Genomic DNA, 70,837 nt, shown 5'->3' on the forward strand with positions numbered 1-70,837 from the left:
TTTTTTTTTAATCACGATGCGGCTGCGGCGCGACCATTTGCACAGTTTTTTTCGTGCTCCGCTTCTCCTCACGTAGCAGGCAGGAGACTGGAGGACAAACTGTGTGATCATGGTGACTGACAGGTTAGAGGTGGAGAATGTACCTGGAGCTTCATGTTTGACGTTCTGTTTGAACCGAGTAGCTTAGCTACGAGCGCGCAGCGCGAGCGGCTGTCTGGTCATGTGACCAGATCATGTGACCAGGCGGCGTTTGATCAAACCAGTCGCCTTTCATTATAATAATAACTGCGCAAATCCTGGAGCTGATGCCGGCTGCGGCGCGACGATTTGCAAAGTTTTATAATTACAATGCAGGCGACTGGTTTGATCGCCTCGGTCGACTGCAGGGTCGAACGACCCTGGGGAGCAAGACACTATTCAGACATGTTTTCCAGACTACTTACATAAACTAGTAGTTAACGTACTCTATTATGAGTGAATTTTTTTATTCTTTAAATTCTTTCAGTTCCTCTTAATGTCTTACTCATTAGTGGTTCAGAGTTCCACTGAAAGCTGATCGTGACATTTGAAATAAGGTGTGGAGTCGTCGGTCAATCAATCATTAAGGGCTGGAAACTCCCATCAATAATCTATTCATAGCCTGGACATTACAGCTTATTGTGCTGCTCTCTGAATGATTACAGCAAATATTAAAAGTCCCCATCGTGGCTCAGCCTCGCTTCTCGTGTCCCCCCTCCGATCCAGACTCCTCCTCCTTCCATCGTCGCGCTCCTCGCTATAAATACCTCCATGTGTTCCCGTTCTGTCTCTCTCCGGCCTCATGCTAACACTGGCACCTTTGTAACATGGCCAACACGCCAGATGAGGCTAAAATGAAATGCACCTTAATTGCTGCGTGTGCCTTGAATAGTATATGTGTAAAGTATAAAGAGGATTTATGGCTGAAATAGGATTTTCAGGGAAATAATCAGGGAGACGACACAACATGTGAAATCTAGGAGGAGTCCAGTGTCAGTCTGAAATCACCTTTTTGAATTGTTGGAAGAGAAAACCCTCAGAAAACCCTAACCTGTCTTCATGTGAACACTGAACAAAGTGATCAGATGCAGGTTTATACACACCAACACTTTTATCTGATTCTGTCCGTAGTTGAGGCCCATGATACAAAGCGAAACCTTGCTTTGCTTTTTCTTGTAGTTTTTCTGCCAGTTCAACAATAAATTCATCTTTAAGGAAAGAGACGTTACCAGTGTCACTACTGTCAGGCCGGAAGAGTTTGGTTTGAGCAGCTCTGTAACTTTTGGATGCGTTAAAGTCTGCAATGTAAGTTTTCTAACTTTATTGGTAAAATAATAAAACTGTGAAAAACTGTGAATGGAACAAGTGTTCTGTGACTGTCCAAATTCTCTGATGTGTAAAAACAAAACGAAACTCATGAGGATCATTCAAAGGGTTTTATATATGTATGACTCCACATCCACATCTATTAACTTATTAAGAGCTGATTTCTTTAATCTTTAAAGAACCATTTTATAGGTTCTTGAAGTGGAAATGACCTCTGGCTCCTCCTAAGCCCCGCCCTGTTTAGCTTCTGCTGCTAACTGGGACCTGCCATTGCAGCTTCAATAGTCCACAAAACAACAGAAGTGTCTCCAGCTCTATCGGTTCTCTATGTTTTACTCTCAGAATGTCCGAGTCGGCTTTTCTGGGCAGGTAGTTGGCGAATGCTACTGGTTCGGTTGTGTTCGGGGGCGGGGCTTAGCCAAAGGTCAATTGTACTTTCAAGAGCGTACGACCCGTCGGGTGTACAGTTGCATTCGCCACAGGACGCAGAACTGTCTGAGGAGACGGGGCATTATGAAAATGAAGCTAATTTTCTTCAACTAAAGATTAAAGCAAAGCAATTCAAATAATTTTCATCAGTCCATCACTTTTAACATGTTTTAGATGTCCGTCCCCCCACCCCCCCCCAAGTTTCATCCAACCTGATCATATAGAAGTGTTTACATGTCATTCTGATCAGATTATTCTGGTTTATTGGACTCATTTAAAGGAGAACTAAGCAAGATTTGCTTTAGCGCTCCCCCTACTGGTCTCCTGTGAAAGCTCACTGTCGTAAAAAGTCTCCGCATCACCCCCCATCCCCCACCCCCGCCCCTCGTGCAGAGAGCGTCCCACTCCCGTTTCCTTTTTTTCCGCTCGTCAGACAAAGGTTTTTTTCTGTCTTTTTGGTTCTGCCATCCGTGAGCACCTAAGGGTGGCGTTGCTAACGCTAGCGAGGGTTTTACGTGCTTTTATCCTTGTCTTCCCGTCTGAGCGCCATAAAGCAGGTTTGTTCTCGCGAGATGTTGTCGGGTCCGCTCCTCTGAAAGTTGCAAGCGCTGTTTTCAGGACCCAGACCCCGGGGAGAGTGGAGGGACCGGCGAATCACCGTGACAAGTCTTTGTTTACCCCACAGGGATTCTGAAACACATTTAGGTACATTGAGGTAAAAAAGTTGCATAGTTCTGCTTTAACGGTAAGCAGAGTGGAAGTATTTATGTTGAAAAGGAAATTCCCTTCAAGAACCACTCCAGTGTCGAGAGGCAGAGGTCTAAAAATAACTTTAAGAAGCTCAGTTGCTTATTTATCCCGATATGTTTGGGGGGGGAGGGTTCTCCCCCCGTGGAGAAATCAGAGGACTCTTTGAGTCACGGTGGGTTTATGGAGAACCACCATGGTAACCGAAGCTGTTTAAAGAACCTTCCTCTCTCTGTGAGACGGGTGGGGCGACCGAGGAGGAGGCGGGGGGAGGGGGCGGGGGGAGCCCTTGGTAAATAAGATGTCTAATTCATGGAGCGGATGTTTTGAAGGAAACAGACTGAGGATGTAGCTGCTCTCGCTGCACCCGCCGGGTCCCTCTCTCTCTGGACCTGTTCTGTTTGCCCTTCACTGGACGCTCACCTGTACCTGCAGCGCCGGGACACTTTCCCCATTGATGCCGTCCATTTCCATCCGTCTCCGTACAAACCTCGCCGCAGCCAGCCCACTCTCAAAAGCGTCCCGTTCATTGCCGCCCCCAGACTGTGAGCGGCAGCCAACTCCCATCACGGTGAAACAGAAATATCATTAAGAGCGCGAGACGAGGAGCGGTTTTCAGTGTCAGTCGCCACCTCGGCTGTTTGCAGCTTGTTAAACTGTGACGGAGAACCAGGAATGAGCAGCGCGGAAAACACATCTGTGGATTTGTAAAGTCCGGTGAGGCTGTTTTCTTTCCATCCGTCCGTCGATCAGTCTTCCACGGCTTCATTCGACTTTGAATGGATACAGGTTACAGCCTGGACGAGGCAGCGGCCCGTCAAATGGAAGAGAGAGAGACACACACACACATTCACATTAACCCGGTAATTTAGAGTCAATAATCAGCCTCAAATGCATGTCTTTGGTCTGTGGCAGGAAACCAGATCACCTGGAGAAAAGCCACCCGCCCACACACAGGGAGAACATGTAGTAAGCCCAGATCATCCCCCTGTCAGGCCAGTGTGGCCCCCACTGCACCAGAGGTCCCACCCGCCGAGCCACCAGCCACAGCCACGGGAAACCTAAAAAACATGATTATGTAGCGCTGCAGCGAATGTATCCCTGAACATGACAGCCAGCAGTGAACAACCAACACTGAAGCAGAAAACCTTCATTTACACCTGGACTGTCGATCATACAGCCCTGGAGGATCCAGTTCAGCTGGCAGATCAGAGTTTGCAGTGAAAATGAAAACATGAACCCCATTAACCAACGTCTCATTGATTTTTGCTTCTGCGTTTGTATGTATTTCCAGTAAAAATAAATTTAAGTAGAAGAGGCGTGATCCAGGTTTGATTGACACGTTCAGGCTGCGTTTGAGCCGACTTGGCTGTTTGGTTTACAGTTAGCTGTTTGTTAGCCGTCCCGGTCACACACATTTTAGTATTTTGGCAATAAATGGTTTCCAAAATTAATAAATTCACATGAATCAGGCGCCACCGTTTTTGATGTATCCACCCCCCCAAAAAAATATATAAACCTTTGCAGACGATTTCTCGAAAAATTGCAAAGAAACAAGGCCATGCGTGTGTTTTCAGCAAACACACTGACTTCAGTAAATCAGCTGATTTTAATAATGCTGACAAAAATACAAGTAAAGCACCACGTGAAACGTTGTGGAAGAAAGAAGGCATGGCTCAGCGTTGGGTCTAGTTTGGCTCTGTGTTGGGTCTGGTTTGGGTTTCGTCTGGGTCTGGTTTGGGTTTGGTTTGGGTCTGGTCTGGGTCTGCGTTCGGTCTGGTATGTGTCTGGTCTGGCTCTGGTCTGGTCTGGCTCTGGTCTGGTCTGGTCTGGTTGGTCTGGGTCAGCCGAGGTGTGAGTGTCTTTCTCAGGCCGCTCTGACCTTTTCCACCTCAGTCACGTCCTTTCAGAATGGACTCTCCTGCCTTTCTATTTATCTTGCTATTTATGTCCAGACGTGGCGACGGGCGCATTTTCACTGTGTTTGTGTTCAGTGTGTGTGTGTGTGTGTGTGTGTGTGTGTGTGTGTGTTGAGCCCCTGTGCACGTGAGTCTACACATGTAAATGTGTTTTGTTTTGTTTTTTTTCTTCCTGTGTTCTCAGCGTGCTGTTAACGTTTTGAGTGTGTCTTCATCTTGACGTGTGTGTCGTTTATGACAAAATGAACGCTGGACTTATTTCTCTGGTTTGGTTATTGAATTTAGTCCCGTCCTTCCGGAAGGTGTGATTTTAACAGTATTTTAAAGTTTATTGGCCGTCACAGTGTGCCGTGTGGATTTACAGCACAGGGACACGGCGTTGAGCTCCAGCCCATGGCGTTGTAAATAAATAAGTGAAACAAACAGTAAATTCATCTGTTGTTGTTTCAGCATTTTACAGGGAAAAGACAATAACGACTTGGTTAAAAAAAATTGTATTTGCAAACTCCAGACAGGTAGAAAGGAAACCCCAGAAATAAACTGGTATGTTTCATGATGAACGTTTCGAACCGCTTCATCCCAAGACAAATGTTTGTTTTATTGATTTGCAGTGTCCATTTGCATGCATCAGTGATAATTCTAGAGACCGAAATCTGTTTGCACACCAAAAAAAAAAAAAAAAAAAAAAAAAAAAAGTTCCACATGGAGAAATTCTCAGTTTGTTGATTTTATGTATTTATTTTATAGTTAAACTGAGGTTAAACTGCTATTTTCTTTGAATGAGTCAATTTGTCACCTTGATTGAGTTTATTTAGGTTTGGAAGAAATGAAAACTACGGTCACTTCTGTGTGTGTGTGTGTGTGTGTGTGTGTGTGTGTGTGTGTGTGTGTGTGTGTGTGTGTGTGTGTGTGTGTGTGTGTGTGTGTGTGTGTGTGTGTGTGTGTGTGTGTGTGTGTGTGTGTGTGCGCCAGTCAATCAGAATTTCAGCATCCATGTGTAAACTCCGGTGTCAGACTCGAGCACCTGAACTGTAAAAAGTCAAACGTACATCTGACAGTTGCCAAATATTTCCATCTTTCACACGTCTGCAGCCTGTTTGTCTTTTCTCCTGAAGTCTGATCGATCGCAGCCGCCGTTCGGAGGAGAGATTTCAGTAGAACTTCATTCAAGGGGGCATCTGCACGAAATAAAATCCAAACTGCAGTCTCCTTTGCCCTCCTTGTCAAAGTGTACAGTTGCCTGTGAAGGCAGGTTGCAGCCTGTAGCTCGTCAGCTGATTCATCCTTTGGATTATGGACAAAAGTTTTGGACTGCCTCCAATTAATTCATTTAGTGTCTAATTCTGTCAGATCCTGAGTGAAATATTTCATTGTGAATTCATTTTAAGTCAGATACTCTATAAACATTTCCACCAAGTGACTCAATTCGCATATAAATAACTAAAACATTTAATGCTCAGATGTAGTTTTCCTGACTCATAAGATATGCATGATGATTGATTGGCCCTTCATTGGAATACTGCACCCTAGGTATGATAAAATATGTTGGAAAGCATTGCAGAGAACTAGGATCAGGCACATTTCACCTTTTCCAGCTTTAAAAGTCTCAACATTACAAAAATCTCTCCTTGGATTTCTGTAAATGGCTTCAGACCCAAAATATTCCTTACTGAAAGCTTTGGGAATGTGTTTGAATAATTTCACTTGTTTTATGGCTCCTATTTTCATGTGATTGTCATCACATCAGAAAATGCCTACATGTGTATTTTACCACTTCAGTAGTCTGAATGAACGCCGCTTCGTCAGTCAGGTCTTTGATCCTCATCTCACTCTGACTCAGAGTGAGATGAGGATCAAACCTTCCAAACTTCCAGAAACATCTGAGCACGGCCCTCCAACGGGACAAAATCACGAAAATAAAAACACTGCATACCGCTGGTGCTCTCCAGGAGAAAATATGTCGAGGAATATTCAGACGAATCGCAACAGAACAGCATGAAGTGTGAGTTGGATTTTCCTTTGAATGACTCTGCTGGTGTGTTTCGTCTGGTTTAGTCACTCCAGACCAGACATGTTCATCAGGTCAGTCCTTCCTACGCACACACACACACACACACACACACACACACACACACACACACACACACACACACACACACACACACACGCTTCTCTAATATCTAATTATAAGACAATTTTCAAAACAAACACTTGGGGCAGACTTCACCCAGTGAACAGGCGTTATAATGACTTTTTGGAAATTCTTAGTACATTTATTCAAACGTGAGTCCTTTAGAACAGCTGATCCCCCAGAGAGCCTCGCCTGGGTCATACCTGCAGGTTCCTGGAGGTTCCTGCTGTGTTTGTCACATTAAAGGATCCACAGACTGTAACGGTTCGTCCAGGTGAGCTTGTGTGGGTCCCATGATTGTATTGATGCTTTTTAAGAAGGATGACGATCACTGACCCTCATGGGCCGCAAATGCAAAGGCCACAATGTAACGCCGAGCGCCCACATACTGCGGAACGGCTGCGTGCGCTGCACCACGCAGGTCGCAGCACTCACGCAGCAATTACGCACCCACTGAAGTCAATGAAGTCGCAGGCAGAGCGCCCACTGCCTGCGCGAGTGCTGCATCGACCATACGCCTGTCGTCGTCCTGCGGAAAGCTCTCCACACTACTTCGGTCCAGGTCTATTTTTGCCGGAGGCGCAGCGGAGCCGGAATCAATTTCCCATAATGTCAAAGCAGCAACAGGAAACCAAAAGAGTGCAACATCCGTTTTATCAAAACAAATTACTACAAAAGTTGACTTTTCTCATTCCGAGGCATATTATTTATATGAATATCTGTATAGATTACTGTTGAAGCTGTCACACATGTTTTTACATGTAAATAAAAGTGTAAATAAAAATGTAAATATACGTTTTTTTAATTTCAAGGAGCTGTCCGGGGTTCACTGTTTCTCATAGCACATAAACATAAACTGACCAGCGCTTTGCACACAGTACTATGATACTTTGTTGAACGACGTTATTACCGAGAGGCGTCTTGTGAGCTGATCTGCGCCGCGCGCTCTCACACACACACACACACACACACTCACACACACACACACACACAGACGGAGCGGAGCAGACAGGGCTGTTCAGACAGCGGAGCACAGCATCTGATTGGTTCCTGAAGAGCGGTCCGCGCCTTACGATTGGTCGGAGTTTTTACTGTCCTGTGGCCACTACAGTTGTCAGATTTTTTCCGCACCTTTTTCCGTCCACATAATGTATTGACTTCTCCCAGGGGGCAAGGAGCATTTCACTCAGTATGACAGAAAGTGCTTTTGGACAACATCGTCTACCCCAGCTTCAAACTTAAGCCAGGTTTACACTTGAACGATTCTGTGGCACGCATTGGCACGAATCGAGCCGCAAACTACTCGTAAAGTGGCGTGAAGTGTGTGTGAAGTGTGCGTAAGTGTGTGTAAACCCGTCGTGACTGCGTGCCATGTCGGGACGAGAATTTTGAAATGTTCAAAATTTTGGTCACGACAAAATATCGCGAACGGGCCGTAAACTATGCGCCAATTGTCCGTGAACGCCTCGTGAACGTGTCGGGACAATGCGGGAGAATGCGTGCCAGTCATGGCCACTGGCGAGGACCCGGAAAAGGGCCCCATGCGGGGGACTTTCGACACACTGTCGTTACAGCATCAAATGTAGCACCTTTATTTTGTCATTGAAATGGACTGATGTCAGCCGTCCGTCGGGGCCCCCTTCAGCTCGGGGCCCTCGGCAGCGCCTTTTCTGCTGCTCTTCAACACAGAGCAGCTGCAGGTACAGGATCTTCTCTTCTCCGCAATGATGGAGTCTCTGGCATTCAGCATGTTGTCTGTTCCACAGCAAATCCAAAAATGACCGGGGGTTGGGGTTTTATATGATGTGCGTAATTGCGCGCGCAACCACGTCGTGCCAATGTGCCAAACTATGCGTGAATGTGTCGTGCCAGTTCGCGACAGACGGGCGCATTCGTGAACTATTCGTGAACTGTGCGTGAACTAGTTGTGAACAGTGTGGGAGCCTACCGGTTCGTGACTCCAGATTGGCACGCCTTTCCACGACAACATCGTGGCAAAAAGTCGTGCGAGTGTAAACTAGCTTAAATCAGAAGTGCTCAGCAGTGAGCAGTCCCATTCACATGCTTTGTTTCCAGGGGACGATACTTTTTGACGGACGACTGTGATTTCAATTTAATAAAATGTTAATGTGAGTTTAATGAAAGTAAAACGCTGCTGCTGAATGATTATGAATGATGTCGTGTTTTGTCACAAATTAAAATTGTAGGAAACTGTTTAAATTATCATATCGTCAAGTAGTCCGTCAGAGAATACTGTCCCCGGAAACAAAGCCTGTTCTTCCGACTGCTGCACGTTTCCATTGTCGATCAGCTTCCATTGTGGCCTTTACATTGCACTGTGGTTATTGCTGTTGTGGTGTGGTTGTTGCTGTTGTGGTGTGGTTTTTGCTGTTGTGTTGAGCCCTCTGGGCCACCGTAGTATCATATCATCAGGATACAACATAACAATACTGATTAAAAAAGTGAATGCGGTCTGAATATTTTCTGTTTGCTGGATCTGTCCAGGTTGTTCACATCAGTTCAAATTAGCTCCACAGTCGTTTCTATTTTTATTCCTTATCACACACGTCAGTCTTCTGCACCGTGCCTTTTTTTGTTAATATTTCACATGTACTGACCACGTCCGAATGTCGTGTAATGATTGAAAGTTTGATTTATCTGCTCGCTCCCCCTCTTCATAAGTCATATATTCCTTTTCTAAAAGACGACTGGCTTTAATTAACTGTCTGTGCAGGCAAACAAGCCACGAGGCGTTCTGTTTGACTTCTGTTTGCCTCATTCAACTTCAAACAAAACCCAGATGGAGGAAGATGAAGGCAGGTGCTCGTCAGGCGATAAATGCTTCATTTCAAAAGGCAATTCATCCTCTTCTGTACCTGGATGGGTTTTTAAAAGCACAGGTGCTTTTCAGCTTGATTTTGACTTGAAGTATTCATGAATTAAAATGGTTTGAAACGGTTTTTTTTAAACAGTATGAAAGCGTTCCATATTTGAATGACATAAAATGGCTTCAGAGAAAAAGATAACTTTATTCACTTATGTTCACATGTGCGTCATCAGAGCTGATATTTTCTTTTCCCATAAGTTTTGATTGGTCTGTCTGATCTGGGATGATATTTGTATTTTAGAGCTCCTTCAGCTTAATGAAGCCATCATTCCTGTCCAGGTGAAACCAGTCTGACGAGGGTTGTTTGCTCTGAAGCAGCGTCTCCTGCTCCGCAGACGATCACAGCTTTAAAACTTCACTCAGCCTGATGGCTCAAGCTTCAAGTCCACAGTTTTTTTTTTAATCCAAGTACAGTAGCATTAATATACAAAAGTTTAAATATAGTAAAATGGAGTTTGTCCAGCCATTTGAGATGAAAACTTTGTGTATATCATATTTATTTAATGAACAAGTTAGCCTTTTTATTGTTTCCATAAAAAAAAAAAAACTCCTCGAGAAGCTTCTATCAGCAACATCATGATATTCATTTAAAACAAAAACCAATTTTCAATATATAATCAAACTCACAGTCTAGTAGATGTTTTAGTTAAATTAATAAAAATGTAATATTCCTTCTACAGTGTTTATGTGCATTTTTTACATGAGGTAAATTTACACTGGGCTATTTTATACTTTCGTTGTTAAAAAATTAATCTTCTGCTAGTTGTCAAACAAAATATGTTAAAAGCAAGAGATAGCTATTCTGTAATTGCCCTACTTAAAGGAATACTCCACCCAAAAAACGATTTGGCCTCATTTTCTACTCACCCTCATGCTGAGAAACACTCTGGAGCACTTTTTTGACGTTTCAAATGCAGTTGGAGATGTTTGGGGATTTTCGTGGTCAACAAACAGGGACCGACAGAGCCCGACAGAAAAAATGGTCCATAAAATCCACAAAACATTCCCATTTTCCTTCATACTGCTCGTCCGCTGTAATCCAAGTGTCCTGAGCGCGTAACGTCCATAATTAATTCTTAACTAGGTCATTTAGTACATTTTAAGAGCCCAAACAGGGCGCTTTCATACAACTCCATTGCATGTCTGCGCGCGCACCCTGAACTACGGAAGCCGCGGCAGACCAAGCCAGACGCTTGCGCGCTTTCAGCGACTACTTTTCTAAATTGCAAGCGTAGAAGAAGAAGTTCCGCTGTTTATATTCTGCTGTGAGTGACCGAGCTGTGGACAATCACAAAAGTGATTGGCTACTGTTTTAAAGCTTTGAATTCGGTGTCCTGCTGAAAGGGCGCAAGCGTGTTGCTTGGTCTGCCGCGGCTTCCGTAGTTCAGGGTGCGCGCGCAGACATGCAATGGAGCTGTATGAGAGCGCCCTGGTTGGGGTCTTAAAATGTACTAAATGACCTCGTTAAGAATTAATTATGGACGTTACGCGCTCAGGACACTTGGATTACAGCGGACGAGCAGTATGAAGGAAAATGGGAACGTTTTGTGGATTTTATGGACCATTTTTTCTGTCGGGCTCTGTCGGTCCCTGTTTGTTGACCACGAAAATCCCCAAACATCTCCAACTGCATTTGAATCGTCAAAAAAGTGCTCCAGAGTGTTTCTCAGCATGAGGGTGAGTAGAAAATGAGGCCAAATCGTTTTTTGGGTGGAGTATTCCTTTAAGTGAAAGAACAGATAAGCGTGCAATGAAAAGTGTGGACTGTTCAAAAAACATCTGTTAAGGTAAAAGGTGCAACTGTGAAGAGGAATTCTTTGAGGTTTATTGCTACACAGTGATTTTTTTAATTTGATGGAGTCACTCAGTCAGATCTATATGTTCACATCTGCACATTTATACTGTTTTTATTGCATTATAGTGTTTGTCAGTGTGGATACAGACATTTAATGATAATGATCCAGACAAAGGAAATACTCAAGTATGGAATAGTTACCTGAAAAGTCAACTCAACTACTCCACTACAGGAGAATATAGATTACAGTAAAATGGACATATGACGGTTTATCATATTCACAGATTTTTTTTAAAGTATTTTATCCATGGGAAGTAGGAATCAGGGTATTTAAACAGAAGTTCAAACACCCTGTTTTTAATATTTACTGACTTTAAAAATCACCTAATTTGCACAGCAATATAGTCTTATATGATCTCATGATTTTGTCCAAAGTTGAGATTCATCAGTTTTTTTTATACATGTAGTTGGTTTAGGAGGAGGTTATGAGTGCACCAGCTGTACATCAGGTGTCATTTACACCTCAGGAGCAGCTAAAACTGGACGAGACACCACTTATTTTGAAATGTGGAGCGGAGCTCCCAGTTCTCATACATTGGAAGTGAGTCTTTGTTGGATTTTCAGCTTCTATGATCTACTGGAAAGCGTAACTGAGAGCATTGTCCTTTATTTATAAATTCCGCTCGGTTGTTGATGGATAACATATACTTTGCAAACTTTTCCCAGTTTTTCACAGCGGCTTTGTTTCCCTTTAGAAAACCGGTTGATGTCTTATAACCTTAAAAACTAAACTGTGCTCAGGATGTGTTGGGAACATTAGTTTGCACTGTGGAACATAATGTGTTTAAATATGCATTTCTGCTTAGAAACACGTGGTTTCCCCTTCATTCATAGAACCTGTGAGGATATATTAAGCTGAGCTTCCCTGCAGAAGCTGCTTTTAGAGTGTTTCACAGATACACCTAAGCTCCTGCCTGCCATGTCTGAATGAGCCTATAGATCCGGCGGCTTCTGGCCAAAAGCTGAGGTTAAGGTGAAATTATGATGAGGCGAAACGCAGCCTTCATGAAAGAAACATTGACTGCGCTTGATTGCCAGGGATGATGGAGTTTGGACAGGGAGCAGAGGTAGCTGCAGAGCCAGCTCAGTTCGGGAAACGCCGCGGCGAGTCCACTGCTCAGGAAACGGTAAAGCAGCAGCAGAGCGTGCTGAAGAGACGAGGCTCGCATCCGTGCACGGACACCTGCACGGCTACATAAACACTCTGCACGCTGGCTAATCCACACAAAAACAAGCTGGCAGCCATACAGCGCATGCACACACACTCTCACACACACACACACACACACACACTCACACACACACGGAGGAAGTCAAGAGGCAGAAAGAAAAAAATGGAGAGAGTGATGGAAATGGGGAGAGCATATGTGTGTGTGCGTGCGTGCGTGCATGTGTGTTTGACTCATGCATGGGTACACATTGTTAGTACGGTGAAAATCCTCACAGGTTCCTGGAAGAAATTAAGAAGGCTGACGTGACACCAGGATGCAAGACTTCTCTGCAGGGCTGGTCCCACCCCTAAGCTGATCCGTGTGTGTGTGTGTGTGTGTGTGTGTGTGTGTGTGTGTGTGTGTGTGTGTGTGTGTGTGTGTGTGTGTGTGTGTGTGTGTGTGTGTGTGTGTGTTCGTTCATCCCAGCGCTCTGTAACACTCCTTTGTGGCCGACTCTACCTTTGCACATTTCAACTGTGCTGAAGGAAGCCCTGCAGCCTTTTTGGTAGCAGTAACTTTATGCAAATATCCGTTTTTGCTTTACAGTTGGAAGCTGCACACATTTGGAAAAGAAAAAAAGAATTCAAGTATTGCTTCACTTGAGTGGCTCACATAGTCTTGCAAATTGAAATTTTATTCCCCGTGGTCACATTAAAACATGCATAAAAGTACAAAACCTGCAGAAAGTCTAAATATTGTGGAATACACTTGCATCATCAGCATAGAGGGGCAACAGACAGCATGAGGACTTTTAAAGTTTCTCTGACATTTCAGTCTTCTGCTTTGTTGTAATATAATGAAGTAAAACCATGGCACATCTGACAGAGCTGCTGGCAGGTCTGTAATATTAAGAATTTTTGCACGAGTTGCTAGCAAAGATTATGCTGGATTTTAGGACCGAGAATGTAAAGTTTGTTTTCTCAAATCAAGAAAGGATTTATTTAAATTTTATTGTTTTAAGAAATGGTTCTGAAATGGAAAATCAATGGTAATCTGATCTGATTACTGCTGTTTTTGTTGTGGTGGATGACAGATCGATTTTTAACAAGTTGCTCCGATGGCACATGGCGTTGCGAACAACCTCTCCGAATTGAGTTTTTTCATTGTGTTTTCGTCCCAGGTTGCCCCCACCACTGCTCTGGAGCCCGCGCCTCCCCGTGAGCTTCCTCCATGTTGATTTGATCTTTATTTGGCCTTTTTACCGCAGCTCTTTGAATAAAGTCACTCAGCGAGCTTACGGGAAGTGCACAGCACAACATCACAACCAGTCCCCTCATGCCTCCAAACCCTGCCTTTCCAAATCGGTCTTCACAAAACCTGCGAGAATTTACAGGAACGACTTTAGAGCAACTCTCTCTCACTCTGTATTTCTAAATTTAAACCTACAAAAAGGTAAAAGGTGTCTTTGTAAACGCAAAGGTGAAGAGAGAGAGAGTGAAATCTGGAGGGAGAAACCGGGGGAGGAAAGTTTCAGAGAGAGAGAGATCAAGGAGAAGAAAAACATGGCGGTGAAGGAGCGTGAGACTGGCGGGGACGTCAAGTCAAAGATTACTGGAAAAGCATTTTTAAATGTGCCCTCTGATGAATTTACATCAGCTACAAAAAGTAAAACAGCTAAAATTTGAAAAACAGAACAGAAACAACAGAAAAGTTAAAATTGCCTTGAATAATTAATCAAATTACAATTTAAACGGTTAAAGGGGAACGGTCGTTTTTACAATCTGGACCTTATTTCACATTCATAACAACAACATTTACTCACCCGTTTGACTTTCGTGTGATTTGCAGTTGGTTCGGAGATAATTAGATACTCACATATCCATACAACGGCAGCGGGCGGGACACCGAAATGCAGCCGTTACAGACGCTCTTTTCTCTTATGTTTGTTGTGGTGTGGTAGATACATGTGAATTTATTAAGTCGGCATCACTTAGCGCTATTGGGAAGTCTGTAAACCGTCTAGATTGAGCAAATCTCCGGGAGCTCTGAAGTGATGATGTCATCACACTGCGCCGTGGCGCACTGTGTTTGTTTACATGGGAGTAGCGTCTCTGCTCTGCAGTCAGACCACGGCATCTCGATCGGCTTTTTTAGGCAGTCAGAGTTTATTTTCAGCTGGTTGTAACTGTGGTACAATGGTTCCAGTGTGCATATATCCTGGTTGTGAAAGTAAAATGACAAGCTGGACGTCACTGAGCTCACAGGCTCCCACTTCGTGACCGGGATTTATTGAAGCTATGGCTAATAGCGCTCAACATGGACTCCAGCATCAAAGTTCAAACTTTTCGACGTTTGGATTATCGGGTGTGTAGTGCCCACTTCACATCTGTGGACTTCTTCCCAGTTCAGGAAAGAAATGAAGGCCAGAAGATCCAGAGAATGAACCTCAAAAACAATGCCATTCCAGCGGCTGCAGGAGGAGAACTGGTCGAGGTAACGTGATGCTAAGGCTATTCATTTTTTTCTTTACTAATGTCTGGAATTGGCTAGAGTGTTATAAACTTGTCCCTACTCCTTTTGAGCAACAGTGTACAGAATATTGTACTTTTTATGTACAACTCTTGTCATTGACAGATATACTTGTATCATCCTTTGTTGTTGCTCAAATGAACTAAACAGTAAACATCCTAGCCTCTGGACATTAGTAAAGAAAAAAATGAATAGCATGAGCATCACGTTACCTCGACCTGTTCTCCTCCTGCAGCCGCTGGAATGGCATTGTTTTTGAGTTTCATTCTCTGGATCTTCTGGCCTTCATTTCTTTCCTGAACTGGGAAGAAGTCCACAGATGTGAAGTGGGCACTACACACCCGATAATCCAAACGTCGAAAAGTTTGAACTTTGATGCTGGAGTCCATGTTGAGCGCTATTAGCCATAGCTTCAATAAATCCTGTCACGAAGTGGGAGCCTGTGAGCTCAATGACGTCCAGCTGGTCATTTTACTTTCACAACCAGGATATATGCACACTCGGACCATTGTACCACAGTTACAACCAGCTGAAAATAAACTCTGACTGCCTAAAAAAGCCGATCGAGATGCCGTGGTCTGATGCAGAGCAGAGACGCTACTCCCATGTAAACAAACAGAGTGAATGTGCGACACGGCGCAGTGTGATGACATCATCACTTCAGATTTCCCGGAGAGTTGCTCAATCTAGCCGGTTTACAGACTTCCCAATAGCGTTAAGTGATGCCGACTTATCAAATTTACATGTATCTACCACACCACAGCAAACATAAGAGAAAAGAGCGTCTGTAACGGCTGCATTTCGGTGCCCCGCCCGCTGCCGTTGTATGGATATGGGAGTATCTGATTATCTCCGAACCAACTGCAAATCACACGAAAGTCAAACGGGTGAGTAAATGTTGTTGTTATGAATGTGAAATAAGGTCCAGATTGTAAAAACGACCGTTCCCCTTTAAAACACCGAAACCACAAAAAAAAAAAATGAAACCAAATAAAAGGTAAAAAAGCTAAAAACGTATTAAAATGTTGTTATTAAACATCATAAATACAAACTAAGATAAAGTTTTGGAAAATTTTACTTGGGAAGTGAAGAACTACAGAACTTTCTTGAACTCTACAGGAATAAGGTTGTAACCATAGGTTTGTTGGTTTGAATCCCTGCTGACTGATGATCTCTATGACCCTTTGACCCCCAAACACATCAGGGTGCATCGGACAGGTCATCCAGTTTAAAACATGGCGTATGGACCTGCTGCTGCTGGAGATCTGTAGCTCGTAGACGCTGGACTCAGTTGCATAACGACACCTTTTAACTGTTCCTGCAAAATAAAAGTAGAACTGAGGCGAATATCCCGTAAACGGTCTTTAAAAACCATCAAGCTGAAGGCATGACAGGAGGTGGTGGAGATCAGCAAGGCGCCCAAAACACAGCTCAGAGACGGAGGGTTCAGGGGAGGGAGAGAAATTCCCTGGCCGTGGCCTGCGAGCCGCTGGACGGGCGGCGGCGGCGGCGGCGTTTTCTCCGGCCCATGAAAGGTGTGATTGTCCCACGGCTTCCCTGAGCCAGGAAAGTTCCCCCAGCGGCGGTCGACGGCCCCTCTATCTGCCAGGAACGCAGGGCCGGACAGAAAAACCCAGGGACGCTTATGTCAGATACCACGCCGGGGCAGAGAGGGAGCTGGGGGGGTGGGGACAGGGGGGGGGCATGGGGCGAAAAAAAGACTGCAATGTGTGTTATAAATACTTTAGAGAAACACACACACACTGGAGAGGACAGCGGGGCCCTAAATGAGGCCGTCCACTCCAAGCGTCTGAATGAAAAGAAGGGCAGCTCTCAATGTGTTTATTTTGACAGGGGGGAGCGATGGAGGCGTGGGGGAGGAGGGAGGAGGGGGGGGGGTACAGAGGGAGACAGAAATGGGAGAGATGAACAGGGGAAAAAGAGAAACGGAGAGAAGAGAAGGTATTTCAGGCTCGGACATTCCTGCAGTTCGGAAAACAAAGTTTCAGCGAAGGGAGGAGAGACGGTCAGAGAAGAAGGAGCAGCGTGTTTTTAAAGGGGAACCCAGCTGATCGCGGGTGGGGGGGTGGGGGGGAGAGATCCCAGCTGATCGCAGGGGGGCAGATCCCAGCTGACGAGTGAAGCTGGACAAACTGAGAGACGCAGGCGCCGATTCTCGATCTGATTGATCAGACCATCCCGTTCATAGACAGTCTAATCTTCTACAGACCAACCAGAACAGTTTGGACGTGGACTCTGTTTTTTTGGAGGATCCAACCAGATTTCTTTGATCCTCTGGCCGTCTGATCAGGCTTCATAGATTTTTAATGTTAGCATAACGAATCACTTGGGGCTAATTAGCCTCCAGTGCAGGAAATAGTACCAGGAGGAAACCAGCTCACAGAGAACATGCAAACTCCACGTAGAAAGGGCCAAACGCTGGTGGACACTCAACCTGGAGCTGAAGATGGGCAAAGGGTTCGGGTTCGACCTGTCCATCTTAGTAAAGACAGACAGACATTTAAAAGTAATTTAATTTACAGTCACCATCAGATACATGTTTGTGGAAGCAGGAAGCCAGAGGACTTGGAAGAACATGCAGTCTTCACTCTAAAAGCTCACCAGTCCCAACTGAGACTTAAATTAAGAGAGCGAAACCCAGAGAAACAGAGCGACACACACATTCATCTTTTAAAACGTTTGTCTTTCACATGGATGAAAGTTTCTAAAAAGTAAGAACTGAGCTGGACGTCTACTTTTCATCTCACCTCTGACTTTCCTACGGTGTCTCTCATGGGCCAAACCGGGCTCCACTTGTGTTTTTTTTACGCTGTGCGACGAAAAGAAGCAAAGCTTGTCTACCTGAGCGTGAGAGGCTGCCGGCTTCTCCTCAAGGAGCCCCGTTCAGACACACACACACACACACACACACACACACACACACACACACACACACACACGTTCACACAGGTACAGAGTCTGGAGCCAGCAGACATAGTAGCAGTCATTCATCCTCCGGCGGCAGCAGCCCCCCCCCACCTCCATCCCCGACCACTGGCCTTCAGTCCTTCCTCTTGCTTTTTTCGTCCGTCCCCCTCCTCAGGCCAGACCACGGCCATTTTAAGTTTCGGGAAGGTAGAAAAACAGCGGCGAGCAGACAGGACGGACACATCCATGGTACATCTGGGCGGGTCGGAGACTCCGGCTCGTGCCAAAGCACATTAGGCCGCGTCCGATCCGCCGCCGCCGCAAACCCGCCGTGTTTTTCCTCTGTTCTCAGTGGAAACGACGCGCCGCTTCGCGACACGTCGAGATGTGCTCAAAACATGGTTTCAGGGCCCGGCCGGTCGCTGCCAGGCTGCCCGGGTTACGGTAGACACAGCCGGTCCAGGGACCTCATGCTTCTCTTTATGTTCTCTTCTCAGCAAAAAATACAACATTTGAATGTCTTCAGTGTCTTTCTGACACTAGAAGTATGAGAAATGAAGAAGAGACGAGGTTCTTGCTCATACTGGTGGACATTGTCTCTTTGCTCATGACTTAAAGGGGAAAAGTTCTTTTTGAGTCTAAACTAAAAGAAAGATTGAGGGAATCCTCCGTCTCTCTCACGGTCTGCCGCCTCCTCATGTTTTTAGAAGTGTTGTAGGAAACCAGGCCAGCTCAGCACTGCATGTGACGATTCAGACACGGAAAATAAAATGGTTTGTGTGATTACTTCTCATGAATAATGACATTTTCTGATAGATTTGATGTCAAGATTGATCACATTACTTATTTCTGAAACCACTGCTGAAGGAACTGCGAGGACGACAAAAGAGAAAAGAAAACACCAAAATGTCAAAAAGTCAGGATCTTTAACTTGTTAAACACAGCAGTAGAGTTGTGACCGAGTTTTAAATTCAGTGTAACTGCTGCAGATTCCCACCTGAACAAACCTTATGAGTTGTGACAGTTACCAAATAGCTTCAGGTTCATTACCACCTCCCGCTGGACCGGAGGGGGACCGGCGCTGATTTGCATGTAGCTGGGAGAAGGGGGGGGGGCTCGGGTGGCTCCTCCCAGTGTCTCGTGTGAGGGTGTTAATTTTACCTCCCTGATAATGGTGGCGGCACAACAGGTAGCCTGGGGATCAGTCATCTGCTCCAGCTGGTTACTGCTGAACTGGGTGTGTGTGTGTGTGTGTGTGTGTGTGTGTGTGTGTGTTAATTGGTGCTCGCTAGGGGGGCCTGTGATTGGAAAAACAAACCAGCTGCAGTAACAGCTCCCTGAAAGTGAAGGTGGACCTCAAATTCCTCTGCCTCTTGTCAATGTGGGGGGTGGGGTGGGGGTGGGGGTGAGGTGAGGGTGGGGGGGGGGGGGGGGGGGGGGGGACAGTTTGTTGTCACTTCTCATCTGAACTAAAGTTATTCTGCATCATTTTTTAAAAGTGCCTCTTCCCATTTGAAGGTGAACCTCTGGATCCGTCCTCCATCAAACCTCCTCGTCTTTCTCTTCTCGCGCACTGAAGATCAAACTTCAGCTGTGAACTTGAGCGTCGTTATTAGCAAAATTTCTTCACAAAAGCTTTTCTCACATCTGACACTCTTTCATCAAAGTGGTGTGTGTTTTTCAGTGTAACAGCTGTTTGCATTCAGGGCTGCAGTCACACCTCTGCAGATTCCCATGGCTTCATGGTTAATTCATGAGGAGCGTTTGTTTAGCTGGGCGACACGGTGGTGTAGTGGTTAGCGTGAGGTATCCCCCCTGACTTCCATTTGGGGTTTGCATGTTCTCCCTGGGTGTGTGATCCATCCTCTGGAGCTGGGATTGTTCCCAGCTCACTGTAATCCACAATCAGAATGAGACGGTTTTGTTTTCTCATTCAGTTTCATGACAACAGCTACTTCAAAATGACGTTTCATCGACATGCAGTAGTTGTTTTTGCGAAATTATAACTTCGAAAGTCGGATTGTTCTCGGTGTCACGTGCCAGTGTGATGAGCTGCTGTGTGTGTGTGTGTTTGTTCACTAAGTTTATTCTTTTATTCCTTTTATATCAATAAATAAAATCTTCCTACTGCAAAATTACCCTCCTGCTTCGATCCAGAAAATCAAACTGAAGGCTTATTTCTACCTGAATTTTGTTTTTGATGTGGCGACATATTGAAAAACTAATTCCTGTCATAGTAAAAGCCATGAGCATAGTTTAAAAAAGAGGCAGAGCTTTTGTGTTTGTGTGGTTTTATCTCTTTAAAGGGCTCATTGCGATTTGCAGGAAAGTGTGTGTGTGGAGATTAAATGTTAAATTAAGAGATTAAATGTTGTATCGTCTGTCTCCAAAGGGAGAAGCACTCAAAGCGTTGTGCTCCACCGTGAAGGATTAGCAGGACACGCCGCCCCGGGTCGTCGTTTGTCCAACTGCATTGAACGTAAACCTGCGTCACCCCGCAGTGTGGGGTGGGCGGAGTCAGCACCGTCACCTGTACACCTGCAGGCAGGTGCAGAGGCCTGCTACACCTGTACAGACACACACCAGCTGTAGATCGCTATGTGTGTGTGTGTGTGTGTGTGTGTGTGTGTGTGTGTGTGTGTGTGTGTGTGTGTGTGTGTGTGTGTGTGTGTGTGTGTTGTTTTCAAGTTCAGGTGTGCTGGAAAACAGACTTGTTGGGATCAATTCCACACCGGTGTCTCTTTCACCTTTAAGCGCCCTTTGCAGCCACATTTCTTCGTTGTTTCACACCTTCTGAGCTTCTTGCTCAAGAGCACATCGGCAGCAGTTGCTCACAGGGCTGCTCCGTTCTTCTCCTCCGTCACGTCGGTGAATTGAGAGAAGCTTTTGCTTCACTTCTGGGCCGCTTTCATCCCTGCAGCCCGTGTGTGTGTGTGTGTGTGTGTGTGTGTGTGTGTGTGTGTGTGTGTGTGTGTGTGTGTGTGTGTGTGTGTGTGTGTGTGTGTGTGTGTCCAGCTGTACACACACTCAGCTAATGAACTGGGTTCCTGGCTGCAGTTGTCACGGTGGTGCGACCGTCTCTTCGCCGGGCGGAGCGGTTCGACTCCGTTCTGAGAAAGTGAAGGGAAGCGGACTCTCAGAGCTCAGGGACGTTCTTCATATGACAGATCTGGGTTCAAATCAGTCTTAAATGGCAAAAATGACATCTAACAGTGGCTGATGACATTTTTTTGGATGCAGCCGTGTTCTTTGGGCACATTTGACACATTGAGATGACAAACACGATTGATTTGAAATAAATCAAAACTGGAACTTAAACAGGAGCAAAATTTGACTTCAGGCTTCATGTTGAAGTCCTTATAAAAGGACCAAAGGACTCCAGATGTGAACACTTCAAAGTAAAATAATCCATATGGAAAAGCTACTGAATCTTCTTCAAACTGTATTTTTTTTAACATACCAGCTAAAACTTCTTCGGGAAGGAAGGAATCTTTTTTTTAAAAGAAACACAATGTGGCTAAAGTCATGTTGTTTTCATTTGTTTTACATCGTACATAAATGAAGAAAACACGAATATTTAAATGGGAAAACCCAGATGTATTAAAACACAATTTATTTTTTATCAAATTTATTTGCACTAAATACAATCAGATAAAATCAATAAACAGTTTTTGTTTTCATGGCTAAAGTGTGACTGTTAATGACTTCATGAAAAAACCTTAAATCTCAAGAGTTAAATAATTTTGATTATAATATTAATGTTGATAATAAATGTAGAAATTTAATCTGAGCTGACTCAACCAAACAGTTCTGAAAATATTTAATGAACAATCTAGAAATCAGAAGTAGAATAGTATATTATGGATTATATTTTAATAATACCAGAATGAAAGAAAAGATGTGACCATTAATATAGCACAGATATTGTATAATTAAACAAATTAATTTTAAAAAATCTAAACAAAATGATTTTTTTTGTTTTGTTCTGTTTCGTTTTTACATTTGTGAGAAATAAACCAGCGAGCGAAGCCGTCTAACGGACAAAAACACTGAGTAGAGATCAGATGCTTTAACGGACAGGGAGATAAACATCTGTGCACATCTGGGTGGTGGAGACATGGAGACACCGGAGCGTCTCCTCTCCTCAGCAGACCAGTAAAGCGCTGCAGCCCGTCAACCTGCACACCTGTGATGGCTGATAAGATAACGCCGTGTGTTTGTGATCATCACACGTGCACGTACGTGCACTGTCATACTCCCCTAGACTGCATCCGTATTAACATACAGGCGTGGAGGCTTCTGTGCCCGGGAGCCTTCTTTTATTTAGTTTTTGCTCTTCGTCTCGCTCGCTGCAGCAGTTTCGGCTCTGTTCCCCCCACTGCTGCATCCATGAGGAGAAAGTTACTCGGAGCAGGTTTGATCTCCAGCTGGTTCAATATCAAACAATCAGGGATCGTCTGTGCTGCAAACAAAGATTAATTCTCTGATTTGCTGCAAATATTTGCAGCAAATAATCAGTGTCGTGAGAATATTTGCCAAGTTGTGGCTGTTTTCTTTGCAATTCTTCTGCTGCGTCACACTCAGATCCAAAGTTAAATTTGATTCGATTAAAGCGTGTGGAGTTTGCATGTTCTCTCTGTGCATGCATAGGACATGGCTCCATCTCCCTGCAACCCTGATGTGGATAAAGTATTTAAAAATGCCAGATGGAGTTCGCTTACATGTTCTTATTAACTGTTTTCAAAACAATGTCTGTCCATATGGAAATGGAAGAAACACTGAGAAGGATGTAGTTAAATTCCCGGACAAATTGGAAAAATTGCACCTTCATCCGTTTCCATGGAGACAAAGTCGGAAAGTTTTCCCAAAATTGCGTTTTATCATCCAGTTTCCGTAGACATGAAGTTGGAGCGCTTTCCTAAAGTTCCACCTCTGGGGTCATTTTCATACAGCTGCTTTTCTCAGTGACTGTGAGCACTGTTGATGTGCTTCAACACAAAACACAACAAGCGTTTAGGTGTGAACGGTGTCTTTGTTTAAAGGACTGCTTCACTGTTTTGCTTTCACAGGTTGAGAAAGCTGGAAATAAAAACTCCTAAAAAGAAACAAAAAAACTTGAGTTCTACTTCCTGTTTTGTTTTCTATATATATTTAGGCTTTTTAATTTTGCTGCTTTTCTCTATATTTCATTATAGTTAACTGGTTGTTTTGCATTTATTCAATTTTATATTTATATATATATATATATATATATATATATATATATATATATATATATATATATATATTTTTTTTTTTTTTTTTTTTTTTTTTCCTCGGGTCTCTTTTGCCTTCAATTTATTTCTCCCCTCATTTGAATGAGGCAGAATAAAGCTTCCAGAAAAGGGCATTTTGGCAAAAGGCTGCTGAAGTTTTCCCAAACCTCAGACGCTTATTTCTTCTTCTCTTCATCTGAATCGGCTTTTATAAACCTGGCAGCTTTTTCAGTGTCACAGGGGGGAAAAAAAACGCTGGCAGGAGCCGAGGGGAAGAAATGCATTCGCTTCACAGCCCAGAGGTTTCATTTCTCTGATAGAAGTTTGAAAAAAAAAAAAAAAAACATGGGAATTGAGCAGTGAAATCTTCCTGGAGGGAAAACGCCGCGGCTGAATTAGCTTCAAGCTGAGAATCAGAGTTTTCACCCAAACATGGAGTGTGAAGTCGGGTTCTGGAGCCAGGTTCAACAGGAAGGCTTCACACAGGGACGGACGCCCCATCTTCTGCCTGTGTGTGTGTGTGTGTGTGTCTGTGTGTGTGTGTGTGTGTGTGTGTGTGTGTGTGTGTGTGTGTGTGTGTGTGTGTCAGCCTCTCTGATTTACTGCAGTGGACAGTGGTGGCTGTCATGTCAATTGGAGTTGTGTTGTCTCAAAGTCTAGCCAGTCTCACACACACACACACACACACACACACACACACAGTGCCTTTGACCCGACACATGCTCTCCAGATGTTGGAGAACATTCCTGAAGGTCTCATCACGCTGGTGGACATTTCACGTCTCCTCGCGCCGTCCTGCCAGCGTCGCCGTCCACTTGACGGTTTGCTCGCTGTAAAGAGACCCGACGGCCTCCAGACTGCAGCACAGAGCCCAGGACTCCGACCCGGTACCCCCGCTGTTCTGACAAATCAGCAATGAGACTCCGACATGAGACTTTATGCAGAGGCTCCTGCAGATTGTGGGGTTTTAGCAGCCTTCTGGCTTTATTTGCTCCTTTGTGGCGCGGTGTGGATTTGATCAACTTGAGTGCGGCGGCTGATGTGACAGTGAAGATAATCTGACGTTTACTTCACTGTTTTGATCCCAGTTACATTTCCCACATGTCAAACTTATCCATCTATTTACTTTAACTGTTTTAAATCCAAATAAAGGGAACATGCCGTCTGCCAAAGGTTTCCAAACAGAAGTGATTTGCTCTTTTATTATGAAGGGTTGTTTTTAATGTTTGTTTTTTAATGCTACATTCACTTACAGTCAATAAGGCATGATGGGTAAAAAGAAAACCCTTCCCTCTCTTCTTTTTACCAGATTGTCCCCTGCTGTTAGCCTGGCGTTAACCACTACTCCACTGTGCCGCTTACTATATTTGATTAAAATGTTGAGGATTGTTCTGGATCGCGGCGCCGAAGCACAGATCTGCTCTGCGGTCGGAGCTGGTTTGCATGTCGGAGTGGATTCATGACGAGGATGTGCGGTTCGTGACGTCCGCAGGTGGAGGAGGCCGGGCTGATTTTGTGGATCAAGTTTGTTAGAGTAGCCGTGTGTGTGCGTGTGTGCGTGTGTGCGTGTGTGTGTGTGTGTGTGTCTGTCATGATGCACAGACGCTGGAGAGGGAACAAAGTCCCGAGGATGTTGTCCTTCACCCCCCCCCCTGCATATCCAAACATCTTTAAAGAGGAAAATCAGGTTTTTTCTGGCGAGCCGCTCCAGGAAAACAGCGGATCTCTGTGGTTGCGTGTTGAATTCCAGCGGTATTACATGGTCGGAGCAGACTTGACAAAGCAGCAGGTGCTCTGTGTAATCATAACGGAAACGGCGATACTCACATTCATTAAGATAAGATAAAATCAAGAAACTGTGTCACTGATAACGGTTACAGGATGCAGCCAAGAAAAAAAAGTATCTGGAGGAGGAAAAAATAAATGGCGCTAATGTCACTGGAGCACTCTGGCTATCGTCTAATGGATGGAGCTTCTGCCTGGTTAGAAGAGTTGTGGAGCTGCTGTCTCTCTCTGACTCAACATTACAGGACGCTTTTTTCCACAACTGTTACGATGGCCTGGAACTCCTGTTTGCTCACAGAGGAGCGCCTCGTCAGGAACCGTTTACACCTTTTCAAGTGAAAACGGGAAGGCCTGGTTGCGTTTTGGGTGTTCGTTTCCATGACAACGGTGCGTTTCGTCTCGGTGTAAACGGGGTAAACACAGCCTTTCTGAAACGCCGCTGCTGCACATGCCCAGTCGATGGACGCCGTTTCTCAGACAGAACCTTCATGCGGCTTCATTTTCAGAAACTCGTTGGTCTAACTGATCAGAGTCCGAATCTGCAGCAGCTGCTTTGCTCAACAGTCCCTCTCCCTGCCGCCGTTAGTGTTCGTCCGTGAGTCAATGGTCCTGCTCTGATCGATACAGTACTGCCTGTCCCTCGCTGCGCACACACGCTGACACACACACACACACACACACACACACACACACACACACCGAGCAGCGGGGTAAATGTAATCAGCCTCCTCTGTGCTGGTCTCTCAGGGCAGCGCTTTATCTCCAGCCTCTTCGCAACACCCACGGCTGAAGGAGCAAAGTCCAGCCGCTTATCAGCTGGACGGTGGAGCTCGTCCGTCTCTCCGTCCGCCTGTCTGCCTGACTCACTGTGTCTCTGCCGTCTTTCCCGGCACTGAGGACAATGTGCCATAAAGCGTTACAGTAACAATGCCACTCTCGGCGCGCGTCGCTGACCGACTGCCAGCTGAAAATGGAGGCTTGTTTACAGTCAGTAGTTAGTTCCGTAGAATATGGGGCGAGCCGTTCGCTGAAACAAGAGGAAGTAGCTGCGCGGAAACGTAAAATAGGTTTTCTGACGTTCATATATTGCAGAGCAGCTGTAAACTCAGCCTGAACGACTCTCTCATTAAGTCACAGCAGTTTACGGGAGGAAGATGCTCTAGTCTGGGGATTAACTGGAGATACAGCAGCTGGCGGCCGTTTTCTCACTGAGCTGGATGCTGCCGATACAACAGCAGACAAGAAACTAACACAAACAGTACATCAGTACCTGCACTACCCACAATCCTCTCTTCTTGCGGTTCTAAGTCATTGCCCCGTCTACCATGTTCCATCAAGCCCTACCGGCTGCAGTTGGGATTCAGACCTGGGTTCGGGTCGCCTGCCCCTCTCACTGTGAGAGAAGAAAGTGACACATCCACAGGGAGAACATGCAGTTCCACACACTCCACCACCGTCTCCTGCCTGGATCTAACTTTCACTCTCCCGTTCTCTTTTTTATTTAGCTGCACTTTGTCCGTCGTACAAACCCATTGGGTTTTAGCATCGCACGCTTTCAGTTTCCCTCTCCCTTCATGACCGAGCAGCAGACTGACCTCTGCTCCGTCAGGATTCCCCCTCGGTCCCACGCTGACCCCTCTCAGTCCCGGCCGTCGTGTTCATTTGTTCCTACTGGCGACGGGAAGGCTGGCAGTGGTCGGTCAGGGAGTGTAGGTGAAGCCAGATGAAGGGAGTTCCTCCGTCCAGCGCCTGTCAAACACTGCGGCGGCTCTGGGGAAGAGAAGCTCAGTCCAAGCAACAGGAGACGAACGGTTCGCAGCACAACTTCAAATTTAGAGATAAATTGTTCACGATTGATGAGTAAGAACGTGAACCTACCAGCTTCTGAGGGCAGGTGCCGTATACTGATCAGTAATCAGAAAACGCGATGCAGTGACGATGTGATCAATGCTGAGTTTCCCCATGCTTTATTATGAGGTTCAGATCTTCCTGCTTTCTGCAAGTTCTTCTGAAAAATAACACTTTTATGGAATTGAAAAGCAGCAGAGACACTTATAAAAGAAATGGATGCAGGATTTAGAGAAGAAATGCTTTAAGATCCTTGAAATGACTGATTTCTGACGGACTCTTTCAGCTTTTATTCCTGGTTGTGTTGTTTTTACTGAGCTCCTTCCTGCTGTTTGCATTTATTATGAAACGTCTTTTCTTTGTGTTTTTTTTTTTTTTTTTTTTTTTTTACGAGCTGCGGCTTTATCTGTGTTTCTGTCTGTCTTTACTGGACCTGTAACGTCTGTCTGACGGCCTCTTTACAGCTTTCATGCGGCCGACTCCGGCGACCGCGCCGTCTGTTTACGAGCCACAGCCTCAGCTGAGCTGATACTGACGGTCGCCACGCAAACATCCGCCGCCGCCGACACAGAGCTCACTGAGATCGCTGCCTTCAGCCTGTCAGGGTTCATCACTCTGCCCTCGGAGGTTTCCCGTGGTCAGAGAGGAGCTGGCACGAGCACAGAGTCGATAAGATGTTAGAAATTGTATATGTTTTACAAACTGAGTCAAAGACGTGAACATTTTCTCACTTTAACTGTTTCAACCCATTTATTGTTCAGCAGCAGCAGAGTAAAGCCTGAGGGCCTCAACAGTCTCTCTTTCTCTCTCTCTCTCTCTCTCTCTCTCTCTCTCTCTCTCTCTCCCTCTCCGTCCCCTCCCTCTCCTCAGGCGAGTGTAAACAGTTCATCCACCTAACAGGATCCAGGATGCACTGCATCATTTGCATTGGACACCGCCTCCACCCTTCTGTCTTTCTGCCTGTCTGCTGGATCCCACCCAGCGCTGAGCGACGGCAGAGCGGTTCATCTTTAAAATGAACAAAATGAATTCCTGAAAGATCTGTTGCATCGATCGGGAACCCCGCAGCCTCCCAGGCGACAAGAGATTCTTTCAAGGCTTTTTGCCCCTCAGTTTCGTCTTCAGGATAAAACCCCCCTCGATGCTCAGAGTCCATCAAAATAGGCTGTTTAATAAAAGATCAATAGCAAACTGTCGGCAGGTCAGAAGCAGTGATCGGCCTGTATCATCAGGATGATGTGAGTTTGTCTTTCTCTGGATCCTGATCGGATCGCCTGAAGTCCTGCAGTTTCATTTTTCCACGCAGGTGTCCAGTCAGTTATTTTTTCTTTACCACCACACAAGTAGATGATTTCTTACTTTTCCTTTAAATATATGTAATTGCTCATCTTTAAATTCCTGGAACTTGCTGGTTTTAACCTCTAGGATGATGATTTAGATTCACTCATCCTTTATCCAAACTGTGTGGAAATTATTTTAATTTTTTAATATTTATGCTATTTATGCAAAGTTTGGCGATGAGTTTATAAACTACAGACACGTTTGGGTGAGGTAGAGGATTCGTTTGTTTAACTTCCTGGCAATAAATCTAACCTTAAGCAAGAAAAGCTGGACATTTCCTGATAGAAACTCACATAACTACCGCTGCTGTTCATCCCACAAATGCATGTTCGTTACACATGAGGCACATTTGAGGTTTTCCCATTTTAAAAACTTTGCTACTCTTATCGGTAAACCATTTGGAGCTGGAATAGATGTGCACACATAGCTCAAAGGTAGACTGATAAAAGATTGAAAAATGGATATTTTCCTTAAAAACAGAAGCGCTAATAGTTGATTTTTACGTAATGTAAAGTGAACGAACCAGTGAAACGCCGTTCAGAACTAGATCCCGGCTGTCAGAAACACTCTGTGGCGTTGTGGCTGTTCTCGGCCAATCGGATGCCTTCCTGTTGATATTTCATGATGGACGAGTCGCATTTCTCCAGCCGTGTCTGAAACGTTTGCAGACTCCGGCATGCGTCTGTTGTCCCGAGGCTGAACCGCCGCCTCTGTCCGTCCCGCCGCTCACATTCATTTATTGTGACGTCCGGACTCTTATCAGCCGTTTTCTAAGAGCCTCACGTTTGGAAATTGGGTCAGGCGAGGGACTCAGATTACGGAGGAAAGGTTATGAAACGTCACATTTTGAGCCGGTGGAGGTTGCTTCAGGCGCCGCCGCCGTCCAGCCCGGGTTCTGATCCGGGTTTCCTTCGAGCGGCGCCGTCTCCTGATGGCGCAGACCACGGGTCGGGGTGACATTTCAGAGTCAGGCCAGGTTAGCCACACCTGGGGCGGCCTGCTGTGTGTGTGTGTGTGTGAGAGAGTGTGTGTGTGGGTGCTGAGTAGCTGTGGAGACCGTATCAGGCAGCCGCTGGCCTATCTTATCACGCCAAGCTGCTCTGAAGGGACCATTGTGTGACGCCCCGGCGGCGTTTCACACTCGGAGCCATTAGCGTTTCTGCGTCTGCGTCGCTAAAGTGCTTCTCCTGGACGAACCGCGTATTGATGCTGCGTCATAAAGCAGGGTGAAGCTATCAGAGGAAAGCCGGCGTTGCCGCGGCAACAGGAGTCCCATTACGTGTGGCGGCGCGTCGTGACTCACCGATCGAAAACTCAAGTCAAACAGCCAGCTTAGCGTGTGCGTGCGTGTGTGAGCGCCGTCTTTAAGCCTCGGGCATCACGCCGCGCTTGACGGCAAAAGGTAAAAGGCCGTGACGGCGTGGAAGAAGTGGGCCGAGCGGCGTGCGGACGGGCGGCTCGGCGACGCTTCGGGGTTTGGTTCCGTTGAAGAGCAGCTGCAGGAGAACAACGCAGGTTAAAGGAAGATCTGATCGTCTCCAGCAGTCGGAGAAACGTTTCAGGACAGAATCGCAGAACAAGCGTCCTCAAGTCTTTAGCGTGAAAATAGATTCTGGTATTTTTTCACTTCATCGATGCTTCATGCATTTTAAAAACATATTTGACTCCATTTTTTTTGGACGGAAGAGGAGGAATCATATAGTAAACAATAGTTTTCACTTAAATGTTTTTATTTCTCAAGTGGAAACAGGAAGTTTTAGCCTGGATAGAATAGAGTAGAGTAGAAGAGAATGGAGTGGAATTCTTTGCAGTGATGCTCCACACACAGTATATCGAAGCCACATTTACACCTCTGGCTTATTTTAATAGCTAAGTTTTATTCTGTCTTATTCATATTCTTAACTTTTCTTTCTTTCTTTTTTTCATTTTAGTGTATGTTAATGTTAAATTACATCACTGCTGTTTTTTTTCCTCATTCTTTATTACTTTTAATTTGGACTAACTCCTGTGTGAGGAGAGGAGAGGCAGGGATGGATGTGTTTTTACTGAGTTTGACTTCTTATCTTTAAAACAATTCTTTCAAAAATCATATCTTATTTTAAAATTTTGATTAACTTGATGTCGTTCTGTTTTTTTCAGCTTCTGAAAAAGGTTTCTATCAAATATCTTTATGAACACTTAGAGCTGTTTTAATCATTTTAATGATATGCAGGTGTTTGTCCTCCTGAGCCACATTTCCTCCTGTTTCTGTCTCAGTAATCGGTAATCAGTGGTAAATTGATGTCCGTCACAGTCAAATGATCAAATGGTTTTGGGACACATCTGAACAGGGCCGTTTTCAGCCCCTTGCTTTCACAAAGCATTTCTATAAATAATTATACAGATAATTTCAACACCATATTTAACCATAAATGCTCAGAAAACTCGTAGAAAAGAGTGAATGTCAGTTTCTAAACACAAACCTCGTGTGTCATGTAATCCACGTGGCAGAAAACACTATTATGTGGCGCAATTAGATTCAGTAATAAACAGGGTTTATCACCAATATGCAGAATATTTCACATTTTTTTAGAAGGAATCGTGTTCAGTTAAACGCCTGAGCCTTTAATAGTGAAATATTTCAGTTTTTTGTTACATTCTGTTAGATTTTATCCCATAGAAGTGGCCGATGGCGTCCGTTCTCCATGGAGAAGGTTCTCAGTCTCAAACAAACCCGAGAGCAGAGGAGGAAACACATCTCCACACCGTGGCCTTCAGCAGCTTCAGTGTGCATCAGTTTGCATTTTAGATCTCAGTATTTTACAGAGAGCAGGGACATAAAAGTAAGCTATGAGCCGAGAGCAGCAAAAAACTGCCTGGGAGCAAAGTGAAGTCCAGGCTGAGAGATGGGAGAGTGAAACCGTGCACAATAAAGGCTGCAGAAATGGTGTTTCCAATAGGATGGCTCCATACGTTATTCATTCACATTTAGACACCAAACTAAAGTCATGTGGTTTGTTGCATTTCTGCATGCAGAGCTGCAGGTGCTGGTTGGTGTGTTTCTGCATCACGAAAATGAAAATGTTAAAAATGTTCCTTCTGTGCTTTCAAAATGTTGAACATGTGGAGGACAGTATTTCATTGAATGTGACTTTTCCATGAAGGGAATCATTTGGAGTTGTTGTCAGTCTAATTCGGGATCAAATCTGAAGCACACTGAGTTTGAAACACCTAGAATCCAGTGAAAAACGTCGATCTCCACATAAGAAAGGTCGTTTTTTGAGGTGAATTCATGAAGTTGTGAATCTGCCTGAGCCGTCATCTGCAGGAGGTGAAAGAGCCTGAACCCTGCCTCTCCTCCTCTCCTCGCTGTGTTTGTGTTTTATGGAGGGCCTGATAGTTTTCTCGGTGCCGGGTCAGGGGCAGGTCGGCGGTTCTCGGAGTGGCCCGGGTCTGGCTCTGCGGGCCCGGGCCGCCGGCCCGGCGCAGAGGTCCGCTTTGAGGCTCTCAGTGTGATCCGGCCGTGTTTAGTCTAGCAGTCCGACATGTCACACACCGCGCTCATTTGGTCAGGAGCTGTTTCAACAAGACGCCGCTATTCCTGCGGCGGCCAGGTGAAAAAAAAAAGAAGAGGGGCGGCGGTGATTGATTGAGCGGGACGAGTCAGCGAGGCGCTGCCAGCGAGACGGAGTCTTCTCCCAGAATACATCTGCAGCCGTTCTTTCACTCTGAGACACTTTAAGAAATGCTGCTTCACAATAAAGCAGAATTCACCGCAGGAAGCTGTTGACCTCATTTCTAGAGAGTTTCATGTCTGTGTGAACTTTTTTCTAGAGGGATCCTGATGTCAGTGAGGCAAATAAAAGTCTGTTAAAGCAAAGCTTTTAAACTGAAAGCCTCAGTGTGGTTCCAGACAATTTCAAATACTTTTTTTTAAACAAAAAAAGGAAAACAGATGCACTTTTTCTCCCATTTTTTGCCTTTTTAATAAGAAAAACAGAACATGAATTACTTAAATCACATTTAAACCAAGAGAAACGACAAAACCAATATATTAGATCAGCACACTGTCAAAGGGTGAAAAGCAACATAGCTTAAATAAAAAGGCTTTTCTGTCTGAAACTAACTCCAGGAAGGACGCCGTGTGACCTGAAACCTCCGCGCTCCGCCGGTCATCACCGCTCTCCTTCAACAGATCGTCCATGTATTGATCTCTTATCAGATCAGCAGCCATCTGAAGAAAAGGCTTTTTTTTTTTTTGGGACGTCGAGGGTCACCCGACACTGATCCCACTGAGCCGATGGATTGGCGGTGTAAAGGAGGGCGGTTCCTAAGCATTGTTGTAACACTCACACACACACAAACACACACACTATCAGCCCACCTGGACGGCGGGAGCTCCATAGTGCAAAGTACTGTATGCAAATCCTGCCGTAGTGCGTCTCTCCTCCCCGCCACTGTGAAAGTAACTGAGCGAGCGTCTCGCCCATCTGCTGTCCTGAACTGGGAAAATCTTTTCAGTAAGAAGAAGTGAAGCAGAAACACGTCATCATCACTATTTTTTTTTTTGTCTTTCTTTCTTGTTACCACAGTTTCTTTGCCTTTTTTCAGTTATTTTTTTTTTTCCTCATTTGTGCTTCAGCAAAGACAAAATGCATTTTTTTTTTCTCTTCATATTAACCAAAATAACAAACCACTTTTCAAATGTACAAACTTCATGAGCTACATTTACATTGACGGATGCCTGATGGAACAAAAAAAAACAAACAAACAAACTAACAAACAAACAAAAACAAAACGCTGAACAACATGTTGTAACACAGAAACATGAGCTTAACTGTCTCCCATTTGCAGTAACCTGAACCTCAAGCTCACGTCGGCGTTGTAACCGGTCGACAGAGCGCGCTATATACGATATATTAAAATTTATCCCCTTCATAAATAAATGCAAATATCCTTTCTGCCCCCACATTACTTGTATTTACATGTTATACAGAGCTAATTGTTGCCTCGCAGTGTCCCTGAGACACGGCCCGACTCTGAAGACCAGACTGACTCTTTATTTTCTGTCCTCTTGTAACCAACAGGCCTCCTCTAGTCGGTGTCGGCGGGGAAGAAGAAGAGAGAGAGAGAAAAAAAAAAGGGTGAAAATGTTGTTTGGTCTGTCGAATGCGGCGGCCATTTCAGACAGGCGTCCCTTGGAAGGCCGCTGGACGGGAGCCAGAGAGGGAGGGAGGGAGAAAGAAAAGAGGAAGATAACGAGAGCCCGGTGTCCATTTTGGGAAAGGCAGAGAGAAACAGAAGTCTCCATCTTGGCTCACCTCTGCAGATAGGTGTGTGTGTGCGTGTGCGTGTGTGTGTGTGTGTGTGTGTGTGGGGGTGTGTGTGTGTGCGTGTGCGCATTAGGAGGCGTTGAGCACCGAGCGGCTGTACAGAGTTTGGTAGTAGGCCCCGGAGTCCATGGCGGCCGGGCCCGGGCTGTCGTAGATCTGCTTGGCGCCGACGGGCGAGCTCCCGGCGTAGCTGTTGTAGGCCATCACCTGGTCCTGGTAGGACTTCAGGTCCATCTTCTGCTCGTTGGACATTAGGTTGGTGATGGAGAAGGGGTGGTTGAAGTTGTAGTGGGGGTCCAGGGACTTGAGGGCGTCGTTCTGTAGGTCCATGTGCTGCTGCATGGCGCCGGGGAGCAGGTGGGGGCTGCCGGAGAGAGGCTGGGAGTGGAGGAGCGGGTTGGACGCCGAGGAGGCCGACAGGGCCAGGGAGGACGGCGGGATGGAGGAGGAGGTGGAGGAGGACGCCGGCAGGGACACGGGCGGGCTGTGGAGGTGCGAGGAGGACAGCGGCGGGCAGTCCAGCGGGACCAGGCTGCTCCGGGGCAGGGGCTGGTCGTCGGACGACCCCGGGTGCGAGTTGTCAGAGTGGGCGGAGTCGGGGCCCTCGGACCCCTCCGCGGGGCTGTGCTGCTCCCCCAGGTGGTCGGCGCCGTGGCCCCCTTTCCCCGAGCCGCCCTCCTGGTTCTTCCCGGCCTTCTTCGCCATCTTGTCCTCGATCTTGAAGCGTTTCTGGCGCCGCAGGTAGCAGCCGTTCTCGAACATGTTTCCCGACTGGGGGTGCAGCGTCCAGTAGGAGCCCTTGCCCGGCTTGTCCGGCGAGCGAGCCACCTTCACAAAGCAGTCGTTGAAGGAGAGCGAGTGGCGGATGGAGTTCTGCCAGCGCTGCTGGTTCTCGCGGTAGTAGGGGAACAGGTCCATGATCCACTGGTAGATCTCGTTCAGGGTCAGCATCTTGCTGCCGCTCTGCTGGATCGCCATGGTGATGAGCGAGATGTAGGAGTACGGGGGCTTGGCGTGGGTGAGGGAGCGCCGGTAGGGCTTCGGCGGGATCTCTTTGGGCCCGGCGCGGTTGAGCGAGGCGGTGGACGGGTACCCCAGCTGGCTCATGGACTGGCCCATGTTCTGGTAGTGAGACAGGGAGCCCAGGGAGGACGGCGCGGCGGGGCCCAGCTGGGTGAGCGGGCCCGAGCCCAGCGAGGACGCCACGGGGGACAGGGACATGTGGCCGGGGCCCGAGCCCATGGAGGCCAGCGGGGAGCTGCTGAGGCTGGAGCTGGGGTACGCCATGTTCATCCCGGCGGGCGCCGCCGTGGCCGGGTTCAGGTTGATGTAGCTGTTGATGGTTCCCATCGAGCCCATGGAGCCCAGACCGGAGTTCATGGTGCTGGGAGAGGAATACATCTGGAACGGACGGAAACCACAGAGAACATGGTGTGACTTCGAGGAAGAACTCCCAAAAAAATGAAAAACACATCATAAATATTTAAATGGTCTGATAAGAGGTCACAGGAACGCATCTGCTGCTTAATTACATCAATTTAAATTCTCTGAGCCGAATGAATATGGAGGGAAAGAGACTCGACTCTCCATTTAAAAAGCGACTCCTTATCAATGCACAATGAAGCTCTCAGTGCGCGCGGGGAGGACATGGATTTCACACGGCGATGTTAACCCGAAAATGCGTAAAAAGCGCGTCACGGTGCCTCTCAGTGCAGACGGCCTCCGACGCCGCTGCCATGGAAAAAAAGCAACAAGTCGTCCTGCTTTAGAGCCAAAGTGAGGAGAAAGTTCACAATATTGAAGTAACTCTTTAAATTCGACCTGACGAATCTGGTTCAAACGAATTCCATGCGCCTTTTTATGGTGCGCTGAAAATAAATCCGCGCCACAATAAAGATACCTAACCTCTTGAAAGTTAAATATTATCCCGTTTTTATCTTCTCGGTAATTTCATCAGGTTGGAGTGAGGTGAGAAGTGAAGTTGCTGATGGAATTAGCTCCTAATTGAATTAGAGGGTGAAAAAGTCTCATTTCATTTGCACCTCAATCATGAAGCGACACATCAGCAGCTGTGGAGACACAATGGGAAAAAAAGGCCCATTGATGAGCAAATGGTTTTAAAAATAATAATAGAGACTTTCAAAATTGACCAAGACTACTTATATTTTAAATTCATGAGAATATAATTTGCAAATGTTATTTATAAAAACGAAATAATTTGAAAACTTTGTTCAAAAACAGAGAAATTTGATCTTCCTTTAAAATATTGCCCTAATATCCGTCAAATATAAGTAGAATTTTCCTCATTTATTTACTGCAAATTAACAGAAATTGTTTTGTTTTCTCGCTTACAGGTTACTGTTTTTTTTTTCTTTTTTGTGTGTGGTTTCAGGAGCCTTCATATAAAAGAAAAAGTGGCAAATTAACTATTTTATCGTATTTTGCTCTTTAAATTGTCCTCAATATCCTGTAATTGAAACTATTTGTGAATAATATAAACCAATAAATGCGCATTTATTATTTCACTATAGGATTTTAGCCGGTTTTAAGTATGAAGTCTTGAAAGAAAAGAAAACTGAAATAGAAATGTCTTTCACTGACAACCGTTAAGACTTAAAAACCATTATGTGTATTTCTTGAAGGCAGTTTTTTTGTTGTTGTTTTCTGTTTTTACCTCGCTGGCCTCACTGTAGAAAGTATTCCATTCTGGTAAATCATGGGCTTCCATCTTCACAGAGCTCAACATCCCCAATGCGGATCGTTGGAGGAGAAAGTTTTTGATCTGCGACCAGATTGCTTCAAAAATCAGAATTTAAAAAAAGAGAAGAATAAAATCCTTTGCAGGGCGAATAGTTTTCAGAGAAAATCCAAACAGAGAGGAAAATCCTTTCTGCTGAGAACGATTCTTGCGTTTTAAACAAACAGCAATAAGAAAGGAAAAAAGGTGACAGTCTGCTGCGCTCCAGAAACAGTTCGGTCAATATTTCTCATGTGTCAGTCATCCATTGTTCTGGAGCTTTCTCCGGGTCGCAGCTCAGCAGAATTCGGTTCTTCCTGCGGCCCGTTTCTCTCCGTCTGTCCGCCGGGGCCTCGGGACGCGGTGCGTAAAGATGGACTGAGCAAACAGAGTATCCTGGAGAAAGCTGGACTGCTCCTCTTATAAGTTCCCGGCGGCTCCTGCTCCGCCCCTGACATTTGAACGCCACGGGATCCAGGAAGGGGCCGGCAGCGGCCCGATGTGGCCCCCTGGCGTGCTGTATATTGGCCCCGTGGCAGCGCCTGGGCCACCCGGACGAGCAAGTGTCTTTCAGCGACCGACTGACTTCATTTGAAGTGTGTGCCAAAACTTTTAGCTTTCCAAAGCCCGGATGTGCTTAAACTCCCAAAGCATTTGTTAATCAAACACACGTTTATTCTGCATTAATTAAAAGAAGCAGTCTTTTTTGCCCATTTCTGCTACAAAAAAAAAAAAAAAAAAAAAAAAAAATCCATTTATTTTCGTTTTTAGAAATGCCTTCGTTTGTTTTTGAGGATTAGAACCACATACACACACGGAAAATACGCACATTATTTGTTATAGTATTTACGTCTACACAGCCCATTTCATTAAATTAAAAATATTTTCATTTTACTTTAACACAGTGTGTCCGTCATCCATTTTACAGCCGTCAGCCAGCATAGGTTTGGTGGCTTTATTGCTTCAAACCGAGCTGATCGCCATTAATCTGTTCGGGGAATTTTACAACAAACTGGTCAGGAGCATCAGAACGGCACGGATCTAATCAGAAATATGAAGGAAAAGCAAACCCCAGCCTCATGTGGACGAAAACATGAGCGGACCTGACCACGCAGCACTTTGGTTCGTGCGTAAAGTTTGCGTAAATGTTTTTTCGACATAAAATGCCAGTTTTTTTATATAATTTACACGAAAGATGCCCTTTTAAGAAATATTTATGACTTCTTTTTCTTAGCAAACAAGTTTTAAAAAAATGTGTTGTTCTCTACTCCCCGCATCACTGCACAGGAACAGTCAGATGCGCTTCGCAATGCGTATTGGAGGCGACTGAATATAAGAGACCTAATCTCCCTGAAGTCCTTTTACTATTGTTTCAAACGGGCATTCGTAGGATGGCGCTATGGAAAAGTACAATAAATAATGTAATCCTGCTGTAAGGCGAAGGGTCGGACCGGCGCTCTGCGGAATACACATCGGGCCTCGGTGCAGACGGAGGCCTGTGAATGTCAATGCCTCCGCCTAATGGCTGCTCAAAGGACATGTAATTGATGCGCAGGCGGGAGGTCGCCGGGATTAGACCGTCAGAATAGACCCCGAGGAAGAAAAAACACAGGAAGGGGTGTCAGCGCGCGGACTGGCCCAAAATATGCAGAAACATTTCAGTTTCTGCATTTCATTTCAGTGGATCTCTGGTGTGGCGGAGTTTACAGGAAACAGATCATCCACCTGAAGCCGCGTCGGATTTGCACAAACTGGAATTTTTACTTCTTATTTCCTTACTTTACTCCTAAAGTTTAAAACACCCACACTTTGGCAAATTATCACCTATTTGCCAAAATGCTTTCAAATCCATTAACATGTGGCAAAAGCCAACACCTCCACATCTGTAATGATCCAATTAAACCTGGAAGAGGTTATTTCTTCCCATCCGGACTAAAAGGGATTATTAGAAAAATAAAGCTAATGGCGGGGGGAAATGTGACTGGGGTGCTGTAAAATACACATTTTTAGTTTGTAGAGAAAAAATGAAGAAGGACATTTGCTTGACAAGGATAAGTTGCTAAAAGATTGCATTTAATCCTAAAGTAAACAGGCTCTAAGCAGCTCCTATTGAATCGTGCTCCAGAGAAGTGGGACATAACTGTGTCATTATTTATCTGTATGCTGCTTGGTTATAATGTGAAGCTTGATACATGAACGCGCATGCGTAAAAACGCATCAAAATCATGTTCCAAAAGTTTCCCCAAACTATTAATCCAATTACATGTCTGCATGTCACACCTGCAGCAGGACGGCCCGGTTTATTCTCTCTCCAGCGCGCGCGCGCGCTCCGCCCACTGACGCCTCTGTAATTGGTTTAACAAAAGCTTTAATGAGTTGAGACTGACAGAGGGATGGAATTTATGACTCCTCTCCTCCCCCTCAAAAAAGACATGCTACATCAGTCAACAACATACAGAGGATCTTCATGTGTTCCCACACACATTTGGAGTTATCCCATGCTGCTGCCGCGTGCACGCGCCTTCAGGCGTGGCGATGTCGACAGCGCCATCCTGTGGTCCCTGAGCTCGAGGGGCTTTTCTCCACCTGCTCATAGCGGGGAGATGCTTCACACTGTGCATACCGACTTCGACTGAAAGAGAATAAAATCTCCTTATTGAGATTCTAAAGTGCAGTAAAATTAGAAGTGCAACCCTCGAGGTGCAAAACACACACGCACACGCACACAGGCCCTCAGATTATCCTGTCCAGTGCAGCTGTGGATCATTCTCGGCTGATTTAAAACAGGAGCTCCGACACGCTGCGACCACGATGAGGAAACTTCATATTCAGAATATCTGAAGGCAGTCTGACCGTCCGACACTCCTGTTTTCACTCATTCACCCACTGATCTGTTGTGCATTCATTCATCCATCCTTACATGTATCCATCTGATCACCCTGCATTCTTTCCTTCATCCATCCATTGGAATGGAGAGCTGTTAATCTGTCCTTTTATCTTGTATTTTATCTTTTAACACTAAGAAATGCGCAGTTTGTCATTTTATGTTACTGCAAGAAGCTCAGTTCAGTTCCCTGTATGTCCCACATACTGACGAATCGACACTGACTTTTCTAGAGCTTTTTGGATGGATGTCAGCAATCTGGGAAAAAAGGGAAGCTTTGGGAATTCTGAGCCACTAATGTGAAGTAACAGATCTCAACAGCTTAGTGTTACTTTAACGGAGAAAAACTGGCAAGAAAATATGAGAATTCAATGATTTAAGTGAAGAGGCTGTAGAATCACAGGATTAAAGAGTAACTTTCAAATTTTCATTATTGGATTTGGGAAACAGTGATTAAAAAAAGTCAACAAAGCTCAACAACAGATTCAAGTTTCCATTCAATTTATTCCTGGTTTCTATTTTGTACATGAAGCTGCAAGGAAACCAACAGATCTACAAAAAAAGTCACATATAACTTGACCAAAAAAAGAAGGATGCAGAGAAAACAAAAAATGGCCTGTCATTTTTTTTTCTTCTTTTTATTTCTTTTTTTTTTTTAAACAAAGGCTTCGGGTAAAAAGCAAGGAGCCGCCTGACGGGCGATGGGAGGGAAACATGAAAGAAGCCACTGCACTCCTACTTCCCCTGAGGTTCCCGGACACACACACGGATGGTAAACATCTGAGAAAAGGCACTTAACCAGGGATTGCATGACGTATCAGTGCATATTAGACCTGACCTGCGGGACGCTCTCTCGTCACAGAAGCTGGAGACGCAGACGCACAGGAGAACACGCGGGCCTGGAAATGAGGGAGAGCTATAATGCTCCAGGGGTTTTCTTTCAACCGTGAAACGTTTACATCCAGAGACATCAGTTTGGGCATAAAGTTACCTTTGGTTTGTCTGTGCTTGTGTACTGATCAGTACCGACGGCACATAAAGAGAGAATCCACCCACAACACGACCATCAGACTGTTGGATTATTCAGATTGAAATGTGATATCCCTGCACTTTTTACGTGTCTGAAGTCAAAAACAACTATGACCGCACACGTTACAAATAACAGTGGTTCCAAACCTGGGGTCTGGGACCCCCTTTGTGGCTTTCCAGAGGGCGTCCGAGGCTTTGCCTCCAAACTAAAAAAAAAAAAAATAATTGCACACGTCAAAGTAAGAGTAGATAAAGACGCTTTCTAGAATTTGGAGCAGCGCAGTTCTTGTATGTTCACCACTGTTTTGGCAAAAAATAAAAAATAAAAAAAGGTTAAAACCCACCGAACAAGTGTTGCGATGAACATTTCTTTTGTGATTATAAGTGGAAATCAAAGTGAATTAAATCGAGGAACTCCTCTGCTTTGGATGGATTCTCCCTTTAGGAAACAAAAGGTTAGAGAAATGATACGCACTTATTTCATTACATATTTCAAACGGTTGCATATACTATGACTAAAGATTGCACATACATACTATTACAGTTCTTTACAGTATATAACATTTAACATTCTAGTATAAAATATAGTCCTAGGCCTATCAATAGATATCTTTTTAGTATACATTCGGGGTAAAGCGTAGGCTGGGCTGGATCCTGTGTGAAAGCGACATTTAAATACAGTTGAACAGAGTCTCTGCAGGCTGGTGGAGGCGTCCAAGGCTTCACTCTGCACAGCAAACATTCTCCTTTCTCCGCGTCGGCTTCCTTGAAAGCTGACGACAAATAAAGCAACAAAAACAAAAAAGAAAAGAAAAAAAAAAAAAAAGCACTGGCGCACAGAGAAAACGTCGTTACTGGCTTTCTGTCCGCATCTCGAGTCGGTTCGAATGTTTGAAACAGGACGATGATTCAGTCTTAAAGCAGGGGAACACAAAGCGCTCGAATCAGAGGTGAACTTTGTCACCAGAGCTGTGAGTTTCGTGTCAGTTGTAACTTGAAGAGGCTACATTCCGATCAGAAACGGGCGGCCGAGCTCGCCGCCCGCCCGCCTCTGACCCGGATGGCGCCGTGGCAGAGAACTTGGCGTTTGGTATGAAACAGACGGTCGAACCGTTAGGACCGAGTTAGTCAGAGCTGTGGCCGTGTGTGTGTGTGTGTGTGTGCGCGTGTGTGTGTGTGCGTGCGTGCGCTGCTGTGTGGAATCCCACCCGGCTCGCTCTTCAGCGTCAGTGCTGGGATTTTGTGCTTAACGCTGAGAGTTCGGCAGCGATCAAAGCTACACTGGCAGGAAGTGTATGAAGGGTCAGTTAAAGCAATGAACACTGTCACAACAGGCACGAGGAGCCAATAATGGTTGTATATTAACTGGTGGATCGTCAGGGCCGCAGACAATACAGTATACAGAGAAAACCTTTCTCTTTGATTGTAGTTAAAAAACATTAAGGTGGCAAAGTTAATAAACGATGTAAACACTGAATACAGATTCTATCAGGGACTATACTAACTGTGTTCTTGAGATTTTGAGCATTATTTAACTGATTTCATCTAGAAATGTTCAGCTGCATCAACCTGAAAGTGCGAACATTGCTTTAACTACCAGCAGAAGGTTCCAGCAGCACGACACCGACGCCGTTCAGCTCTTCACGCTCCGGTGCACGGGTCTCAGAACAGGTCTGCGGCTTGCTCGATTCAACGTTTGATGACTGATCCAAAGAAGTAGTGCGGGAAAGCCACGAAACTTATTCAAATAAAACTTTGTTTTACATTCTTAAATCCGGATAAACAGGATTGTTGTCAAAAAAAATTCGGCAAAGTCGATCCAAACAATAATGACTGTGCCTGTGACGGTGGATAAATCTGAGTGTTCTGGAGGTGCAGTTTGGACCTTTGACGGAATAATGGAGGTGAGCAGATGTGAGAGTCGAGGTGTTGCGTCTCTGAGCAGTTCCAGCGCAGACATCTTCAGGTATTGGTACGATCCTGGAGGGACACAAAGCGAGGCGATCAGATCAGTGATCAATCCGTCACGCTGGGCCTGTGAGACGACTAGATGAAATTAACAGGAAATACACGTCATGATTTAAAATATCTCACATGAAACTCACTTCTTATGGGGAGAGAGTGGATCAATAGATATGGGCTTTGACTCTTTAGTTCCAATACTTTATGAAATAAATGGCAAAGTTTTACTATTACTAATGTCTGCCCACTTCAGGATAAAACATTGAAATGAGTTCAAAAGTGTAACTGATTTATTTGGGGACTGAATGAGTTGGTTTAGCCTCGAGCTGAAGCCTCCCTCTGTAGTCTACTCTGTGGTGAGGCGCTGCCGTCCTGCTGCTGCTTGTGGACCTGCCTGTTGCTGTGTTCGGTCCTACTGGCGGCATAAACCACCATCACGTCTCCCTCTCTTTTTTCACCGTGACATCCCCGCTCCCGGTCCCGGCGCTGGCCCCGGCCCCGGCCCCGGCTCCGGATGCCGCTCCGCTCCCCGCTCCAGACGTGGGCGCAGCTCCGGGCCCCGAACCCGCTGCGGCCGCCGCCGAGGCCGCCGCCGTCGCTCCAGCTCCGGCTCCACCGGTGCCCAGGATGGTGGACACCTCACCCTGCATGAACGCCCACGGGGGGCTGTTGGGAGAGTTGTCCAGTGGACAGCGCTCCCCGCTGGGGCAATACACCTCCCCGTCGCCCCGCCGACCCTGGATATACATTCGGGTGCAGGGGAAGCAGAACCTGCATTGGACGAAATGAGAGGAAGACAACAGTCACACATTGCTACAGTCATGAGAGCAAATTCCTCAAACCAGAAGTCACACCAACCTGTGTCCCGGCACAGACGGACACTGGACAAAGTGTGTGTCTTCCAGTCTCTCGTGACACAAGGTGCAGGACAGCGTTGTCCCACTCGCATGGGTGCTGTTGGCAGATGCTGATCCCAGCTCCGAGGCACCGCTGTGGGGTAACGCCGCGGCCGTGGTGGCCGCCTCGGCCGAGGTGCTGGACCCCAGCGGCTCCCCTCCAGACCTGGCCGTGAGGGGCCGCGGCTGCCTGGCCGGAGAGGAGGCCGGTTTGGGGCTGGTCTGGCTCACTCCGCCGGCCATGGAGAAGGACACAGAGGCCATGCTGGCGCTCTTGCTGCTGCCAGCCGAAGAGTGGGCCTGGCTCTGCGCCTTGGGCTGGTTCTGGGAAGAGCTGAGCTCCCGCTCCAGCTCCGGAGTGATGAAGGGGGGGATCCCCATCCCGATCCCCAGCTGTCTGCGGCTCATCTCCGCCAGCACCGGGGCGGGGAAGATCATCTGGCTGCTCATGGGGGGCGTCCTGGTGGTCAGACCCCCCGGTATGCTCGCCAGCAGCCCGTGGGGAATCCCGGCGATGCTCTGACCCACCAGGCTGGGAGGGATGGCGGCGCCCAGCATCGGTCTCCGGCTGCCGCTGGGGCTCTGGCGGTTCACCTCCTGGGGCGGCTGGCCGTCGCGGTGCAGCCCGTTGGGCGGCACGCGGATGGCGGACGCGGCGCTCTCGCCTCTCCCTCCCCGGTCGAAGCGCTCGCCGTGCTGCCTGCCTCCGTCGGAAGGCGCCTCTCCCCTGGCCGAGCCGCTGTGCTTATTGGGCGACGGACCAGGTGACCTGACGTTCCCGTCCTGCATGCCGTGGGTCCGCTTCAGCTGGCGGGCGCTCGCGATCAGGAACTCGATCTGGTTCGCTCCCTCGTAGTTGACGCAGCCGCGGCAGACCACCTCGCTGAAGTCCCACACCACGGTCCAGGGCATCTTGGGCAGGTCGCAGAGGTAGCACCACTGGCGCCTGGAGGAGGAGGGGGACGACATGGCCGGACGGCTAGCGTGCTAACGGGCTAGCACAGGTTAGCTGCGTTAACCTATTTAGCGCAGACAGGTGCACGCCCTCTCTTCGCTCTCCGCTGGCTCCCCGGACGGACTCCGCTCCGCTCTAGAAAAGCATCCTACATCCTACAGATGTAAAACCAGCGCGAACTGTCCGGTTGATGCCGCTCTCCTTTCGGATATTTGTTTTGTTTACCCACTCCGGCCTACTCCTCTCTGCTGTCAACCGCTTCCCCGACAGACGCTGGGACTTTACGTAACCGCGCCCGATGGATTGTGGGAAATCGTGTTTTTCCAAACCGCGCCGCTCAAGCAAAACCCGCGGCTGGAGACCGCTCGCGGAACTACAGCTACCGCTGGCACGGAAGTGACGTCATGAAAGGTCACAGGTCATTCCGTGTCAACACATGTGCGTCTCCACAGCCATGCGTTTCCAGAGGCTAAACTTTTAATTCCAGTTTGTTGGCGGTAATTTAAAATCCCCCATAATGCCTAAAGACGTGTCTTCTTCATCGAGTGAAGATGAAGCGGACAGCTGCTCTCCTCCTCCCGGTGAGTCTGACCTTACTGTGGGTTGGAGCTAATGCGCGGATCGCATTAGCTACGAATAGTTTTTCCTCAGCCTCCAATGTCCGTCAAGATAAATCCACTACATTTATTTCACTGATCCTATAGGAACAAACACATGCTATACCCGAGAACATATCTGGGTGTGTAGCTGCACCATCATATTTGTAAGTGAGACGATTTACCTGTTTTCTAAAACTTTATCAGTCCAGATTTATAGATTTTAAAATGCTCATAACATTATAGCAAGCTAAATCTTAACATTGCAGACAGCCTGTAATAAATACTGTAATAAATACTCCACAGTCGTTTGCAGGCTGCTTTGAGTGCTGACAAATGGTTGATTCCTGATACACACAGCTCAGTAATATGCATGTGAATCCCACATAAACATTCTAAACATCTTAACTTAAGTGTTGTCTCCATTGATAAATTAAATCATGTTCCCAACCAAGAGAGAAACAAAGTGCACTTATGACTTCTCTCAATAACCCCAGTTAAACCATGATACAGATACTAAAATCTAATTCAGTAATAAAAGTTGATCAAGCTTTTTTTGAATGCTTGTGATGATGAACGTGTTTTAAATGGACCCACAGAGAAGAAGAACAGGAAGTACCAGTGTCCTGCGGACTTTGTGACGTTCTGCCACGAGCCCTGCAGCAGCACCCTAACAGACAGCCTCAAGGACAAGAACACAGAGTTATGGCTCATCAAGGCTCCCCTGAGCTTTAAACCAGAAAGGTGGGTTTGCTTTTATTGTCTCATGTCTTCAGTCAAACTTTAAACTCCACCACGCTCTGAACAAGCAGAAGCCTGAAGAAGTTATGTTTTTAATATTTATGGAATAAACCAGAGGCTTATGGTTTTCAAGAAGGCATTTTCAAACTGTATCATCATTCCTGCTACATCGTCTTGGACAATGTAATGTCTCAAGAGACTGAATGTTCCGGTGCAGTCATGCTCCAGATGCAAAGTTTTAATAAATATGACAGAAAAAGGTAATTGGCATACAATAACATTATTATTTTGAAGCTCAAATAAGTAAAAATGGAGAAAAAAGTCAATAGTTCTGAAACACAGCTCAGTCAGATGAAGGAGATTTGTTCTGGCAGATCAGAGCGCGCTGACCACCAGGACATCACACATCATGTAATCAGTATTCTGATCACAGTAATCACATGATCACCTGGTAGCGTACCAAAAGCTAACTCTTTTGGGGATAGTTTCTGTTTGTACAGTGTGAAGTTGAGATGAACTCTGTGATTCAAACAACGCAAACGGAATATAAAGAAATGAACTGAACTAAATGCCAAAAACCCAGAATTATTTTTAAAGAGTCAGAAGAACGCGCCAGGCGCCAGTAGCAGAGCGCGGACTCTGTCTGAGCTTCTGTTTGTTTGTTTTCATGAATCATACTGGAGAAGTGAGCAGTGGTTCTGTTGCGATGTGGGAACTTGAAGTGCCGGTGCAGCCAGCAGGGGGCGCTCTGGGCCAGTGCCGAGCCGAAATGTTGTGACTCGCTCCTAAATTCAGCAGCAGGCTGCAGAAATCCGGCCGAGGGTGTGAAGCTTTGAAGCTTTGGAGTGTGACCTCGCTCGCCCTGCTCTGCTCTTCCAGGTTCGGCGGCCTCAAAGTGCCGCTCGCCGGCCTGCAGACGCTCAAGGTTCCTGACGCCGCGGCGGGCGGCGTCCAGCAGATCTACAGTATCCTGGCATCGGACCGCTGCCCCTCGGAGCTCCGCCTGCTCACCGCCGGGCAGACACCCGCAGACGAGATGGTCTTCAGCCCCGCTTTCTCCGGCCAGCTCAACGTGTGCGAGAGCTACGGGGACAGCAGCGCCAACCAGGCCCCCCGGGTGATCCCCGCCGCCCCGGCGCCCGCCATCCCGCCCGGCCTCAAGCAGCGCTTCCACCCCTTCGGCAGCAGGACGCCCACGCTCACCTGCGTGGCGGAGAACGAGGTGGACGGGGCCGCCCTCGGCCCCTCGTCTGCAACCCTGCGCCCTCTGGTGGTCAAACGGTTCATGGAGGACGCAGAGGAAGAGGAGGAGAGCAGGACGAAGAAGAAGAAGAAGAAAGAGAAGCGGGTGAAGACGGAGCACGACGAGGAAGCGCCGAGGGTGAAGCAGGAGCCGGGGGCTGCGCTCCCGGAAGACATGCTGAATTTACTGATGGGCGACGACTTCCTGGAGGACCAGCAGTCGGAGGAGAAGAGGAAGAAGAAGAAGAAGAAAGAGAAGCAGGTGAAGACGGAGTATGAGGAGGAACCACTGACGGTGAAGCAGGAGCCGGCGGCCGCACCCCCGGAAGACATGCTGAATTTACTGATGGGCGACGACTTCCTGGAGGACCAGCAGTCGGAGGAGAAGAGGAAGAAGAAGAAGAGGGACAGGGAGCGGGAGGAGGTGGAGGAAGGACTGGAGCCCAGCGCCTCGGTGAAGCTGGAGCAGGTCGTCGTCAAATCCGAGCCCGTGGACTCCTGGTACAGCGAGGCAGCGGAGGCCTCCGCCAAGAAGAAGAAGAAGAAGAAGAAGAGCAAAGTGGAGGAGGACTAGTCAGAGCTGGCTCTCATTTCACTGCTTTACTCCGGTTTATTGATGCTTCGTGGAGAGAGAACTCGTCCTGGAAGAGTTGAACGAAGTGGATTTATTTACAGACGAAGCAGCTGAAGTGAAGCAGCGTGTGAAGGAGCGAGAGTCGGTCCAGTCTGCTCTGTTTCTGTCACGTTGAGACGATTTTATAGGATCTTGATCCAGCATTGTGTTTAATTACTCGACCCTCAGCTTTTGGAAAACTGCAGCTGACATAAAGTGAAAGAAGAGGATTTACCAGGTCGTGCTTTTGTAAATCGCCCGAGTCGTGTTTTGGAAAAAGGAACGAATGTGTGCAGAAAACACGTGTTACTGAGTGATTAAAGGAAAAAGAAGTAAAATCCCGTCGTGCAGTGAGACGCAGTGTTTTCCTCTGAGAGCCGTGATTTCAGGCAGAAGGAATGAAACACGGATTCGTGTTCTGACTCACTCCGGTTTGTTCGCTTCATTCAACAACAAGGAAACATCCTCAGCAAGCGCAGGCAGAGAGCGGCGCCAGAAACCAGATCAGGTTAAGGCAGGAAGGGAAACGCGGATCAGTCTGAGGGAAGGTTTAGGAGAATTATGGCGACTTATGTTTATGATCCATTCAATGTTTTCAACCTTAAAAAACCCAAAAATACAGTCATTTAAATAATGTCAATGTGAAGCTTAGGTTTGAGTAAGTTTACAGTATGTTAAATTGTTTTTTGAAGATCAGTAGAACCACAGCTAGAAAATAATCAAACAAAAAAAACTGCCAGGATTTCATCTCAAAGCCACTTCTGCTTTTCTGATACACACTAGATTGATGCTTTTCTTCGCTCTACTATAGGAAGCAAAGCATTACACTTATATAACAGTTTTTTTTAAATTTGGTTTTACAGTTTCAGATTAGTTGCGTTAAATTAAATTTAAATAGAAAACAACGCTTTCTTCTCGTTACTGCCACATCTGGGAAATCCGAGGCTCAAAATGAAGCACGGTTCAAAACAGGCCTTTTCAAGAAGTGACAGGCTGATTAAATTGTGTTTCTTTATTGAAACATGTTTTTATGTCAATTTTTTTTTTGGGTGGAGATACATTGAAATGTCTAAGTACTTAATAATTGTTCTTTTATTATCTTTTGGTCGCAGCAGTTTTCAGTTATTTTTATCTGATCATGTGAAAAAAGAGTAAACATTTAGGCTTGTTGGGGGAAACCTAATTAAAATACTATGTTCTGTACAGTTTCCCTGTTCACACTGTTTGATCAGGCGTCATTAAAATTTTTCGTCTTGAGGAACGTCATAACCGACGCCAGGTTTCGTGTTGTAATACAAGCTTTCTCCACAAGGTGGTGCATTGAGTCACTTCAGGATCATTATTATAATAACTGAACTCTTAGTTACTTCATTACAGCAACTAAGTGACTGCAGTAGAATTAACTTAGTAGTTATTTAAAGAAAAGAAAAAGTCACCTTGGAAAGTCAGTGTTGCAAGACGAAGCGGGAATAGAATCGAATTATTAATCCCAGAAGAAATGCTTTGAAGCAATGCTCCACACACAATAAATAGGAAAGAACCTCAAATATCGAATAAGACAGGATGAAACTATAATAATGCTGGATATTGAGGTGTAATGTTAATACAAACAGAATGGATGAAGTTAACCATAAAACAACAAAAGCAGTTTAAAGGAGATATTGAGTGTCGGAGCCGCAGGAAAGAAGGATTTCCTGCTCTCTTCTGCTGTGCTGGTTCAGTAATCGAGAGGTGAGATAACGAAGCAGACGGCTCTTAATAAAGAAGATAACCTCACTTCGATGTTAGAATGAGATACACAGCACCGATTCTCACCACATTTTTTAGATATAATGGATTTCAATTTCTTTCAAAAATTTTATTTTAATTACTTTTGTGAAAAATTTGTGAACCTCTTTGAGTTGCATTACATCGTCTGAAACCTGATATGTCAAAACATTTCCTCCATGGAGTGATTTAGAGGTGCATAGTGACTACAGAAAAAGCTTTTCCAGCTCTGACAGGGAGATGGCGCCAGACTCCAGATTGTTTCCTCTGAGGAAGAACATCTAACAACCTCTGAACAACCTCTGAGCTCATGGTTCACACTCCACCGGCTCGTTTTCCTAATGCAGCGCCGATCTTCGCAGAGCCGTCCAAACGCATGAAAGCAGGATTTATTCTCCTCTTTCTCTTCGCTGCTTCTCGGCGTCTCGTTTCTTTGAGTTTCAGGTGAAAAAATCTGAGTCCAGCTCTGCATCCTGCTCCTCTTCCTCCTCCTCCTCCTCCTCCTCCTCCTCCTCCTCCTGCTCTGCACCGGAGCATGGTCCTGCTTCCTAATGAGCTCAGGCACCTCTGCTGCTATCACACTCTCACCATCTGTAGTAACCCCCTGCTCAGTCTGCACCGATCCAGCCTCGCCAGCACGTCTGCATTTTTCACGCCGTCCAATTAAACCCAAACATAAAGAAGAAAAATATGTTTGGTTGTTGTTTTTTTTCCCCATAATGCCCTGTGCAGTGTGAATTTGACAGGCTTTCGCCATTATAACATCACGTCTTTGGGTTTAGCAGGCAGCCATTAAAGCACAGAGCCACAGATGTCAGAATGAGGATGAAACGCTTCTCTGTGAATCACATCTAATGCCAGACTTTTGTGAATCCTCACAGGTATGTTGAATGTGTGTGTGTGTGTGTGTGTGTGTGTGTGTGTGTGTGTGTGTGTGTGTGTGTGTGTGTGTGTGTGTGTGTTTGTGTGTGTGTGTGTGTGTGTGTGTGTGTGTGAGAGAGAGCCTGTGTCTGTCCGTCCCTGGGAGAGGGATCCCTCCATACTGTGGTTCTCCCCAAGATTTCTTCTTTTCCCACTGGGTTTTTGGAGTTTTTTCTTGCCGGATGTGAGGGTCTAAGGCGGTGGTTGCTTCGTTCTGTCTCGTTACTGTAAATATTGACATATTACCATTATGCTTATTCACTGTTTTTACTTTTACCGACAAATGTAACATCTTGAAGCCCTCTGAGGCAACTGTTGTTGTGATACTGGGCTATACAAAAATAAATTGATTGATTGATTGATGATTGTGTGTATCTGTCTGAGCCTGAAATCTGAAAGGAAAGATGATTTTTATTGGAACAATCTTCAACACTCCCCATTTAAAGACGCATTCTGATGTTTTTTCAGGAATTTGAACCGTCAGCCGCTCATTCCAGACTAATATAAAAATCCATTTTTTAATACAATTAATTGTATTTCTGACTGTATGAAAGGAGACCCAGTTAATTTTTCACTTAAAAAAATGCCGACTTTGTGAAACTGCACCACAAAGGCTCCTCGGTGAAGCCAGCTGCTCCACTGTTTCTCGCCTCTGCAGGTCCAGGTCCTCGATGTGCTCCCGGCGCCACGCGGCCCTGTAGCTTCTGTCAGACTGTCAGACTCAGGCTGTGGCTCAGGTGGTCGGGCAGCTTGTCTCCCGACCCCAGGGTCAGCGGTTTGAACCCCCGTCTTGCTCCAGTTCAAGTGTCCTAAAGCTAACGGCTGAACCACGTGTTCCTCGCGTCAGGCAGGAGGCAGTGCTGTCACAATCTAACCTGCAGGAAGAACATGAAGACTCACAGAGAGCTTTCCATCAGAGCAGCCGCTCCACTCTGAGCCCATTAAATTCCACTTGAACCTCCCCGGAGCTGCACAGCTATCAGGAGGGGGAAAAGAAAAACCCTTTCTATTCACATTTGAAGTGACATGTCTTCACCGCTCGGCCGGCTTTATTTGCTACATGTGGAAACTCAACCAGTTTCAGATGTTAAGTTCGACTTTCTGCTCGGTTGTTGATGGTAAGAGTGAGTCACGGCGGATCGGTTTGTCCACGTGGTGCAAAGAGACCGAATTTCCAATAAAGAGCAGCGTTTCACTGAGCGTCTCGATACAGTCAGGCCTCGTCTTCATGGAAATAGTTTATGCATTTCAGAGTCACATTAAAACTACATTTTTAAGTAGGGATATAGACCGGAGTGTGATTTTAAAACTGTATAAGTAATGAAGAACAACCCCCCATCCCCCTCCAGCGCTGTGCATTTATAATACCGTCTGAGCTGAATTAAACATGAGACGGTTTGGAGCTAAAATCCCTCTTATGAAGTGTGTTTCACTGTGTTTCCTGTTTGTTTAGTTCTGACGGTGTGTGAATATTTCACCGTCACCGAGTCACTCTGGAACACAGCCAGTCAAAACAGACCTCCAGTGAAAATAACTGCCAAAAAACTGATTGATCAATCTCAAAATGTTCATCTTTTTTTACAGAAAAGTTTACTTTTTATAAACAGATTCGCAAAGAAGGAGCTTTTACATTCCATTGCTTTGTCTCAGTCACTATTTCCCTCAGCTTCTCAAATCAACAATATGATATTAAGATTAAAGAATGGTTTATAGTTCACTGTGTTTCCAAAGTCACCTCTTGGTTAATTAACCATGATTGACTCAAAAAATATTAAAAAGATATTCCTTCACTGTCAGTGATGTTGGTCTGTCTGTGTCAGTGACATGTGGAGAGAAATAATAAAGCATTTCAAAAGGTTAAAAAGAAGATAAAATGGCTAAAGAATATCAAATAATAAAGGGTTAAAATGGGGAAGCAGCAAAAACAGCTACGACTAGTTAAAAGGGTCTAAAACCTAAAACAACTGAAAAAATATAATATTTCATAAAAGGTCAAGTGGCTGATAGAGCCAAGTCTACTGAGCTGGAAAGTCAACCATCGAACAGGGATGAAACCGATGAAATATCCAAGTTTAAAAAATAAATTAAAAAGGAAAAATTTGAAGCAGTTAATTCAGCAGGTAATTCAGCTAAACCCACTAAAACAGGTAAAACTGTCCCAACTTCAAAAAAGTCCACATAGTTAAATTAATTAAAAACCACCAAAAACAAAATGTTTTCAATAAGCTGTGAATATTGTGATTGTTCAGTCAGATAAAACTGCTTGTTTTTCAGTAAATCCACTGAAATGATGACAAGAAATAAATGAAACTGTTAAAAGTGTGAAGGAAAAGTTCAAATGTATCTCAAACATCTGTAACCACTAAGAAGAGCATAGATACAATGTGAAGATTACGTTTGTAAAAAGTGGCGATTAATCAACACCATTAAATTGTTGGTTTTTTTTTTCTAAATTTACTGAAAATGTCATCAATGTAAAGCTGCTAAAAAAAAAAAAAAAAATCCATTGTCCTGAGTTGGAGCTCTGGAATTTCATCAATGCGGCTTGAGATACAGTATTTTTTAAAGAATAGAAACTCCTGAAAAGCTTCTTTGAGTGCAAACGTTTCATCGACCGTGTGGAGCAGGAAGCTGTTAAAGCTGCGTTTCCTCCCCTCTGCGTTCGGCCTCTCTGCTCCGACCGCTGCTCATTTACAACATTTCTGCTTCTTGCTTCCAAAGATTAAAAAAAAAAACTCTTAATTGGTCTCTTCTTAGGAAAGTAGATTCAAATGAGCCCTGCTGGGAACCTTCCAGAGGTGTTGAATGAGTAATGATCGGGGCTTCGCTGTCAGCCCCTCTCAGGGTTTCCTCTGACCTTTAGCCTGGCGTTCTGCAGAACGCCGCGGCTTCATGGAGTCTGCAGCAGATCTGAACCGTTTCAGCGGATTTAGCGGCTTCAGAGCCCGTTCCCGGTGTTTAACGGCAGTGTTGTGGTTCCGCCGAGACGCGGCGAACAGTTCAAGCCATGCAGGGAGCCTGATGATAGGAGGAGGAGCGAGACCTCCTCCGTCCTCACCGTCTCACAGAACAGCAGGTTCCACCACAGCCAGTTCCTTTGTTGATAGATTACATCTGAGGAGGCAGGTTGATGTCGGCACAGCAACCGAAACCAAGTCACAGACGTGTATTTTATTGAAATCATGGCCGTTCCTGGACGTTGTGCAGGACGACGGCCGTGCGGCGGCGTGCCTCCAGGGAAGGGAGCGGCGAGACGTCGGGGGCGTCGATGTCTGTGGAAGGATGCAGCTCCGCACCTGGACGGCCGCGCCGTATCTTAGCAACAGCTGACTGAGTGAGCGCGAGCGCCCGAACGCTACGCCGTCTCCGGCTTCGCAGCGGCAGAGTAGAGGTCAGCGGGTCAGAGCCGAGCAGCCAGGAAGCCTCGACTCCAGACGGACGGACGGACGGACGGAGGAGGAGGAGGAGGAGGAGGAGGAGGAGGAGGCTCATCAGTCCAGGAGTTAAAGCCTCTTTATGTGAGAACATCAATACCAATACTCTGTTTCATTCTGTTTCATACAGGGCATCAGGAACATGTTCAGTGTTTCACTTCATGGATTAAACTGATTTTTGCCTCAAAACCTCATCAAAGTTTTTTTGTTTTAAATGTTTATTAAACAAGGAAATCTCACGTGCATAAGAATCGACGGTCTTTACAGTGAAGCTCAGCCTGAGCTCAGGTACTTCCTGTGAAAACAGATCATCCCTCAGAAGCTTCTGCAGCTTCACTGGAGTCCGTCTGCGGTGAATTCAGCTGATTGGACATGATCTGGAACGACACACACCTGCACACACACACGGCTTCAGCAGTTTTTAAAAAGCCACTCAAAAACAGATCGTGACGTTCGTCCAGAGAGGAGAGAGAAGACAGATGAGCACAGAGAGAGACTCGGACTGAATGAGTCTCAGAGAACAGCAGCTCGGTGCTCCTCTAAACCTGCAGCAGCTTCACTCAGAAAAGGCTCCAGTCTGACCGGAAAGACTCTTTTATTGAAGGAAATACGTGGCACGAATAAACGCCGCTGTAAAGACTGGATATAATGCTTATTTTAACACAAGCAGGTGAACGAGGTTCATCCAGCTCCTTGTTTTTGGATAATTTAAACTTATAAACGGGGAACTAAGTGAGTTTTTTTTATTCTCGTCCCAAAACAGAACTTTCAAAGCTTTTAAAGAAATAAAATATTGAAATAGTGCATTCATGCCACAGTAATTACTAATATTGATCTATTGATTTATAGAGTGTGGGAATTTACATTATGCATGAAGAAACTTCCTATTAGAGCTTTGATGTTCATAAAATTGACATAAGAACAATAATAATGAGCACAAAAACGGCAACAAGAGCAAGAAGAAGAAGAAGAAGAAGAATGGAAAGAATGAGCAGGAATGAGAACAAACAATAAAACAATTACAAACAATAAGAACAACAACAAGCAAGAGAAGAAGAACCACACGAAGAACAATGAGAAGAACAAGAACAACAGCAAGAACCAGACGAATGACGCAAACGACGAAAGAAAGTAGATCAAGAAACAAAAGAACAACTCAACAAAAACAACAACAATCATGAACTGGGATCTGATGAGAGCAGAACAACAGATTTCACAGTGAAGGACACCGAGTAACGTTCTGTTGGTCTCTTGATTGATACAGGAGTAGCTGCTGCAGACGCTCCAGATGAAGGTCGGCGGGGTCAGCAGGGTCACCGGGGTCAGGTATGAGCCGAGGCGCTGAGACGTCTTCAGGTCGACCAGCAGCTCCAGGAGCTGCGGCGCATCAAACCCAAACAAAGGTAAGGAAACGGTGCGAGGTGTCACTCTGCATGTGCTGGCCTCCCCCAGCGTGTGTGTGTGTGTGTGTGTGTGTGTGTGTGTGTGTGTGTGTGTGTGTGTGTGTGGGGGCAGTAGTGGAGTGTATGGCCGCTGCAGCGCTGTCTGCCGTGGAGGAGGAGGATGAATAATAAATGCAGTCTGAAGTTTGGATCCAACGTGTTCAGACTGCTGAGCGGAGCGGCGGCCTTCCTGCTGCCCGGCGCCGGCAACGCCAACGATCAGGCCGGGGGGAGGCGGGGCCGCTGCCGTGGGGGAGGGGGGCTGTTTTCGGGGTGGGGGGGTGTTGTAGCGGGTAATGAATTGGAGGACCAATTCTCGCCTCTGTTCTCCCCTCCCTCTGCAGTGATCTCCCCTCCCTCCCTCCCTCCCTCCCTCCCTCCCTCCTCCGTCTTGCTTTCTTTTTCAACCAGCGCGCCTCGCTCCAGCCAGCCTGCGGCAATGTGAGCGTTACCATGGCAACGTGAACCTGCCAAGGACCATGGAGAGAGAGAGAGAGAGAGAGAGAGAGAGGGAGAGCAGCTCATCAATGTCTTAGAGCCCCCCTTCCAAAATACACACACACACGCACACACACACACACACACACACACACACACACACACACACACACTCCAGGCATGCTGCTGAAAGCATAAAACATCACAAAGGGCTTGAACCTAAAATCTGCTGCAGAACAACTGAACTCTGTCTGTCTCTCTCTCTCTATCTCTGCTGGATGAATGTTTTTTCTTTCTGTTTTTATTGGGAGTGTATTGAGTGTCCAGTAATTGATGTGGTTTGGGTGAAAACACGTGTCCATCAGGAATGTGATTTTTCGGTTAAAGTCAGACTCTACATGGAGCTAAAACGCGCTGCAGCAAAGTCTGGAAGCCCCGACTCCCGCCACCTTTGAAGAAACAGAATTTGCCCCGCTCTACTGTATCAACGGTTATTCGAACATTAAATATGTGTGAGATATCCACACTAACGATGCATTTTTATTCATTCATTAGTTGTTATTCAGATTCTGTGGGATCCTCAGAATTAAGGATAATGCCGAGACTTCTGCAGGTTGAAGTAAGAAATGAATGTAAGTCATTGTAATGTCATGTGTGAGAGAGCGCGTCTGTGTGTGTGTGTGTGTGTGTGTGTGTGTGTCTGTGTGGATGCAGCCTTGCTTCAGTTTCCAGCTCCAGCCCTCTAATAAGCCCCTGAAAGGGGGACGCGGATCAATAACTGGATATATGAAGCGCTTCTGCACAAACTGACATGGACATGGTAATTCTGCTCTTGTACCTCTATTTTCTCACAGACAATGGAGGGAGAGCGATTGTGCCGGCTGTGTGTGTGTGGGTGTGTGTGTGTGTGTGTGTGTGTGTGTGTGTGTGTGTGTGTGTGACATTGCAGTGCGGATATGAAAGGCTGCGGCAGCGGCAGCCTCCAACCGCACCAACAACTTGATTGCATACTAATGTTTTGGTATGACGCATCTCCCTCTCTTCTCCTCCACCCCTCGCGTCGGCCTCCCTCCCTCCTCTTCCCTCCTCGTCTCAATTATTTTTCATGTGTCTGTATTCTTTTCTCTCTCTCTCTCTCTCTCCCCCTCACACTGTGCGGTGGTGATCTGGCGGGAAGCCACCGCTGGTCCGACCCACCCACCACCTCTGCAAAGGCGAGCAGGTCCTCAGCCTCAGGAAGGCGGCCGAGCGGAGCCGGGCGGCCGGATCGGCCCGGCACACAGCAGGAGCAGGAGTTTTGCGGGTTGCGTTTGATTAATTAGTCTATTATTCATCACAGTGAGTGGCTGGATATCGTGAGGCGTGTGTGCTGGAGTCGTCAAGGTGAACTCCGGAGCAGCCTCATTTGTCCCCGTCTCACTCGGCTCAAGAGGTTACAAACAACCAACAAGCAGCCCGACGAGAGGCCAGCAGCGCCGCCGCATTACAGGAACCAGGAAGGAAAAGAAAATGGCTTTATTAGTTAATTTTTTAGTGTACTGACCTCATGCAGGTGGAAGTGGAGCAACACAGAGCAGGAACCTCTGCAGGCTCAGGAAAACAAATGAAACTCGTTTAAAGTCTGACTGAAGCAGAGCTGCTGCTCATTCTGCACACGTCCTGTGTGGAGTTTGCATGTTCTACCAGCACACGCGTGACTTTTTCCTGTCCCTAAATGTGCCTGAGGTTTAATGCGTGAAGCCGAGGTCTTCGGTAAGTGTGATCAATGGGGATCCGCTCCAGCGCTCTGAGCGGCTTCAGAGGCGGATCAGTGCAGTCTGACTGCATAAAGGCCAAACGTGAGGCACGAAAGATGAGGAATCCTGAGGCCTGCGAGGAGAACTGGGCTCCAGCACGCCTGAAACAGAAAAGAGACAAACCCTGAATGACTCTGGAGCCAGAGAGTGTGACTGTGAAACGACAGAGTTCAGTGATGGTGATTCATCACGGTCAGATCCGGAGACGGAGACGCTCGATCTGCTGCTGCTGCTCACCGTTCCTTCACTAAAGCACATCCTGTACAATTTAATAAGCATAGAGAAGGCATTGTACACCCAAAAACAAACAAACAAACAAACCCTGGAGCAGAAAATGGACGCTGCAGCTGGCGTTCATCTCTAGAGCAGGATGCAGAGTCAGAGACTGCAGGAGGACTGAAGGACCAGAACTCGAACTACAGACACAAAATCACAAACCGTGGGGGAAATTAATGAACGGTGAGAAGTCGTTCAATATTCATCACTTCATCGGAGCGGGCAGTGGAGTGCAGATAAAGCAGAGGAGGACCGCTCAGCCTGGAGAGCATTGAGATGTTTGTTACTCAGCGGGAGGAAGTGGAGCGCTCGCCTCTCGGGCAGAGATTAGCTGCGATGGATTTGGGGATTTGAGGCGCCGCCGCTGCTTCCTCTGCCGCAGTCAAACAGCAAGTCCGGAGGAGAAGCGGCGCAGTAAATGATCTGGCAGCGCAGACGAGCGTCAGGAAGCCGCACTTTGAGAAGTCAGAGCGTAGGTTTGGCTTTTTTTTCTCGAAACGTCTCAGACCGCTGACAGACGGCGAGTGGAATGCTGGAGGAGCGGGCGCCATGCGAGGCGGCGTGATAGGCTGCGCCGAGAATCTGTTGCTAGGCTCACTGTGAACAAACCAGTCAAGTCTGACATATGTTTTCAAAGCAGCCCTCTTAGCAGCTTGCAGCAGTTTCCATGGAAACCCCAATGCCATTTCCCCCCATTGTTTGGACCGCTCGATATCCTGAAAGCTCTTTCCGAGCCGCGGTAATATTAAAGCCTGGAACCCTGACAATGAGAGCCGCTTCTGCAGGATTTTACTGCGCTCCTGTGATTTTTGGAGGAATATGTGTCTTTTATTCAGTGAAAAAGCAGGATGTGTGCGAAAGTAGACGTGGCTGAATGGATGTGTGTGCGTGTGTGTGTGTGTGTGCGTGTGTGTGTGTGTGTGTGTGTGTGTGTGCAGGGCCATCCCGCGTTGCCAAAGGAAGACGTCCTTCACTTGACCTTCACGGCAGATGCGGGCGAGTCTGTGCTGCTTGTCGGTCAGCGGAGTGAGGGTGAAGCCTGTGTTCGGTCCGCTGGAGACAAAGAGACGACATTTTCAACAGAAATGAAACAAACACGGCAGTAATCCTCCAGGCGTCATCCTCGGTCCGTCGGCTCCGCTGTGTCAATAAAGACCCTCCATATGAGCCCAGTCCTGGAATTTACTGAGACGCTGCTCTAAGCTGGAGCCCCACGTGGTTTTTATGCTAATTTCACTCTAGTTTCAACATTAATGGATGAGAACTGGAAGATAAATGGTTTGTGGTCGCTCTTTGTCCCGGTGGTACGTTTGTTTTATTTATATTTATATTCATTTCAGCCTTTTTGTCTTGCGTGGTGTGTGTCGTTGCAGCGTTTGTGATAATGCTGCAGGTTTTTGGATTTGACTTTTGGCTCTTCCGTTCATAAACAGTACAGTGTGTTGCAGTTTTTGTTTAAGTGTTGTCGGATTGCTGCAGTTGTTGTATTTGTGTCGTAGTTTTGTGTTTGTGTTGTAGTTTTTATATTAATGTTGTAGTTGTATTGTAGTTTTTAATATCGGTGCTATACTTGTACTGTAGTTTTGTATTAGTGTTGTAGTTTTTAATGTTAGTGTTGCAGTTGTTGTATTGTAGTTGCTGTATTAGTGTGCTAGCTGTTGCATTTGTGTTAGTGTCACAGTTTTTAATATTAGTGTTGTAGTTGTATTCCAGTTTTGTATTAATGTTGTATTTGTTGTATTGCAGTTTTGTATTAGTGTTGTAGTCGTATTGTAGTTTTTGTTTAGTGTTGTAAATGTTGTGGTTTTTAATATTAGTGTTGTAGTTGTATTAGTTTTGTATTAGTGTATTTTTTGTATTGCAGTTTTGTATTTGTGTTGTAGTTGTGTTGTAGTTTTTGCTAGTGTTGTAGTTGTCATGTTAGTTTTGTAGTTTTTGTGTTGTAGTTTTTGCGTTAGTGCTGTAGTTTTTGTATTACTGTTGTAGTTGTATTGTAATTTTTGTGTTTGTGTTGTACTTTTTATGTTGGTGTTGTAGTTGTATTGTAGTTTTTGTTAGTGTTGTAGTTGTTGTATTGTAGTTTTTGCGTTAGTGTTGTAGTTGTATTGTAGAGTTGTATATGTGTTGTAGTTTTTGTGTCAGCGTTGCAGTTTTATTGTGTTTTTGTATTAGTGAAGTAGTTTTTGTCTCGCAGTCGTTGTGTTCGTGTTGTAGTTGTTTAATTAGTGTTGTCGTTGTTTTGTTGTAGTTGTTGTGTTCGTGTTTGTGTTGTAGTTTTCCTGTAGTTGTGACTCAGACGCTCCTGCTCCTGTTTCCTCTGCAGCTGAGCTCCTGATCAGCAGAACCGCCGGTCGTCGTCGTTTTGCTGGTTCAGACTGTTGGTTCTCTCGGCGTTGCTCTGAGGAGGCGATGATTCCTCCATCAGGGACGATCACCCTCGGTTTGTCGGAGCTCAGTGGAAAGTCGGCGCCGCCATGTGTTTCCGTGACTTGGCCTTTCCTCTCTCCTCTCCTGACGCCTTCCCAGAGTGCCTTGTGTGTGCAAGCCCTCGTTTAAACTCGGGTCAGAGTTCAGGCTGCTGGATGAGAGACGAATTGGCTGTCGCTCGCCCCAGAGTCTTGCTGGGCCGCCATCTGCTCGCGGGCCGAGGCAGACCAGCCCTTCTGCCCAGAGCCTTTAGGACTGGGAGTTTGGTCGCGGTTTTTCTGGACGGCAGACTGAATGAATTCACTTCCCCTCTCAGAGATGTGTCCCGGTAATCAGCTCAGCACCACACCTCCAGCCGAATCATCAACATTCAGCGAAAAACACTTCAATCTTTATGTTGTATGTGGAGAAATCCTGTGGTTGGTGGTTTGATCCCCCATCTTTAGTGTCCTTGAGCAGCGCAGCGAGCCTGGCGTTGCTCCTGATGGAGGTGGAGCACGGTGCGTGGTCGCTGTGAGAATGAGCAAAATCCAGAATTCAGCCATTTTTATGAATGAGTGAAAAGGTTTAAAGTTAATAAGGAATTTTCCAGGGCGGACACATCAGATCCAGCGTTTTACAGTAATCAGATTACTTTGATTGAGGGAAACGTGTGTCACGTGAGTCTAGATTGCATCGGTTTTCACTCTGTGCCTGAAGAGAGTAAATGCTGCTTCGCTTGTATTTTTGAAATACATTTATCTGACATTTTATCTGGATGAAGAAGGTTCGATCAATCAGGACATGTGTTATTATTATTATTATTATTATTATTATTACTATTCCTGCAGTAAAAATTATGAATGAAAATAAACCCCCCAGACAGTAAAAGAAGTGAGTTATGTCTTCTGTTGACAGAGGACAGTTGAAGCTGTGTCCGTTTGCTTTATAAAGTGTTTTATTCATTAATAATAGGAGCTTTTAAAGTGTCCAGCTAATGTTTCACTCCAGTCAGACGATGTTAAAACTGGATGAACTGATGTGATTTTTACAGAAGTCTGGATTTCACTGCTTTAATTACGTATTCCACTTTTAATATCACGCTGCGTTTGCACTGAAGTGACTGCTTTTTCTGTTCAGTCTCAACTTCAGTGAATTTCTGCCAAATTAATATTTTATCATATCACAGTTGTTCATCTGATCATTGATAACATGCAGATAAAATGATTGATTATTCGTGTAAAATACAACTAAAATAGGTTGTCAACTGACTCACCAGCTTGAATATAGCTTAAATAAATACAACAAAATAAATGAAGTTGAGCAGAAATATAACTCTAACTGTCTGCAGCGTGATCACAGTGAGAAATAAGAGCTGTGTAAATTTATCTTTAAGGTAGATTTGTTATGGGAGGAGTCAATATGTAATTAATATCTTTTCAGTAAACTATTATTGTTTTTTTATTGCAAATGATTTGTGTCTAGAATCAATTTTTAAATGATGATGCTGATTTATTATTATTATTATTATTATTATTATCATCATCACATCATAAAATTTACAATAAATAAACATTTGAAATTAAAATACATACTTATAGGAGTTTGAAGCATTACGTTAAAAGGTTAGGCCATACTAATTAAACATGGAAATAGTGGTTTATAAAAGACAGCTGCATTACAGTGAACTCTAGATATCTCTGAAACGTTTGTTTTTAGACTGTGATTTACAGAAAAAGACGCGGCGAGCATGAGACAGAGATGCTTCTGTTTGCAGATAAAGCGATCCTGATCGGTCAGGTAATGGTTTGCAGAGCGATCAACGCAGCGGCTGCCGTCGTGTTTCAGTGAGATCGTGTTTACAGCAGAGCCGTACTTCCTTTGTTCCTGCTTCTTTCTGCATTCGCACATAAACTCACAGTAATCCAAACGGGGACGGAGCTCTGAATCTTATATAACTGAGGAAATTGGGTCAGCGGCGTAATAGTAACAGTGTCTCCTCGTCTCCGGCGCCTTATCTCCCCCTCTGGTTGTTTCTCAGGAGTCTGAACGTTTGCCACAGTGAGACGATACGAGAGAATTTCTGTTTTTAACTTGTAAATGTGGTGGAATAAAGAGAACGTAACGTTTGGTTCCTCTGGGTTCAGAGTCTGCCGCTCCCTAAGCCGACTTATGTAAAGGGGATTTATCGCTGCTGAGTGTGTTGCATAAACAGTCTCTTTGTCCGGAGGAGTGCCCGCTCGTCCAGGGGCCTCAGGGGCCTCAGGGGCCTCGGCCACCGCACGGCACCGCTCCGCCACTTGACCTTTCACCTCCAGCCAGCCGCTTCATCTCAAGCTGATTTCACATGATTATTATTGTTATTTTCTTTTTCCAGCAGGGAAGAGTCGAAACTTAAGAAAAGAATGAGCTGGAAGCCGCGAGAAGGCTCTTTCTCTGGGTCTTTAGAGTTTGCATGTTCTTCCTGTTGGCGTTCACCAGTTTCCAGAAACAAGCTGCTGAGCGGAAGGATGGATTTCCTCCCCTGGATGTAGCGACGGCTGCGTCGTTTCCAGCGACATTTGCTGGGTTGCATTTGGGATTGAAGTCTGGTCTGCGCAGCCCGGGGGAATAAAGAAAGCTTCGTTTCATCCTCTTTATTCCCGAGCACTTGGGCTGATCACATTATGATCCAGTTATTAAAGCGGGGCAGTAATAACGTGAAAGCAGAGCGGAGGAATGCCGAGATCCAAGGTGAGTTCAAGGTCACCAAACAGACCGATCCGTCTTCAATCCCTCTTAATCCTGACGTTTATTCCCCGTCTTTCGCCGACCGCTGTTACAGTTCGGGGGGAATAAAAGGAGGGAGGGAGAGAGAAAAGAATGGAGGGATGGAGGTGAAGGAGGAAGAGACTGAAAAGAATGAGAGGTATTTGTCCTCTGAGCGGCTAACCTGACCTGGCTTGTCTGCAGCCTGGATGTGTCGATCCGGAACATTCAGCTGAGCTGAGGCTCACCTGGACGCCGTCAGTCACAGGGCTGAAAATGAACGAAAGGTGGAGGAAAAAACTAGAAGTAAAGGCAGAATAAGGCAAAAGAATGTTTTTTTTTTTGTATTGTGTTTTAGGGAGACATGACAGAATCACATATTTTATGTAAAATAATGAACTGGTTTGATTTATATGGCACATTTTAGTAGATTATCAACTCTCAAGTTTGGATCCTGTTGATTTATTTTGTTGTTTTGAGTGAAAGAGGTTCTCAGATCTGAAACAACATGGAGCCTAAAGACCTGTCTGAACGCCTGCAGTGGGTGAAGGAGGAGGGGGATGGGTGAATGGGTGAATGGAAGCGGGAGAAGTGCAGCGATCACTCTGGAAAAGTGCCGGAGTTTGGAAGAAAAAGCCCATCAGACTCTGTCCTGATCAAGATTTCACTTCATTTATTCTCATTTTTAATGCTGCTTTAATCACTTTGTTTTAATGTATTTTATAATCTTAACTGCTGCAGGTTAAAATTCTTAATGGAGAAAGTTTTAATGCGTTTCTTTTATTTCCCTGTAAATCACCGTGACTCGCCTCGTGTCTGAACGGCGACATAAATTTACACTTCCGGGCCTCGTTCCTCCTCACTCTGCTGCTCTCGCTGTTTCCAACGCATTTGAAAAGGAAGCTCTCAGCAGAAATGATGCTCTTATTGTGAAATGGGTTTCCAGACTTCATCATCAGATGTTTCCTTCTTTGTGTTTAAACTTTTATTGACTGTTACACTTTGATTTTCCTGTCGCTGAGGAGGATCCTTCAGTCGTTCCAGACATGTGAACAGAAGCCACGCTGTTTCCAGACGCCTCATTCACACCGCGAATGGCCCTCTCGACATTATTCTCTTATCCTGAAACTGTTTCTGAGCAGTTTAGCACATTTTACGCAGGAGCTCAGTAAATCAGGCCTGCTGTTTATCCTGCAAAACAAAAGCCTCTGTTTTCAGAGTGAGGCTGCACAATAAATGTGGACCAAACATCAGCTTCATCTCTTCTGCCGTTCAGAGGAAATCCAGTTAGAGTGCAGGAGCTGCGTGTGTGTGTGTGTGTGTGTGTGTGTGTGTGCCGGACTACCTGAGATATTACCTGTGACAAATAAACCGCTCCGTCTCTCGGAGCTGCTGATTGCAGGATGAAATGAAATCCCACCCAGAGGAGGAGCAGTGAGCCGTGTGTGTTTTTGTTGTTCCGCTGCGGCCGTGATGTGTGTGTGTGTGTGTGTGTGTGTGTCGGCCCCAGGCCTGTGGACGTGGTTTTTACTGTCGTCTGGCTGACTTCCAGCCATCGCGGGGAGCTGAACGCGTCCCGACGGGCCCGGCGCGGCGTTCAGGGCGGACGGTCCGACCCGCCGGGCAGAGCCCGACGTGTGGAGGGCCTGGTGCTGATTAAAAATGACTGGAGAGCTTCCTGCAGGTCTGCAGGTTAACACACACATATCCACACACACACTTTAACTCTGGACACACGGGAAGTTTCTGCAGGGATAAAGCTGAAACTTTTGATTCTTCATCTTCAGTGAGCAAACACAGGCGAGCGTTAACAGATTATATTATATTATTATATTATCAGTGACGTTTGATATGATCAGTTTGTCGGCTGGAAAATGAAACTTCGGCGTCACAGAAGCTCAAAATGCTTGTAATTCTTTGGAGGAAACTGTTCCGAGTAACCTTTAAAATTAACATTTGATCAGAAACTCTTCAGGTTTTTCATTTATAAACTCTTGTGATGGTCCCAAAATAAAGATCCAAAACCTTTTCATGAGTTTTTATGCTGCAAAATGTTAAAATAATCTGGCTGAGAATCCAAACAACAGCTGGAAGAGTTGAAACACTCATTTATTGAAACTTGAATTTGATCTCTTCAGAATGGTTTTTAGATGTGTAGCTATGTACTTGAATTTATTTTCTGTATTTTTGTGATATTTTCTCTTCCATGACTCGTTTTACAACTTTAGTCATTTAGAATAATCAAAGAGAAAAAAAAAGCACGTTTTTAGGGTTTGGGAAGAAAATGATGCTCAGTCAGGGAGAACATGCAAACTCCACAGAGGAAGGAATTTATTTTGATGCATTTAAATTATTACCTTTGTTATGAATTTTATCTTATTTGGTTTTTTTTTTCTAATTTACATTCAATATATTTTCAATCCACCTTTATTTAATAAATAATCTTTTATCGGTATAATAATCACTTCCTGTTTACCCTCCAGTAAATATTTGTCACATTTTGTCTTAGGATTATTTTTAATACATTTTTTTGTAATTGTAATTACTTGTTTTATCTTATCGGCATCATGTTTACAAAAAACAAACAAACAAACACTAACCTGCATTAAAGCTGCTAAATAAATGAACATTGATGGCAGCGGCGGCGCTCTGGACGTCTGCAGGACCAACCTGTGTTCTGCTGGACGGAGCGGACAGCGGCTGGCTCCTCATGAACCGAGGACAGACTAATGAGTCCTGGTGGGTTTGAGCGATCTGCCGGGCAGGGAGGTGAAGGAAGGCCGTAACTGTAAAAATAGAACGACAAACGTAACGACGTTCTGTTTCAAAGCGCAGTTTGCAGGACGGATATGACGTGAAACGCAGACGTCACTGCGCCGATGGAGTCGTTTTCTCTCTGTGTTTCAGCGGCCGTGTGACTTTTGAGGCTCGGGGAAACGGTTGAAGAGCTGCAGAGCTGCTGTCTCCTCGTCTCCTGCAGTCAGCGGCGCTTGTTAACTGGAGAAGCGACGCCTGAATGAAGAGGATTTCCTCATTTAACGTAGAATTAGCAGCTGTAAAACAAACTTATCTTTTGTTGTTTCTCACTAAGAAATATCCTAACTTTAGCAAAACCTGTTGCAATGGTTACTGTTTCACTAAACTCTTATTTACTGCAGGAGGAGCGCCTCACTATCACATTACTTTAAAACATAAAATTACTACCGGTGTTTATCGTTCACAAATAACCTGCAAACACAAATCTGAACTCAGTGGAGAAGAAAAACCTGCAGAAAATGTTGCAACATTTACATATCCAGACAGAATTCACCTCATCAGTTTGAGCTAAAGTGAATTTCGGTGAGTTGTGGAGCTCTATTAGTGCATTAATTCTCCATGAAGCAAATAATTAACCATCAGCTCGTGTTGATGTGAGAGATCAAGCTGTGATGAGGAAATCCTAATGAATGAGTCATGAATGTTACCTGCATTCCTGCAGGATAACAGGGAAAAGCTGAGCTTCTCCCACTGTTTACACAGGAATTCCGTGTAGCTCAAAAAACGACGCACAGGCTGGTGTCAGGCGTAAATCTCAGGAGTGACCCCGTGCATGTAGATTTACCGTGCGACACTAATTTCCTGCTGTCAGCTTCCTGACGCCGCTCACACACGCTTGTTTTTTTTGTCTATATATTTTGGGAGATTAGCTGTAGATGCTGCATATATCCTCATTATGCTAATCTGTCCTCGTCCGCCCACACGCCTCATCTCCCGACGCTCGTCTCCGCTTCTGCCACACACACAAAAAAAAACAGCATTTCTTGTTCCAATTTAAATGGGTTCATGCTGCACAGCTGCTCGCCGGGATTCGGGGGATTCAGATGGAGTAAAAACCTGCATGTTAGAAAAGGTGTGTTCATCTCTGACTGACGCTCAGTCCAGGAAGATCACAGCCTGAACGGGTCAACGGTTCATCACAGCCGCACAGTTTCACTTCGAAACACAGTGTTTTGATAACAGTCACTGAGAGTTACCGGAAACAAATCGGAATTTGTGGGAGAATTTATTTTTCACGAAGTCCACAAATAAAAGTCATGTGGAGCCAGCTGAAAAAATGAATTCATAAATGAAGGCGGAGCTGACGTGCTTCTTTTTCTCAGATGTCAGAAACTGATAAACTATAGATGCATTTTAACAGTATTTTGTTCAATCTGAAAGACACATCAAATAATACACATTCATGAAGAGAAGTGTGTGTGTGTGTGTGTGTGTGTGTGTGTGTGTGTGTGTGTGTGTGTGTGTGTGTGTGTGTGTGTGTGTGTGTGTTCTTGTACATACACAAAAGTAAGGACCAAAATTCGTTTTTCACCAACAGAGTGAGGACATTTTTGCCGGTCCTCACTTTCCAAAAGGCCTTTTTTGACCTTTATGAGGGTTAAGACTTGGTTTTTGATTTAGGGTTACAATTGGGTTTAGGTTAGGTTTAGAGTAGGGGTGTGGATCTCCATTACTGTGGCGATTAGATTTGCATCTCGATGCCCGGCCAACGATACGATATAATTTACGATACACTGAATCCCTGCCGATACGATACTTACGATTAATCCCTGTTTTTGATATGAAATGATATGATTCACCCTCCATCCCAATTCGATACCATATGATTCACCCCTCATCCTGATACGAAGTATAATTCACCCTGTTCCCGATACGATGCGATACACCTGGTTGCGATGCGATTTAATAAATTAGTTCAATCAAATGCAGTTCAATGTGAAGCAAAAAAATATATCATATGTTATCTATTAAGCAAACAAAAAAAATAAGAAGATGGCAATTCATTCAGTATGTTAAAATAGGCTGGGTTTATTCCTTAGAAGTAGAAAATGGAACAAAAAAGTGCTTATTGTCTGAACAAGGAGGGATTCTCCGCCGCATGTGCGGCTCCCTCTGCATGAGGACTGTCGGGAGCGCGCACGTCGGCCGCATGTCAGTTTGTTTACATCCGCGCAGCTGAAGCTTCGTCTTTTCGCATAGGATTAAAACACATTTGTGATCATGTCGGACTCTTCATCAGTAAGTATTAACCCTTTGGGAATTACGTATGAGCGTAAGAGCGCGCACAGAGGCGGCGACTCGACATGATATGTCATCACGCAAACGCATTCCCAGATTGACTGGTATTATGACTGACCAAGTACGAGTTGGGAACCATACAACGCCGATTGATTCGCAGGATTCTCCAGTATGTCTTTAAAAATCTGATTCTCTTGTAACTTAGTGCTGCTGCTGCTGCACTCCGCCATGTTGTTGTAACTTGTAGCACAGTGTGTGTGTGCGCATGCGCATACGACTTCCGTCCGTCTTCGGGAATGATGGTGCATTCAAGACGCCTCGGAAACACAAGACAGAATGCAGTACAACGTGTTAAAACCGATGCAACTTTGAAGATTACCGATTAGGCACACAGCGAACGATGCATCATGATTATCGCATCGATACACACTGAATGAATCGATACACTCGTATCTCGCACGTATGTCTCTCGATCACGATCACGATCGATATCGATTAATCTCCACATCCCTAGTTTAGAGCATAGGTTAGGGTTAGGCATTTATTTTTGATGGTTAGGGTTAGGGTAAGGGGCTGGGAAATGCATTATGTCCTCACAACGATATAAGTACAAACGTGTGTGTGTGTGTGTGTGTGTGTGTGTGTGTGTTGTCGTGTGTGTTTGTCGAAAACTGAAAGCACAGTATCCTGCAACTCTACAGACAGTCACACACTCGTACTCAGAGATGAGGGCGGTTTGAGATTCATTTCTTGCGCCTGTTTTTAGACTATGAGAGGAAACTGGATGATCAGTGTTCAGGGAGAACATGCGAACTCTGGGAACTGGGGACGAACTCACTATGCAAACCAAAGTGAAATAAAGTGTTTCTGCTTCAAAACATATACATTAAAACCTACATAATGTCATATGTTGCTCTGTCACATTGCATCAACATTATTCTTTATTGTGTAATTATTAGGCTGCGGTAGAATCGTCTCAGAATTTTATTTATGTTTGTTTGTTTTGGGCGGCTTTACCCTCCTCTCTTTCTGAACCCCTGCTCTTCTTCTTCTTTTCCTGATCAAAGGTTTCGTGTTGTAATGGTGACTGTTTCTGACTCTTTGAGACTTCGGCCTCAGTTTTCCAGCTTGTTAGCGAATCCTTTTGACTCCTGCAGCTTAAATCTGCAAACAAACGCTGGATCTGCTCAGCGGAGCCGGTGGGGGCGGCGGGGCTGAGTGATGCTCCTCCGCAGGCCCGTCGGCGCCCGCGAGCGGCCGTTTAATGTTTCGGCTTTCATCCGGCTGCGTCTTACCTTCAGTGCAACAAGTTCCAGTTTTCCTCACCTGCAAACATTCAAAGCCAGAGAAACAACAGGCAGAGAAATGGCTTTTTTATGCTGCTTGCAATTAGAAAACAACACCAGAGAATTAAAAAGAGAAAAAAAAAAAGAGAGAGAAAGGGGGGAAGAAGCAGGACGTACAGTATTTGCGTGTTGCGGTCTGGCTGCCACCCACAGCTACACCGCTCAGACACATCAAGCACTGTGTAGGCTTCCCTTTTGTACTGTAGAAAATGTATTTATTAAAAGCAAAGGCTCCAGAACAGAAACCAAAGGAAATCAACAACAGCTGCAAGAACGCAGAACATATTACGTACCATAAAATTGATAAAGAAATCACTGTACACATTACAGTGCTTTTGAAAGAAATCACAGCTTTTGCAACGCGGTGATGGCGAAGATGCTCGGACGAGCGTGTGTGCTTCCTCACACACAGACGTCGCTCTTTTGGGAACATTTAGGAGGAAGATTAATATCAAATATCCTGGATTTTTGATGTTACTTTCGCAGAACAAACACATATATAATCTCATTGTTTAGCTCAAAAAATAAATATGGTTTAATGATGATGAGACATTTAAAATCGTGTTATGATGACGTGGGAATAAAGATCAGACCGTCTGAAGCTCAGTGCTAAACACACAGGAGTGCAGCGAGGCTGTTTTTCATGGCCGAGGTCACTTAAAGGACGTTGGAAATGGAAGGAAGCGGTGTTTTTTGCAGGTAAAGCTCAGCCTCTGACATGTTTCAGTCGTCCCTCATCGATCAGTGGATCAAATCGGAGGGATAAACGTGGACGATCCCCCTCGTTCTGCTGCGATTCTTTTAAAACCACTCTCTGTGCACGTCACTACAAATGCATTTGAAATGCTGAAAACATCCTTTTTAATCTAAAATTTTAATAAGTTACAAATGATAGACAATATATTCATCCCATTCAAAGCCAATATCCTGTTAGACTCTGTTCGTCATATAAAATACATTTCAGTAAAAACCTGCTTTTTTTTTTTTAAAGCAAAGGTTACTTTTTATTTCTAAAATAGTCTTTTATCTTCTCAAAAATCTAAACACTTTTTTAACTGATTTTGCATCATTTATGAACTGCTGCTGGTGTTTTTCTTTCAAAAATCAAATATTTCCAGACTGATTTAAAGTGAAACTCTGAAAACTGCAAAACGAAGCCGAGGAAAAAAAAACAAAAAAAAACAAACCATCAGACGCCTGCTGAGTGACGTCCTGTTAGCGTCTGATGCGTCTGTTATTTAGTGTTATTTAAGTCTGTTATTTAAGTGTCTGTTTGAAACGAGCTGCAGGGCAGAACAGCAGCATCTCATTTACAGGCCATACATTACATTAAAAGTCAGAATATAAACGCTCGTATGCGTTTTGTTTCTCGCTGAGCGGTTTGCTCTCAGCCGGTGGATTAAAGCGGCCGTGTTGATTTAGACGGAAAACATCTGCTGTTTACGCTGAAAAGAGCGAGGGACGAGAGACACGCACATATTTGGTCGATTGCTGTGAGCATTAGTGACATCAGGCCGTCCGTTAAACCAAACCAACACCTGACTGCTGCTTTTTCACGCGGAGGATCCGGGATCGCTCCGGTCCGGATGCTGCTGGGTGAGCGTCCCCGGCTCTGAGCCGCTCTGTTAGAAGCTCACGTATTGCATTCCCGCTCGCGCTCCACCGGGAGCCCGCGGTGCTCCTGTGGGATTCATGACGACTTTGGAGGAGACGCAGATATGCGGCTCGAAGCCTCGCACGCCCGCTGTAAACAGACGTACAGCCGTCCAGCATGCAGGCCCAATACAGGAATTATTTCTCTCAGGGCTCTCGAAGGTTCACGTGTCCTGGAATGAAGATGCTTCTGTGTTGTCCTAAAGCGCACGGCGCTGCACGGACGGCTGGATTTGGTTAATTTCTCGCACTCTGAACAGGAAAAACGGGGCTCTGACCTACTTATCTACTCAGATATGTCCGGATTAGTGATCGAAACGGGAAGATCCAGAACGGCTGCTGAACTCTGAGCTTTATTTATCCGTCTGTTTACAGGAGTGTTCTGGGAATTCCTCAGGATGGATCCGCTGGGTTTATGTGGACATGCATGCAACAGTTA

At 45.6% G+C, this 70,837-nt stretch overlaps 3 protein-coding genes across 4 annotated transcripts; 1 reads left to right on the forward strand and 2 right to left on the reverse strand.

The window, feature by feature from the left end:
* Nucleotides 1-32,369: 32,369 nt before the first annotated feature.
* Nucleotides 32,370-36,571, reverse strand: foxa3 (forkhead box A3). The gene is made up of 2 exons (XM_030108806.1): nucleotides 36,136-36,571; nucleotides 32,370-34,862 (listed from the first exon to the last, which is right to left on the reverse strand). Exons 1-2 carry the CDS (start codon nucleotides 36,205-36,207, stop codon nucleotides 33,531-33,533), a joined length of 1,404 nt encoding a protein of 467 aa, XP_029964666.1. The 5' UTR covers nucleotides 36,208-36,571; the 3' UTR covers nucleotides 32,370-33,530.
* A 2,995-nt stretch (nucleotides 36,572-39,566) lies between these two features.
* irf2bp1 (interferon regulatory factor 2 binding protein 1) lies at nucleotides 39,567-43,974 on the reverse strand. Of its 2 annotated transcripts, none has more exons than XM_030108809.1 (3): nucleotides 42,932-43,974; nucleotides 42,532-42,844; nucleotides 39,567-42,091 (listed from the first exon to the last, which is right to left on the reverse strand). In XM_030108809.1, exons 1-3 carry the CDS (start codon nucleotides 43,936-43,938, stop codon nucleotides 42,074-42,076), a joined length of 1,338 nt encoding a protein of 445 aa, XP_029964669.1. In that variant the 5' UTR covers nucleotides 43,939-43,974; the 3' UTR covers nucleotides 39,567-42,073. The 2 variants fall into 2 exon arrangements, with proteins under 2 accessions (XP_029964669.1, XP_029964668.1); XM_030108808.1 differs by having other exon boundaries at nucleotides 42,468-42,844.
* Nucleotides 43,975-44,196: 222 nt separating this feature from the next.
* On the forward strand, nucleotides 44,197-49,833 carry polr1g (RNA polymerase I subunit G). The gene is made up of 3 exons (XM_030108810.1): nucleotides 44,197-44,505; nucleotides 45,120-45,264; nucleotides 46,141-49,833. Exons 1-3 carry the CDS (start codon nucleotides 44,442-44,444, stop codon nucleotides 47,075-47,077), a joined length of 1,146 nt encoding a protein of 381 aa, XP_029964670.1. The 5' UTR covers nucleotides 44,197-44,441; the 3' UTR covers nucleotides 47,078-49,833.
* Nucleotides 49,834-70,837: the final 21,004 nt, after the last annotated feature.

Source organism: Salarias fasciatus, chromosome 14 (assembly GCF_902148845.1).
Source record: "Salarias fasciatus chromosome 14, fSalaFa1.1, whole genome shotgun sequence".
In the NCBI taxonomy this organism is placed as follows: domain Eukaryota; kingdom Metazoa; phylum Chordata; class Actinopteri; order Blenniiformes; family Blenniidae; genus Salarias; species Salarias fasciatus.

Bases quoted from the DNA above. Each gene is read 5' to 3' on its own strand.
- polr1g (XM_030108810.1), top strand. From the start codon at position 44,442: ATGCCTAAAGACGTGTCTTCTTCATCGAGTGAAGATGAAGCGGACAGC. The intron at 44,506-45,119 runs GTGAGTCTGACC...ATGGACCCACAG, and splicing joins CAGCTGCTCTCCTCCTCCCG to AGAAGAAGAACAGGAAGTAC. The intron at 45,265-46,140 runs GTGGGTTTGCTT...CTGCTCTTCCAG, and splicing joins CTGAGCTTTAAACCAGAAAG to GTTCGGCGGCCTCAAAGTGC.
- irf2bp1 (XM_030108808.1), bottom strand. From the start codon at position 43,938: ATGTCGTCCCCCTCCTCCTCCAGGCGCCAGTGGTGCTACCTCTGCGAC. The intron at 42,845-42,931 runs GTTGGTGTGACT...CGTCCAATGCAG, and splicing joins CCGTCTGTGCCGGGACACAG to GTTCTGCTTCCCCTGCACCC.
- foxa3 (XM_030108806.1), bottom strand. From the start codon at position 36,207: ATGTTGAGCTCTGTGAAGATGGAAGCCCATGATTTACCAGAATGGAAT. The intron at 34,863-36,135 runs GTAAAAACAGAA...CGTCCGTTCCAG, and splicing joins TCTACAGTGAGGCCAGCGAG to ATGTATTCCTCTCCCAGCAC.